Source organism: Drosophila montana, unplaced genomic scaffold (genome assembly GCF_035044405.1).
Source record: "Drosophila montana isolate Dmon_TW-CO22-7 unplaced genomic scaffold, ASM3504440v1 contig_3200_1, whole genome shotgun sequence".
In the NCBI taxonomy this organism is placed as follows: Eukaryota; Metazoa; Arthropoda; class Insecta; order Diptera; family Drosophilidae; genus Drosophila; species Drosophila montana.
Genome location: NW_026998080.1, coordinates 3,557,336 through 3,612,058, shown reverse-complemented (window position 1 = coordinate 3,612,058; position 54,723 = coordinate 3,557,336). Strand labels below are relative to the sequence as shown.

Here is a 54,723-nt window from a genome sequence, read left to right as displayed (position 1 = left end):
GCCATAAAAGCTAAGTTCGTCAAAAACTCCGAAGTAATCTTGAGTCATAAAATTGACATTTAGTTTCTCATATATATTAAGCTTTACTCAAGTATGGCCACATTGAAGCCAAAGAATAATAATTTAACGATCGGATAAGAAGTAAAAAAGCAATTTATCTATACATTTTTGTTTAAAGGTAGAATAGGGAACAGAAAAATCACATGGTGCCAGTATTGCTGCTTTTTATAGCTAGATATAGAGCATGTATTAGTTGGGCACACCCAACTAGGGCAATTTTACATTTTTTACACAAGCCAATAAAAATTCATATAATTACAATATATTCCAACAACTTCTATCATTAAATAACTTTTATTCAATATATTTGTGACGTGCAAGAAATCAGAAACTAAGTTTTGCTTCTGATAAACTTTCCTTTTGCTTTATCGGAATTGTCTTTATTCCACTTTCGGACTGTTAATACATATTATATATAATACATATTATACATAATATATATTATACTGTTTACAAGAAGGTAAGAGGCGCAACGTGGAACAAATAATAATTAATTATGTTTTAATTCCGACACCATGAAGTATATAAATTCTTAATCAGTATCAACAGCCGAGTTGATATAGCCATGTCCGTCTGTCCGTCTCTTTCTCTCTCTCTCTCTCTCTCTCTTTACTCTCAGTTTTAAGAGCCTTATCCTGAAAATGTCGCATAGTTCGGTTTTTCTACTTTTTATAAACTATATAGCTATATAGGAAGAACCAATCGAAAAATGAGCTCCAGTATTGCAAAATATTCTGTTTTTCAAGATATTTAAAAGTTAATAAGCATTTACAAGCTTCACTATTCTCACGCATCTGCAAAGACTTTAACCAGCTGTCTATAAGGGTACTAACTATTCGGCGTGACAAAGACAGTTTTTTTTTCTTGTTTTTGCTTTAATTATTCCCATAAGATAGTTTTTCATGGACAAGAGATTTGAACTTCATTACCAATATTATCTTATATCATGAAGTAAAAAAACAACATGTAAAACTGCTCCAGTCGGGAATGTCCGACTAGAATATACTCTGAAAACTTGTGTTTAAACGGATTGAAGGGCGGTATTTAAGAGCATGCAAACTGAGTTTCGTGTATCTGGCTCTTATAACTATCGAGCTATGTTCATAAAAATAATGTCTCAAAATCGATATTCTGTCATTATACGCTTTTTATCGGTTATCAAAGAGTTCAGTCGAAAGTCGGACTACTTGTTTGCTATTTGTACAGAAAATAACAATTATTAAAGTGTGATTGGGCGACAAATGTAAGTTTCGATTAGAGTTTGACTAGAAAACATATTTTTCGAATTTTGAACACGTTTATGATAAAAGATTAAATGAAAGCGTTTCAGCAAATGGTGACAGGGCAGTTTTCATGCTCCCCCGTTCAAATAAACCCCTGTCTGTGTTTTTTATATAAAAAACTGAGAAAAACGCAAAAAAAAAAGAAAACAATTTATTATTTGCCGTTGAGAACTGCCAGCACATTAATCATTTGTGTCCGAGATGTGGACACTGGCGAAAATTTGGACAACATTTTGGGCTTGCCAAAAGTTTTCGCCCTCGGTTGTTGCAACGTGTTGAAATTACAAAAATTCTCTACAATGTGTTAAAAACTGAAACTGGGCGGCCATAATAAAAACCAAAATAAAATATTTCATTCACACTGAGACAAACGGCATAAATTCCCTTTGAGAATAGATTCGTTTGCGTCGAGACAGACGCTACAAAAAAACTTGGACCCCGATGCGAGAGGGTGTCTGCCGTGCCCGTCGTTTTCGGGTGCACTTGCGGCTCAAGGTGATTATGTTTGACAGCCGACCTGGGACAACTGGCTGGACATCTACGGGACATGGGTACTAAGTGCACAGCTCGAACTCGAACGCGAACTCGAACTCGACGTACCGAAAATTGGCCTAAGCATTGTGATTTATTGGCTCTGCTCCAATTTAACCACCACTCCAAGCTGCCTTCCACTAGACAGTTTAATTCAAGTATATTGAAGCATTTAAATGTTTAGTTTCACTTGACAACATTTGCGAAAAACCTCTACTTAATTCACTATATATTTATATTTAATTTATCAAATTATAAAACATGAATAATTAAAAAAAAACAATATTTTTTGCTATTTCACTACGCCGTAGATTAAATACCCTTGCAGAATTATGGTCTTGCAGGTGTGTGAGGAGAATACTGAACTTCGATATTGATCTGATTGATCAATATATCTTTAAATAATACAAATCTGATCTACAACATACTAGTTTGCATATTTTATTTTGAGTTTGGGATAAATCGATGGGTTAAATAAAGTTATTGACCAAAAAACGATTCGTTTGTAAAGTCAACCTTTTTTGACGTTTTTTTTGGAATATCTCGGCCAAATAATGTCAGATTTTAGTACTTAATACCATTTTCGACTCGTAAGGATCAGTACTATCGATTGGTATTCAAAAAATCAAAATCTTAATTTTGACACTAATCGACAAAAAATCAAGGGGTAACATCACGTTTTTTCTTAAAATCAGGGTTGGTTTGAAAATCAAAATGTTGTTGTTGATATTTTTGAATATCTCGGGTAAATATCGTCTGATTTAGAAGTGTTATACATTTTTTAATTCGTACGGATCCCTACTATCAATTGGCATTCAAAGAAATTAAAAAATTAATGGGTTAAAAAAAGTTGTTGACCAAAAGACGATTCGTTTGTGAAGTCCAACCTTTTTGATGATTTTTTGGAATATCTCGGCCAAATAATGTTAGATTTTAGCACTTTATACCATTTTGGACTCATATATACTGCGTTCTTATACAACAGCTAAATATGATGAGTACGTTTAAATGAAAAGTTTATCTAGGTTGGCTTTAAAGCTAAGAGAAAAGCTAAAGAAACAAATGGTCAGACATTATTGCATAACTTTTGCGGTTAGTACTGACCACGAATATAATATATTATGTGACAGCCCAGATGTTCAGTTTTATCTTTTATAATATTCATAACAAAAAAAAAAGAATACCATCTGCAAGAGTATTAAAATTAGATTGGAGTGGACTCACCCTTGCAGAAAGAGGGGGTTGCCTTTGTTACATTTTGACCAACTGCTTTGCATAACTGGCTGCCAAAAATATACTTAGAGTTCAAATTGATTTTCAATGTTTTTCTAAAAACAGAACTGACTAAACGCTGTCAAATTTTGTGATTGTCAGCGGCTAAATTGCCTTCAGTAGCTTTCAAGTAGGTTTGCCCTAGCACATTCAAAAGAGGCCGAACAATTCGGCCCCCATCACCTCACTGGATTTTTCGTGGGTTGGCTTTGGCCGGGCGAATCGTCACGCACTTTGCTGATTTCTCCGGTGATTTTTGCAATCAGAAAATGTGCACAAAATAATGCATGGCAGCTGGGACATGATTAGTTAGATTGCCCACAATATGAATAGCAAGTGCCTGGACCAACATGCTCCAAGAGACAGCGCCGTCTGTCAACCCGCATGCCAACTAACTGCGCAAGTAGCTCCACAGGAATCCAAGAAATCCACCAAATGAAAGTGTAATGAATGCAGGACAATGCCGAGCTGTCTGCCAGCTACGTGATGGTCAAACTGGAGTACAGTGAGGCAAGTGAAATACGCGAATCGCATCGAAAATAAGAAAACCCTCCAACATATCCGAGCTCAGCTGCGGCGAGTGTCTGCCCTAGCTTGGAGGAATTCAAAATTATTTCTACATAGAATATGGGCTGGCTTATACTTTAAGCATATGCCATGTATCTATGCCCAACATTTGTGGCTATTATTTTATCTGCGAGTGCATTATTCTTTTGTGCCTGGGAAAGGCAAATAATGCCATTTTGCAGGCTGGCACACGACTGGACATGATTGCATCCGCCCAGGATGCTGTTGTCGGAGCATGTTGTCGTACAAGCATCCTTCCTTGTTGCCGTTCCGTCCGGTTTCATCCGCAATTTTCACGCCCACTTTGTTTGATAATGACAAATCTAGTTGCGTGTTTGCCGATTTGCGACGTTTATCAGATTGGCCCCGCCACCGGGCACGGTGGCACTGCATCCCGTAGCTGGCATAATTATGTTTATTCTCAGATACTGCTCCCGGCCTCATTTAGGTCACGTGGCGCCGGCAGCTCGACGGCGGGGAGCTGCAGCTCGAACGAGCGGCACGTGCTAATCGGCGGTCGCATGTTCATGTTGCAACCACCCCCCCGATACAAGCCCGATAATTGAAATCGCAAAGCCCAACAACGATTCGGAATGGCTTCATTTAAGTGACCATTCCGGAGACGCTGCCTCCTAATAAGCCATACGCCCTGATGAAAGGGAACAATAATAAGCACTTAGCTGATTGTCTTGGCCAATTTTCATATATTAATTGACTGCAATTTGTATTACTCATCTTTCGGCTAGATTTACATTTTAGCTTGTCCAGCTGGCTCATCGGAAGACAAACCCAGTTAATCCTTTCAAATAAATTGCTTATTTTTATAAAATATTTGCAAAAGAAAGCTTTTCTTTTGTCTATATTTATGTGCATGTATTTAATGCTTAGGTTGACACTTGCTTTGTAGTCCATTATGAAATAAATAAATAAATATGAAATGTTTTTTAAAAACAAAAAATTTATACGTATTTACCCGATGTTGAAAATTTCAGCCTACGAGTAAAATATAGGCGGAAAACTGTTTTTCGCAGACAAAGTTTCGTTCACATTAGTGATAACTCCTTTCGTTATTCGTATTTTTTAAATACGGCCCTTCTCTGCGATTCTCAACAACGATTTACTGGCTTGCATGCTTTTGCTATAGTTATTTTATTTTTTGTCTAGTATCTGATCATACTCTCGTTATAATTTACACCGGTTAATTCGTTTTTTGTTCTCCTGATTTATCTCCAACCCGAGTTCTGCTTATTTTGTTCTTTTCCTTTTACTAATACATACTACGGTAAGAAAATCTCGTGTCTGCTTGTACATTTTTTCGGTTGGTACTTAATGAAAAATAAATACACTATTGCTAAAATTTCGATATACACATTTTAGCCAAATGTTGACAATTTAAATCTGATCTTGAATAAAACTTATTCATTAATTTTCATATTTGAGAAAAGAAAACATAAGAAGAAAAATATATGTAATAATATTATGGTAGATTTAAAAGTGTATCACCTTTAAGGCCTTTGTTAATTGGCAGCTGGTTGAATTAAGGCTCATTAAAGATGATGTGTGTTGTGTTTAAACACACACACGTACACACACACACACACACACACACCTGCAAACATGTGGGCCACTGCGGGTTTTGGCTGTCGCCCTGCGGACTCATTAATATTGTATAAAAACCTCACACAGGCGGCCGGCTTTTTCCAAAGTTGGCAGCCAAGAAGTGTGCTAAATATTTTAATACGTGAAACCATAAACCTGAGTATTTATAAATTAACTTTGCCACACACACACACACACACACACACCCACACACATGCGCTTACAAAATGGCTGACCCTTTGGCGAAGGACAAAGGAGTTGCCAGGGGCCTCATCAGGAATTCGCACTAATGTGCCTGACTTAATAATAATCAAATTTATATGCATGGTTATGTGCTTAAAGTGATCCGTGTTGCCAACAAACAAACAAGTAAACAAATAAAGGACATGCCGAAGGATTAAAAGTGAGGCCGAGACCAAAACTGAGACCCAGACTGTGACTCAGACTGAGACTGAGAGAGGTTTGCAAAATGTTAAGTGTCAATATGCCCGTTCAGATGAGTCCTTAGAAATGCTGGGCTGGGTCTTGAGATGGCCCAGACGAGGTGCGGCTGGCAGCTGATGGCTTCTGCGAAGCCCGAGAACAGCGACCACGCCCACACCGTGTGCAGATACCGTTATGTGTGTTGTTAGTGCTGTTTTGTGTTGGGCTGGACGCACTAAATGGCCAAAAGGTTGCTCCCCAGGGAGTCGCTGTTGTATCCTGCACTTTGGTCCATTGCAGTGTAATGATGAGTCTTGAAATTTTCACAAAAATTAATTATGAATACCGTAAGGATGTGCCATAGAAATCCACACACACACACACATATACACTCGCACAACTGGAAGTTGTTTATGTTATTTTGACAAACATTTTTTATTTAATTATTTTTGGCTAGCTCCTTGCTCCTGCCCTCAGCCTCAGCTGGGCCAGGACGAGGACCAGGACGAGGACCAGCCAGAGACAATAAACTCAAATTACAGTTACAAATAACGCATATGACCAAATTTTTTCCACACTTGCCCGTAAATTAACATTTTCACGAATTTCCTGTCGTGTTCTCTCGCTCTCTCTCTCTCTCTCTCCCCCTCTCTTTCTCGCTTAAGGGCGCATTAACCCCTTTTTGCAGGCAGGGATGACAGCGACAGGACGACAGGACGACCCGTGGTAATCTATCGTTGCGGCTCTCGAGACGTGGCGGCAAAAAAATTTAAATAAATTACCAAAACTAAAGGCACAACTGTTCGCATAATGAAGTCAAATTATATTTGTTTGGCCTTGCTATGCAAGGGGCGCAAATGAGGAAGGCGTTAGCCAGGCCAAGTGTGATGGGTGCGGTGCTTCAAATTATGCAAATCGCGACGAGCAGCGACAATGCCAGCAATTGAGTCTCGAGCCCGGCTCCGGCTCCGACAATGTGGCATCGATAGCGATAGCGGCACCCCCGACTGTGCAACAGGCCGTAAATAGTGACATTAGCGTCAACAAGCATTTGGGCCATCATCTATTCCGTGGCCGAAAGTGTGACATGTCACTCGAGAACGGAGTGGGAGCTGGAGGTGGTTGCGGGGCCATCGACACTGTCCAGTCTGTTGGACGATGTTATCATTTAATTCGTTGAAATTAACACGAACATTGTTAGCTCTAAATGAGCTAATTAATCTAGTAAATGTGTCGTGCGACCAGAGGCAATGTCTCCCCAGCCGTCGCCATCGCCGTTGCCGCTTCCATCATCATCCCGCCAAACCCTGTGCCCCAACACCATGCCACCGCTGCGTTGCATGATGCGAGCACTTCGCGTTTTTGTGGTTCTCCAGAGGATCCCCACACGGCACACGCATGTTTACAACGCCCGCACCGCCACACGCCTCCCTCTGCTCCTCCTCTGCTTTCGAATGCATTCGGCGTTCCCAGCGGGAGCCACTAAACCCAAATGAGATGCATGAGGCACATCGTAAACTTGCCCCGAATGTGCTCTAAATAATTTACTAATCATTTTAAACACAATTTTACTCAATTTCAACTCTTCTCCCCGAGCCAAGGGCACGAAACTGAAACTGAAAATCCCTAAAAAGAGCTGCTTATGGATATTTTCAAATGTTATACTAATGAATACTATATTAATACAAATTTAACAAGTATATTATTGTTATTATTGTAAAAGCTCAAAGGTAATACATGATACAAACTACATAATGACAAACTATACGATATAATCATGTTCCCCGCGATGACTCTTACCATATAGTCAATCTGATAATTAATTTTACAATTAGAAGTACTTATTACACCCTGTAAAAGACAGTTTAATCTTTACGTAGAGATTCATTTAAAAGGGACAAGAGTATATACTCTCCCCATTAAAATATATATAGTATGCATTTCAGATCAGCATAAATGGGCGAATTAATATAACCTTGATCGTCTGTCAGTTCCTCCGTATGCCCGTACATTATCTTATCTTAGATATCATACTATAATCAATCCTCTTCTAGATAACCCCCTCCCATTGCTTAACTTAGAATTATATCGATTATTATTTTGATATATTTGATAATTCATATATTTTTCGGATAGCCTGTTTTGAGCTGTCTTATCCTGAGGATATCCTTATCCGACTGCAACATGTTAACTTATTTTTAGTAACAATTTTTAAGTATTTAATTTATATCTTTAATTAAATTTGTGATCTTTTTTGTTCGCATAATTAAAAATGCGCCTGAGAGTGATTTTTTTGTATTTTGGCTAACTTTAATCTTTTGGCCAGGCCAAACGAATCAATCGTTGCCAATTTTGGGCACTTGTGCTGTGAAGCTAATGAACTTTGTACCCAAAATTTAAACCATTTTCAATAACGCATTTTTCATCAGATTTTTCATTTGATTTGGCTGCCGTCGCTTATTTGGTGTTTCGTATTTATGGCATGCTCCAAAGTTGTTTTCCCTTCTTCAACTTATCAGTCACCGAGATCGCACCGAGAGTCCGGCCAACTGGTAAATATTTATGAAATGGTCATTTTTGTTGCTTATTTTTTGTGGTATATTGTTTCTTGTATTTGGCGTTATGCTTTTTGCTCTCCGCCAGGCTGTTGTTGTCTTCGGCTGGGAAACAGGTCTGCGCCGGGTGATAAGCTACCGGCTAGTGCCTCCATTGAGATGTGCGAAAAAGTTCAAACACCTTGACGGGCTGTGAGAATCTCTTAAAGAGCCCTGCACAGCAGCAGAGCATAATAAATCTGAGAAAAATAAAAAACAAAAACAAGAAAATATTTCTCTTATGTAAACGAAACCTTTTTAGAGGGCGATACCAAACCCCCCCCTGACGACGTTTAGCAAGCGCTTTGTAAATATTTAAACTGGTCTCGATTGTTTTGCAAAATCGTTGCATTTGGTCAAACACGTGTTCGAGATAATTTAATTAAATTTACTTGGCTTTTGTGTTTTTTAGCTCAACTGTCTAAACTACCGCCCGCCAAAGACGGCCACGTGCCGCGCCGCTCCGCGCCGCGCCGCGCCGCTCGACCAGCCCCTTGTCCGGGGGCACAACAACAAGTTGCACTCGAAACCGAACTTGACTCAAGTGGCAAACACTTCAGCACTTGTGCCCGCGGTCCGGGTGGGGGTAATTTCTCGATTGTGGCAAGTGCAATTTGCCAACAACTTAAGGGCTGTTCGTCGGGAGGTGCAGAGAGCTCTCACTCTCTCCCTCTCTCTCTCTCTCTCTCTCTCTCTCTCTTTGATAGGATGAGTATCTGTAACTTTCATGCATCCTATCGCCTTTTTCTATCGAAACTTTGGTGGTCTTGCGCGCTCCTCTGTTTGGATCGCAGACAAAGCAACTGTCATATGTTGTCATTTCCAAAGATACTTTTATTGTTAAACAAACCGACGGCATCTGCCGTTTTGACAATATACAACATCTCAAATCCACAGAGAGCACGGAGCGTCTTAAACAAATTCCATGAATAGATGATGATGATGACTTGAAGAACTTGGACTGCGCTGCGCTGCGCCTCGGCTGACTCTCCAGAATCTTCGCCTGAGAGAAAATCTCAATAGAATCAGAGAGCCAGAAACTTAAAATGATTTATGCTTACGGTGTGCGGGTATCGCATCTCATTCGGCCTGCTGCTGCTGCTGCTGCTGCTGCTGCTGCTTCCCTCGACATTACTCAGAGCTAATTTGCATATTGGTCTGCAGCCAGCCCCAGAAACAGAAGGAGGAACGGCTACGGCCAGGATCCCAATAGGACCAGGACTAGCGGCACACTTGAGAAAATGCATAAAAGGAAACTAATTAAAATGTTCGCGCCTCAAATTTCCTTTCTACCAACCCAGTTGCCCCCCTCTCCTTCACGACACTGGCTTATTTATGGCTCGCCTCTGTAAATGTCTTGCATATGGCAAAGTCAACAATATTGTTCTGTTTTCCCTTCCTTTCCTTTATGGTTGACAAATGGGGCATTTACATGCGAGTCTTGTTCGGGCATTATGTACATTTAATTTATTCATGGCTACGATTGGAAAATGGCGTCGGCCCAAATCATGTGGAAACTCATCAAATTCACACTTTCCAAGAAAGCGTACAAATTAATTAATTAATTATTAGAAGAAGGATTTACATTTTTAAAAACATGACTTGTCAAGAAATTGTTTTATCTTAACCTATTAAAATTAAAATATAATAATAATATCAATAATAATTATAAATATGTTAATAATAATAATAATTATAATACACTTTGAAACTTGGGTTAATTGACGATAATTCTTTCAGTTTGTATGTTAGAAATTCAAAACAAATTTTTATTTTTAAAGATTTTTTTGGAAGTTTCGCATGTTAAAAAACATTATTTGTTTAGCCAACCAATATCTTAACTTAAGATTCGAAACCCAGGCGAGCAAGTGGATGGTTTATTAGCTCTCCCTTAATATTAGTAAGATTAAAGCATTATAATAAAAGTAATACTATAATTATAATATTAATAATACTAATAAAAATAATAATAACATTAAAAATAACATTTATTTATACTACAACAACGTTGGTTCATTAATTTTTGTATGTCAAAACTAATCTCAATATTAACTTTAATTTTTTTATTGAAGCCTTTAATTATTTTCAGATTTTCTGAGAGTTGAACTCAATTAGTTCAGCATAAATTGCGCAAATCGATTTTACTGATCGAAACGTTTGGGAAAGCTAATTAAGACTTACAAATTAGTTCATTAGTTCGTACTACTTAATTAAGATGAAAGTTATTGCTTTTTACTTTTAACAGAGTGTTAAGCAAACTAACTAATTCATTAGAATTATGATGCTGATACTGATCAGAAACCTATATACTTAATGGATTCGAAAACGCCTTCTTCTATGCTCTAAACATACATTAAAATCCATCTGTCTAACTGTACACTTAAAGTTATACTGTAAATGATTCATTGTGAGTTCCTTCAATCAGAATCCAGTCTGTCGTTAAGATCTTAATTATGAGCAGTTAACTATTCGCCAAGTTCCAAAACCAGCAATCTCCCAGCTCAGCCGAGGCTGTCATCGGTGTCATTTGGATGAACATCTCTGCTGCTTATTGTCCTTTTGTTTGTTTTGGTTAAAAGTCAATCCGCACATTTAATGGAAGCGCTTGTGATAATGAGGACGCGGTTCGAGTATTCGAAAAGACAACTTTGCTAATCCCTTAAGTCGCACGCAGTTACAGTCACAGCGAGAATTTAATTGTCAGTCACGCGGACCTGAGACCGAGACCGAGACCGAGGCTGAGGCTGAGGCTGAGGGGCACGGGATTAAGTTGCCAGCAAATTATTTAGCAATTGGTTAGTGAGCCTGCCATGTAATCCAATTGAAAACAATTCAAATTTGAGTTCCCAATGATTTTGAATGGTCGCCGGCAGTCAGACGACAAAAACAAACAACTGCCAGGGCTGGGAGGGAGTACGACAAGGCGAGGCGGGGCGGAGTGAGGCGGAGTGAGTTGAGGTGAGGTGTTCTATGACAGCTGCCAGCGACGGCGAACAAAATTCGGTCCCGGTCCCGGCCCCGGCCCCTGGGCCAGTGCCCGTGGAGAATAGCGCGTGATAAAAGGGGTTAATCGAACGTCCGCTGGAGTTGGACCAAGCGACCGAGCGAGCGACCGAGCGAGCGACTATTCGCCCGGGAGCATCGAAGTCGCAGACCCTGGCACGGATTTTGTGGTCGACGCGGCGCTAATGAGTGCCGCATACTTTCGCTTCTGTTCGGTCGGCCCGGTAAAATTCAAATTTTTTCTTGGATTTTGCGGAAAAACAAATCATTTCGTGTGTTTTGGGGGTCGACTTCGTTGAGAAACTTAGCTCCAGCAATTGGTTAATTAGCGACGTCTGGGGACATCGTTTGTTGCCCTTTTGATTCGAGCATTAAATATGGATGTACTTGGAAATTCCGCTCCTCATTGACTCATCCTATTCTATTGGGAAACATTTCGACTGTCACTAGGTTTCCGAAATAGACGCCAACTGGAACAAAATAGTTGTGGGGATTCGACTCAATACAAATATTGAGATCCATGTTCGGGTATATTTTTGCCTCCCTGCATTTGCTGCACTTTTTAGCTGTGGCTACTCGAAAATACATATGCAAGCATGACAGCCCGTAAGGAGATTAACAACACCCCCCCACATTAATTCACGGAAGCATGTCGGCGTCTCTCTGAATGGAATCGACCCTACGACCGCATAGTGAGAAACCGCAAATGCGGAAAATGCAAATTGTTTGACTGACTGACTGCCCGTTGTTTTTCCTGACGAGGCGTGAAAATGTGAGGGCGGTTTCGCTTATGTTTGTAATTTTAACACGACACGGCCCGATGCTAATCCGGGAGGTGGGAACAGTTGTTGTACGAGTAGGTACTCGAAATTCTTTGACAACTTGCTTATAGAATGGGAAATCCAAGAGAAGTTCATTATTTGTTTGACTTTTAAGTTAAAGTCAATTAAACAATACGAAATTGTGGTGGAAGTATTAGCCTTTAAATCTGAATCACAACTATAATATAATGAAAATTAATAATAATCATAAGAAAGGTATTTAAAATTAAATATAAATAAACTTAATAAATTTATGAGTTCATTGAAGGTCACATCAGTAATGATAACATAGACCAAAGCATTTTTATATGGAAGAGGTGCTTACTGTGTTTGTTAATTCATAATTTAAAACTATAGTCAATATGTGACATATATTAAAAAATTGTTCAGTTCATTTCCATCAGTTCGGTTTGGCAAAAACTTGTTTTATTTTTTAAATTTTACGCGCATTGAAACTACTTTTCAGTTTCATTGTTCCGTTTGTTTCGCTGCGCACTGCTTGCCGCGCTGCACTGCTTTGTTGACACACGGCTAAGAGCAGCAGTCTCGCTCTCACGGCAGCAACGTGCTCTCTTTGGCTGATGGATTAAGTCCCGTTGAAACCAGATTGGCCAATCAGCGGCGGGCACACAATGACATTTTGTTTCGATTCCCAAATGGCTTGCTGCGTGCTGCGCTGGGATGGGGCGTTGACACTTTGGCTACTGCAGCTGCGGCTGGCGCGGCTCTTAGGGCCTAGAATGTTGGCAGCAGTTGCCTGGGAATAGCCATAGATAAGCCAGCGAGCCAGCGAGCCAGGGGGACCTGGTGGACTTGGGCCAAACAATGGCACAACGCGGCTGTCTGGCAACACGCCTCTCGACCAGGGGCTAACCGGGCACCCAGTTGGACTCTGCAGAAGACGGAGGCGCCGTCAATGCCTCTGTGCCAATTCACAGCGTTCCAGAGCCCCACAACAGGTCAGCGTCGGCGTCCTAGTCCCACACACACACACACGCACACAAATGCATACACTCGCGCGCAGTTATGTGTTTGTAATTATGCTCTGAAGTTGTTTCTCTCCCGCTCTCTCACACTCTCTTCTTGAGCTGCGTCTCGCTCTGGCTGTTGGCTCTTGGCTCTCTGTCTGGCTTACGTCCTCGCCTGCTGCCGTCGCGTCGTCATCGTCATCGTTGGTGGATGGTTGCTGACAGTTCGGCTCTCGGCGGACGGGCACAGGTTTCCCTTTGGCCTGTGCGATGCTCTGTGCCCGGCCTGAAAAACCACCACTCCCAGCGATAGGTTAGATTTCCATTCGTTCGTTCATGCCTCACGCTTAGTCGCAGTCATGTCTTATTGTTGCAATGCCACCTCTCCCAGCCCCCGGGCCGTCCTCTGCGCCGACAACCGCCCGCTGTGCTCCTGCGGCGCACGCTCGTTTCGTTTCCACCGCGACTTCAACTCTCGTTGGTCGTTGCGGCTTCAATTGCGCTGCCTTCGCTGCTGTTGGCGTCGCTGTTCGCAGCTCGAAGCTGCGCAGTTGCCTTGGCCGTTGCAGCAGCATCGCAGCGGACTCGGATTCAGTTGGGGTTTAACAGCCACTCGGGACGGTAGCGCGCGCCGCTTAAACTTGTTGCGAGACCAATTTTCCGAAAATCCCAAATTCTCCGCGGTGCATTGGCACTTACCAACACACAGAGGCACACCCGCACATACATCTATGTACACCACACCTACACACACAAATAATACCAATACTGGGTTCAAATCAAAACGGGCCCAAAACCCCCAATTACAATTGCCTTCAGTGTCGATTTGTGCGCCGGTATCAGATTAAGAGCTCAGCCTCCGCACTTGTATCTGGATTTGTATCTGAATCCGCAACTATATCTGTATTTGTATCCGTGGCCGTGTCCGTGTCCGTGAACCGTATCCGCGTCGCGCTCTATTGATTGCCGTGCCTCTCCAGAGAGAGAGATCGAGTGACCCAGAGAAACAGAAACAGAATCTGTGCTTAGTGTCAAATCGTGGCAATAATTGCAACAGCAGCGCCGGCAACAACAACATTCACCACGGCTGCCACAATTGCAACAACGCCCGCCGCGAGCAACTACAGTAAAGTGAGCGACTACCCGTACGCTGATCTCCACCAGCACCATCACTTCGCTAGCACAGCGCCCCTGACCAGCGCCGAGAGCTTCAAGCTGCGCTCCGAGGAGCCGGTGCCGGGCTTTAGCTCGGCCTCCCCGTGGCCCACGCTGGAGCTGGGCATGGAGTGGGGACGCAAGCTCTATCCCACCGCGGGCCCCAGATCCGCGGGCAGCTTGATGTTCAGCCTGCCACCCACGGCGGCGGACATGAATCAGCCGCGCGGACCGATGACATCGCTCAAGGAGGAGCCCCTCGGCGGACGCTGGGCCATGCAGCCAGTCGTCGATCAGACCAAGTAAGTGAAGTGAACAAGTGTTGAAACCAGACATGAATATAATATTTGAAAAGCTAAACAATATAAATAAATGTTTAGCTTAAACTTATTGAGAATTATAGCTTAAGCGAGTATGTGAAATCCAAGCTTATAGCTAGTCAAAGACTGTGACCGAGAGTCTCTTTTCTCAAGGAACAGGAATTCTAGTCTGTACAATTTCCCCTTTGTAATAATATCAGTATGATATTTGGATTGCTTAACAATCTAAATAAATGTAAAGCCTAAACTTGTTGAGAATTTTTGCTTAATTGAGTAAATGAAAAGAACAGAATAGCAACATATCCATTCTGGATCCAGCTGAATTCTCAATTATAGTCTGTGCAATTTCACCTGTGCATGGGAGCATTTAACTTCCTGTAAGATACGTAAGTTAGCTCCTAAATGTTTATAAATGTTCATCAATTTGAGCGTTGCCTGTAATGAAATCAACAAAGGAATAGATTTAAAAGTACTTAAAAGTACATTCTCTATTATTTCGCAAAGAATAATCCCTATATCCATATGCCATATACCAAATTCTTCAAATCTTCTTCTGGTCGTATTATCAATTTGATGCCTATCGAAATATAGGCAACATTTTCGAATGCCTTCGGCAACATTTCGCATGTTGCGGCAACAAAAAGTTTGGACAAACAAAAAGTCTCCAAAAAAGCGTTTGTTTACTTTTGCCAAAGCCGGCATGACCGATACGAATGCCCCGGGGGGAGCTATTCCCAATACCGTAGTCAGTTAGTCAGTTAGTCAGTCAAACAAGGGGCTTTTTATGAGCGGACGTCCGAGTGCCCCCGCAGCCCCCGTAACCCGCCACAGACTCAGCAAGGCGCAGGTTAAACAAAACACCAAATTCCACTCAAAGTTCCACTCGAAAGCAAGCTCGCTGGACTAGACGTCTTTTTGAGGGGGGGCCGCACGCACTTTCCGGGGGTTGACTTGTGATGCCGGGATGCTCCGACGGGACGTGAGCTGCTTTGCCTTTGAGCTGGCGTGCTTTTTGTAGCCCGTACGCTTAAAGGGATGTTTTTGTTGGCGCTTCACTTTCGCTTTTACTTTCGCCTTGGCGTTCATTTCAATTGAATTACAAAAAGAAGAGCGCCCCCGGCCGAGGGGTTGCGGCAATTCTTTGCTTTCAACTTCTCGCGAAAGCTTCTCCTCTTTGCGGCGCGTTTGTTTAGTTGCCTCTGAGATGTTTCTTGCGTGAGATGTTCGCGCCCAGAAGAAGTGCGCGCGTGGCCGAAACCGAAACCGAAAGTGCGACTGCGAGTGCGAAGATGACAGCGGGCTTTCATTCGGTGCATTCAGCGACGGCAAATCAACAGCAACAGCAGCAACAACTAACACAATCCCACACACACCTGAGCACTAACGGTCACAATCACACCTGCAGTAGCAGTAGCAATAGCAGCAGCAGTTGCAGTAGCAGTCACTGCAGTAGACAGGGACAGCATCATCTGCATTTGCAGCACGAGGACAATCTGAATCAGGATCATAATCACAATCAGACACCGAACAATACAAACAATAAGATAATGCGCTGTGATCTGAGGTAAATCCGAGAGATATGAGCATACTATGAAATATATCAGATATATGTAGATATAGACACTCTTCAACTGAAATAGTGTAGAATATTTTAATAGTGCGAAAAAATAATATATTCAAAGAAAAACTTATTCCATTCATTCTGTACAGAACTTAATCTATCTATACCTCATGATGTTTAAAAAAAAAAAAAAGGGAATGTTCTTTAAAGGTTTCATATTTTTGTGGCTCGAAAATATTGTATAAAAATGTTTTTGTGTTAAACTCATTTAACTCGGTTTGCCAAGTGAAATACTGCTCTTAAATTCTTTTGATTGCTGTTAATTGTATTTTCTTAACATTAAAATGAAATCATATTTTAACCAAATGTGAACACAATTTCACTCGCATTATTATTTGTTTTTTTATACAAGTTTTGTTTTGTCACGATGTAATTATAATGTCACGTAATGCATTACCAAGTATTAATTAGCTTACTTTTAACTTAAACTTTAACTAACAATTGTGTAGTACATTTAATCTTACTTTGGTTTTGAAACCGTAAAAAACACATTTGAATTGGTTTTAAATTGAGAACATATCATTAAAAAAAAAACGCAATTATTCATTTTAATCAAAATACTATCATTTTCTTGTTGGCAAGTGTAGTTTACAATTGAGCTCGAGTTTAGCTGCTTTCATTATTGTCCCTGATTAAAGTTAAGAAAGTTTTTAACAATGCATCGCAAAACTTTGGCCAGGGAATAAATTGCACACAATTATCGGGCAACTCAATATTTGCGAGCTACACTTTGGCCATTTATTTATTTATCTATCTATTGTCACATATTGTACTAAGTACTTGTTCAGACAGGCAACAAAAAGCAAAAGGCTGGGCGGCAACAAATTCGATCATAAATCAGAAATATTTGAAATTTATTTCAACAAAGATTGCTGCGAACTGCAATCGAGGCGGCAGCCGCTGGAAACAATGCAACAATGGCTATAAAATGTGCTCCACGACCATTTTCCAAATAAAGTGTCCTTTTTAAAGGACATTCGATGAGAATTTAGTGCAGTTCAAGCAGTTCAAAGAAAAAAAGTGGAGCATGTGGAAATTCACGTGCGCGGAATAGGCAAAACGTGACCACGAGTCGCCCCGCGTTCCCCTTGCCCGCACCTGTCCGTTTGGTCACCTGGGCATCGATTTCCGACAATTAAATGTTGGCATAATAAAATCAACAGCAAAACGGCCACAAAACGTTTTTCGCAAATTGGCGGCAAGTGCAAACAAGCCATAGAATGAAAGAGTCCACAATGCGACGACCAAGTCGGAAAAGTCAACAATCGAGTGCTTAGCTCCCAGACCCAATCTCCGCATTCGCTGTGGGAGTGGGCGTGGGAGGAGAGGTGGAGTGGGAGGAACAGGACGTTGTACAGTCGCAGTTTTTTTTATTTGCCAACTCTCACTGGCGTTGGGTTATTTTGCTGTTCACTTTTGGAACCGTTTGGCGCCATAACAATAACCTTTCGCCCGGAATGTAACATGTCTGGCATTTATGTGTCGTATTTTCCCCAGCTCGAACATCATGCGGTCCCCGTTCCCATCGCCTCTGTGCATTGGTACTGTTCCCTGTTTGCTGGCCTATCCCTGTTGCAGTGGCCGATTTTAGCACTCGGCCTCAGCCACAAATTGTCTAATTTCATTTGTTTTCGCAAAATTGCTAAATTGAAATTGCATTTATGTCCAACGAGAGTTCCCAATTGCATAAAGTCGAGAACTTTTATCTTTACTGGGAGTTAAATTAGAACTGAGTCGATGAAGGATCTCAGGATTTCTTCAAATCCACCTCCTAATGCTTAAACTAATGATTAAAATTGAAAAATGTTGTCAAGACCCACGATCGAACCAGACGAAAGCTTTTTCTAGCCCAGTCGGACAATTCTCAAATGTATTTTAACAAAATATATCAAAGTCTTACACTCAAACAGAATTATAGCCTAGAGCTATAGATTATACTCGATCTAATCAATATGTGTCGCAGTCGAAATAATTTCAGGGAATGCCTCTGGGACTGAATCCAAGCTGTTCAAACAAAAAGTATAATTATTTGCTGAGAAAAGAGAAAAGTAAAACAAATAGTTGAAGCAAAATAATATTTTTCTGATTGCACAACTAAAAGTGAGTCGCAGCCCGCGTATTATTTGGTTTTTTTTTTTTGGGTGCGGGGTAGATAATTTTTCAAACGATTTATCATTGCGTCTATCATTAGCTGGGCCCCAGTTTGAACAAGTCCACTGGCATTATCCTTTGGCAAATGTGTATATAATTGCAGGCGACGAGCGGGGGGGGGGGGGGGGGGAAAGTGGAGCAGAGGGGCACGCGCGATACTTCTTGACATTTGCCTGAATAAATAATAGAAATCTGATAAAATCAGCATTTTCTAAATTAAATTGTTCGTTATGCATATGAAACGAAAGCGCAGCACGACTCGACTTGACTACTCGGCCGTGTCCGAGGGTCGCAGCCAGGTAGTTAGCATTGTCCGGTAATTGCGCTGACAGCCCCAGACACAGAGACAGAGAGACAGAGAGACAGAGACACGAGTCTGCCATAAGGCGAGCAGCAGGAGTCGCAGGAGCTGCACTGTTGACATTTGGCATATGGAGTGGACAAGCCTTTGGCCCATGTCCATGGCCATGTTAAGGTCCTGGCCCGTCCTGACGTTGGCCTTATAATTACAGTGTTTGCTTGGCCCACATAACATAAATATTTGTTGTTGTTTCAGTCTCATTGCGGTCCCGGTCTCTGGCCAAGTCCCGACCCATCCCATCGCCCCCCTTGAAGCTGGTGTGTGTTAATTCCTTTATTCATCAGGATTATTGTGTCACGTTGAAGTTGCTTATGCGCTTTTAATGATAGCTGTCACTGGCCACCGGCCACCGGCCACCGGCTGCTGGTTAAATGTCACTGTCAAGTAATTGAGTTGTGCCAAACAATGAGGCATATTAGTTGGGACGGAGCACGGCTAATTGCCCGAGCAGGCCCTGCGCTTACAGTGCTAATGGCATAATTGGATGGCGCGTATGTTTAGGCCCAGTTTTAAAGAGACACTTTTTCGCCTTCTAATTGCAGTCTTGGCATCGGGCGCGCCCACTTTGAGAAGCAGCCGCCCAGCAATTTGCGCAAGTCCAATTTCTTTCACTTTGTGATCGCGCTCTACGATCGCGCCGGCCAGCCCATCGAGATCGAGCGCACCGCCTTCATTGGCTTCATCGAAAAGGATTCGGAATCGGATTCCACAAAGACCAACAATGGCATCCAGTATCGCCTGCAGCTGCTCTACGCCAATGGTAAGTGATCGAGTTACAGAATTGTTGACCAACTCTTAAATGAATATTCCTTGCAGGCGCACGACAGGAGCAGGACATTTTTGTGAGACTCATCGATTCAGTAACCAAAGCGGTAAGTTTTTATTACCAGACATGCTTATAAAATAGAATATATAAATATATATAAATATAATGTCATACAAAATGTGATGCGATTGCTTCTTTTCCATTGAATTCATAATTTGGACAGAATTTTAAACTCATTTCGCGGAAAAGTGTTTATTTTCGATTTCCCCAACTATTTCATCCAAAGACAAGGTTTGGCAGTTCGTTGAGAACAATTTGACCTTTGACCGAAACAGGAATAGCTGGGCTATAATCAATTGAAAAGCTTGATATTCCCTTGCAGATGTTGCATTTAATGCGATTGCTTAGCTTAGTTTAATAGAGATTAATTTCAATGCACTTAGAGTTCATTTTCTTCCACCCCATTCAGACCAGAAACGAGCTGCTGCTGCTGCTCATTTTTTAGTCGAGTGTTTTTTTTTGCCACGCAATCGAAAACTAATTCCTTCCACTTGGTTGCCGATCCTTCTGTTGCCCGTGTGCACTCGCTTTGGGTTTTGCTGATTCGAGCATAAGTTGCATTTGAAATTGATTGTCACGGCTAATTAAGTGTGTCCTCTGTGCAAGTTCTCGGCGCGCACTGCCAATAAATTGAGTCGTCAAACGGTCCTAGCCCCGAAGCTGAACCTGGAGCTCCTGCTCCTGCTGGCCAGCCAAACGAGCAATTCATTCACACGACGCGTCGCCGCGTCAGTCGCGCCTCCGAAAGGGGTGTGACTGAGACTGGGCCAGGGGCGGGCGTCCAATCCAATCGAACATGGTTAATGCGCTTTGTTGTGGGTGCCCGGTGGATGTGCGTATTCCTTGCTGCAGTGCACCATATGTCAGCTTTGTGTGCGCCTAATGCGTGTGCGATGCCTTCTGCCTGATGCCTTCTGCCCGTAGTCCCCTTTTTCAAGGGCAATTAATTTCTCGAGTGACAAATTTTTATAGACGTTTGTCGTTTGTTCGCCTCTCGTTTGCTTTCGTGCTTTCTTGGCATTCCATTATTTTGTCGTCCGTTGTGGGCGTTGCTTTCACCCGATCGCAATAAATTTATCCACAAATTATCGATACCTCCCCGAACCGGAGCCAGAGCCGGAGCCGGAGCCGGTCACCAGTGTCAGGCATCCATTATGTGAAATTTAATCGCAAAATATTTAGCGAAAGCAAAAACATAACAAGCTTCGCAGCAATTCCATTAAGGACCAAAAAATGTTGTTGTATTTGATTCCCGAATAATGTGAATATCGAACGATTCGAACGATTGGCGATTAGTTTCTTTGCTTATGTTGAGCGTGTTTCCAAAGAATTTTACGGCAATTAAAAATTATCGCATAACTAAAAATAGGAATGAGGAATTTACCCAACATAAAATCATGAGGAAACCCATTTAATGTAAACATTTTTGCATATTTTCAAACGATAAAAACCCAAGCACCTTCAGCTTGACGAAAACTAAATACTCTAGCAATACAAAGTACATGATAACAATGTACAATGAAGGTATAAGTGTGGATAAATCAACAGTATAACAAGAAAAAGTGCTCTAATCAGTAGTGCCCGACTAGGAGATACCCTGATACCCTAGTTCCAAGATGAAGATAAAAACAGTTTAGCTTCCTTCTATAGATGCATACACAAAACAAAAATTTGGTATGGGAAATGCGGTCTAAATAAACTTCGGTGCTTATAGTCCGATCATTATTAAACTTCTTAAACGTGTTTGCAAGCTGATGAAGAATGGGGGAGGTATCCAAACAACGAAATATTTCTGCCTTATATATACGAGAATCTAAATCCCAATTTTAGCGATTATAATCTTCGAGGTATGCTTAAAAGACAAATTGTCAAAATATATTTTTGTTAAAATAGAAAAAATTTTCTTTTTTTAAATCTCTACGAGACGGACAAACATATTACGGATAGTCCTGATCTGCCTTATAAATATACAAATTTAAAATATTTAAGATAAAATACTATAACTAAAGTAAATATGTTTTTACAAAAAACATCTATATGTACTTACGACTGTTTTTTAAATGGACTTGAAAACTTTTCCAAGTATTTGTCGTATGTTAGCTACCCCGGTCCGAGCAACATTTAAGTGCCTGTCAGTTGTCAGACGAGTTTAAAATGAGTTGCAATTGCCAGAGTCAACGGGAATGAGGGCTAACAAAAAGAACAATCATTTGATCGGATTAGTTGGATTTTAGCATTCAACTGAGGCTGACGGAGCTGCACTCCATAGGTTGTATACTACATATAGAGCTCGAGTTGGTCAGATGTCATCCCCTTTGTGCTCTTTTTTTTTTTTGTTTTTTGCATACACGTGGCAGGCGGTGGGCGCAGCGTTTTATCTGAAGCACAAACGGTGCGTAACAGGTAAACAAGGAGGCAGACGTGAGCCAGGGATAACCTCGCTTATCAGGGCCGGGTGGCGGCAAAGTGAAATTCGAAACTGTAGCAGCAATGCGATTAAACAGCAGCCAAGTGCGCTGTGAGACATTGTCTTAGGCATTGATGTGAAAGCAATGAAAAAGCAGGACAATTGTCACGTGCCGCGCACCGAGAGGGGAACTCGAAAACCCTTGCCTCTAGCCCGCGATTTTTATCACTGCGCTGGCTGTTTCGTCCTTGTCAGGAGGCTGGCAATGTTGCAAATCATCGTCATAATCATAATTACATTCGATCAGATAACTGGCAATACAACGCGACCAACCGCCAGGCCCGTACCGCCACGAAGGCGGCGCAATTGCAATTTGAGCTAACGACCAGCAGCAGCAGCAGCATCAGGAGGGGGAAGGGGAGGGGGAGGACCAGGAGGCTCAGGATGCGTACGACTCAATTGGTGCGGCATTCGCTTCATTTGCGCTCATATTTCACAGCGTGTTCGCGTTCCCGTCCTGGCCTGGTCCTGCTCCTGGCTGTGGGCCCGGCATAAACATAAAACAAAAGCGAGTGCCAACTGCGACAACTGCCCAAAATCCTTTGGTTGGCAGGCCCGCTGCCAAAATCGCGCTTATCGCGATTTACACGCATTATGCGGCCGGCCAAAAAAGCGCATCGAAATTCTAAACCCAAAAACAGTATAGGGAGATTCCTGTTGCCCGATAGGCGGCGATTAATGCAGCCAGATAACTGGATGTGGACACTGTGCAGCAGGAACAGCCCAAAATTGTGCAGGCTGTTCGCGGCGCGAGCTAATGAGTCGCCTAAAAAGCCGTTGCTGCAGCTGAGCTGCCCAATTGCAGCACTGCACAAATATTAGAGATGCGCAAACACTCAAATGTAACTGTACGTATGCAAATAGCTGCTACTGTGAAAAGTGACTGGGACGCGAGTGTGATTTTCTTGTATGATCTCCTATCGTAAATGCAGTCACTTAACAACACTTTTCTCACTGCGACTGCACGCTAGATTGCAATAGTGCTCATCACTAATGCATATTGACGCACACAAGCAACAACACATAGATCACACGCACACATATGTCTCGCTCTTTTCAATGCGCACGCATCAGCATTTGTCTCTCCCTCTCGCTCTCACTCATTCGCATGCGATGCTCCTTTGTGCGCTTGCATCGTGTTAATTAAGCGATAATATTAATTTGTGTGTCAACACTTAAAAATAAAGCGTGAAAATTTTCGATTAATAACACATTTCACATTTCATTTTGCCATTTTATCCATATGAACAATTGCTTTTGTTTTTATAACTGTTATTGCTGTTGGCAATTCAGTACATTTTAACAGATTGTACAGAAACTCTCCAAACAGCCGCCATTTGCGCTGCTGATTTGCTTGCACATATCCATGTGTGTGTGTGTGCGTGTGTGTACATGTACACATATACATGCACTTGTCTCTGCTGGCAATACGATTAAAAATGCTTTCACGGCAAGTGCATTTCCATTTCTGCGGTTGGCGCCGCACCGTGGGGCAACAAAGCAAAAAAAACTGCCCTTTATATCGCGCTCATTATGCAAATGTTGTTGTCTGCACACATTTGCACACATCAGTTCCACATATACATACATACATGTGTAGGTATGTACACACACACACACACTTAATTGTCTACCTGTGAAATAGTATCTTTGGCCCATTCCCAATGCCTTTGAAATTTAAGTTTCTGATGAAATCTCTGATATAATATTACTTTTTTAATATTATATTAAACGGAATATGTTTAAAATGGTTTTAATATTATCTGCAAATGCATATGTATGTATGTACGTATTTTAAAAATGTTTTCCTAGCGAGCTCAGAGAGAATTCCGAATACAAGGACATATGCCATGCAGATGTGCAGATAGCTCCTCACGCGAGTCCTGATGTGCTTTTCGGGTCTCGGGTCTCGGGTCTCGGGTCCTGCGCTCTGCAATTTATGCGTTACCCTGGACCGGGGCTGCGCTGATAAATGGCGCTTTAATAAATTAAGAGTAACCCTCGATTCGCAGTTTTTTTTTATAAACAACGGCTTTTTATTTTGTTTTTTACGCTGGTTTTTACTGTAGTCGTATGTTGCCTGGCTGCGATAATTTATCTTGTTTGGCGAGATTTTTATTTTCACGTTAAATATGCAGCATGCAAGCGCGTAAATAATGCAAAAGCCGCTGCGCTTTTTATTTAAAAAGCGATAATAACAATTTGCAAAAAACAAAGCATTTAAGGGCGCAATGTTCAACCATTTTATGCGCAGCGTTTAAATTTTAACAGCCACGTCAATCGGCAACTCTTCAGCCGCCACTTCCATGTCCAACTCCAGCTCCAACTCCAACTCCAACTCCAACTCCAGCTCCCGATCCAGCTTCAGCTTTCATTACCATCTCCTGGCCATTTTCCCACCGGTTTGGGCCCGTCACATCAACACTCGTTTTTTGTTGCTGTCTGTTGATTTTTTGTTGGCTTTCCGTTGTGTTTCTTTTTTTTCTGATATCCTGCCTGCGCCTGCTGCTCCTGCTGCTGCTGCTGCTCCTGGCTCTGGACGGATGCCAGCCAGATCTGTGTGATAAATCGTAGTTTAAACGCTTTGACTCCAGTTTTAGTGGCTGCCGTTTAGTTTTTTATTAGATGCGCCATTTAGGGGCACTTTGCCAGTCAGATTTGCTCCAGATTTCCAATTTTCACTAATTGTTTCATCTCTGGCCGCCACGATGATTGATGGCTTCCTGTCCAAATCCCCAGCTCAGCATTGTTACTGGCCAAGCATTTCGGAATTTCTCAATGGAATCTACTTCTACGGCTTTCTGTCGCCACATTTTTATGCGGGTGTTACACATATAAAGGCAGAAATTGCCCCTTTTTGGGGTTTTCCACAAACAAATTAATCTGGCATAGTTCGATTTAGGCTGTGATTGAAATAATTCAGATAATTATTAACATACTTAATAGTTTCAGATACTTTTCACTATTCGGGATTACAAATTCCTTACGAATAAATATCTTCAAATTAAGCATTACTGAAGAGAAAATAAAGTATTAAAATATTTATTTTGAAAACTTTATTTACTTTTCCTGAACCTGCTTGACATAGTCAAAGGTCAAAAACAGCTTGTGGGATTAATATTTATAGTTTCTGACAAACTAACTTCCTTTTAACTACGTTTAATTATATGTTTATAGGCTTTTTACTGTACTTTTGTATATTTGTCCCTATATTCAATATAATGTAACATAGATATTGAAAATACACGTATAAAAAATGTATTCACCAGACATAGAAAGTCCATTAGAGCGCAAAATCCTTGACGAAGGACGTTGTCCCGCGCTGGATCTGGGTCCGTGTCCGGACACGAGCTTGGGCTATAATTAGCTGCACTTGTCCCACAAAAAGCCGACTCACACTCGGTGTGAGTCGATCCCAACTGGTAACTAGTTGACATTGAGCCAAGGCGTTGGTTGTATCCTTTGCGGATAGTTGTTGTTATCCCTGGACTTAGGGAGCTTCAGTTGGGCGGAAGGGCAAGGCTGTTAATGTTTTTTCGGCGTTCTGTACGAGGGCAAGCGAAGGGAAGGGAATTATGAACCCAACAAACGGGATAATAAGGGATGATCATAATTTTACATGTGCCATTGATGCTGCTGCCGCATTACTACCTATGCTCAGCAGGGGGCGGGGGGACAGGGGTTAGGGAGGGGTGAACCCGCTGCCTGGACTGGTTGCAGTGAAATTAATTTCTGATTATCTGTTTGGCTTGCCCTGGCTTCCGGCTGGATGGGCTGGATGAGTCTGAGGCGGGAGACAAGCCAAGTAGACCCGCAACAAAAACAATGCACATATGCTGATGACGTCAGAGGCACTCGTCCTTGACGCTGTGGCAAGTGGCAGCATTCGCCGGTGGATGAAATGATTGCCGGTTGCTCTCCGTGGCAGTTCTTCTAGGTAGTTATTGTTATTACTTTTGCGTGTACACGGCTACATGCATTTTTACAGCTCCGCGTCCTGCAAGTACGCTGATAGTGATGAATGAGTCCATGAGTCCACAGTCCGGTGGCCACCCCCGCTCGCTGCTGTTGTCGCATATGCCGTGTTTTTCCCTACTAATTCATTGGATGAGTGTTGGATTACAGGGCGAGAGAGAGACGAGCTGGCAACCCGCTTTAATCATTTTTAAATTAGAGAACTATGCGCCTTTTCCTGCGCCCCTTCGCGACACAAATTCAGTTTGCAGTGGTTGCTCGCCTCGTTTGTTTATCTATTTGTTTTTGTTCGCGAAGGCGAACACACACACACACACACAGACTCGAGAGTTTCGCCCTTCCGCATCTTCATCTCTCGAAATTGCAGCAGATTGTCTGACGAGAGTTGCACTTGCGGTTAACATTTCCCTGCCACTTCGAGTGGCAAGTGCGTGTGCCTCGCACATGCCACGATTTTCTGTAGTCACTGACACTAAAATGTTTTTGCCCCCCACCCCCCTTGCCTCCCTCTCTGTGTCCCCAGGCAAACAGCGACTACGAAGCTCGCATTTTTACCGCCTAAACAAATACAAATACCAAGTGCGCCCCCTCAGTTATTATTAGCCGAATTTTGACCGACCGCCGCGGCGTTTAGGTCCCGCTTTGGAGTGTGTAAATATTTGCACGGTGTATGTGTGTTTGTTCCATATGTCGCGACCTTCTGACCAGCTCGCAACTCTCGAGTAGTTGCACTGTAATTAGCATTTATGTCTGTTTGTATTTGCCTAATGGCAGTTGGGGGACCAGACTAGACCAATGGATGGGGACAGATAACAGGTTCCCATTGAGCTATAGGGCTGATGTTCCATATATGCGATAATCACCAGAGGTGAGTACACAATTCGTCTAATCAATGGAAGTGATCGAGAATGTTTCACTTGCCTGTAACCGACGGCGTAGTAGGCCTTTACCTCCTACATATCCTATGTATATAGATAGAGGTCGAAATTTCCTAGTCCCATAATTCGTTTAAAACTCAACCGATTTTCATTAGGTTTGGCTTTATGCTCATGGTTTGATCTCCAGATCAATTTGGCATCTTATTCTGGCAACATTACTTTTACTCAGAATTCATGTGGAAATGATACCCTCAAATTTCCTATATAGACATAGGTCAAAAATTTCCCACTCCCATAACTCGGTCAAATCTCGTCCAATTTTTGCGAGGTTTGGGTCTTTGTTCATGGTTTTGGATCAATTTGACATCTAAATCTGGCCACATTATTTTTACTCAAAATTCATACAAATATGGTAAATTATATCGATTTTTCTCCCAGTGTACACAGGTAAAATATTTTTGAATCGTTCTTTACAGAAGCTCATTAGAAGTCGTATTTTCAAATCGAGTCGTTCATTAGAAGAGGTGACTTTTTAAGCTTTATATAAATTGTAAATTTGCTGCACCAAAAACGACCTAAGCCTAGTTGAGCTGTGGTCTATATCTGCCTTTTATCACCCTTCCCCCTTTTTCCACAGTTAGCCTAAGCTCTCTCCTTAGTGCGTAAAATATGGCCATCTAGTGAACAATTATTTACAATTTGTACATGCTTTCTTCATTGCAGGCCATCATCTACGAGGGCCAGGACAAGAATCCCGAGATGTGCCGTGTCCTGTTGACGCACGAGGTGATGTGCAGGTGAGTTCGTTTGCCGCGAGTCGGATTCCTTTAATAATCTGCAAATGATTCGGATGCATTGACTTCTGCTTTGAGTAATCCACACCTTTGATTCCCTTGTCTCGAGGGTGTCCAGTTGCCGCCTTGGCTCCCCAGAGCTTTGTCCAAGTATTTATGTTTGGCTTGTGAGCTTTGCTTCCCCTCCATCATTCCCCCCTCCCCCCCCCCTTCCGCCTAGGCGTATGCGAGTCCGCCGGAATTGGCAGCTACGCTCATTTGTTTTAAGCGTTTTCCGCGTGATTTTTCCACTACGCAGCTTTTGTTTTCTTTCTGTTTTCTTTTCTTTTTTTTTTTTCATATTTTTTGTTGCCTTGCTTGGAGCTTTTTTGGCCGCTTTAATAATGTTGATTTTTTAGTTTGCCTCTCAACCCTCCTCTCTATTCTATTCTATCCCCTCCAACCGTCCGTCCGTCCGTCCGTCCGTCCGTCCGTCCGCCCTGTCAGTTGGCCGTTGCGTTCTTCGTTTTATTTTTACGCTCAAACGCACGAGAGCTGAAACGTATAAATGGCAGCCACTCGCAAGCCTCCTCTCTCCACCAAGCCCCCAAATCCCCCCTCCCCTCTTCGCATGTCTCTTTCTCTCCTTTTTTTTGCGACTCTTCCCATCGTCATCTAGCATCATCATATCTCTGGGCAGTTCACCCTTCTAGCGCCCAACGGAGGCTGACAGTTGAAGGTTGCCTCAAAATAATACAAATGAAAGTCCACAAAATCGTGACCGACTACAATATACCCTTGAATTTAATATAATTCAACTGATATTCAACAATTCATATTGGAATAAAGACAATTTAGATGGGAGTAAAAATATTTGCCTAGAATTTTCCCATTGAATTGAACTGAAATGTTTTTCTTTGTCAGGCATTCCAAAAATCTCTGAACTAGGCAAAGATAAGTGGGACAAAGATAAGATAAAGATATGTTGGATAACTTTCGCAAGAGAAAAATAGAATTTTCAGTTTCAGAAACCGAGTCCTCCAAGTGCAGCATACCCAAGGTACCCCAAAAAAACGGGCTAACACAACACAGCATAGCAAAAACAGAAGCAAACAACAAAAAAAAAAAATTACACAGATTCGTCCCCTTTAGACGGCCACGCCCCCCGCCCCCGCCGCCCCGTGGCAGTCGGTAGAGCTTCAGGGTGCGCTGGCCGGCCATCTTTTATTATTTCGGATTGGCACCCAGTTTTTATGTTTGCGTAGCATTATCAAAACAAGGGGACAACGCACAGGGGTTGACTTCCCCCTCCCCCTCCCCCTGCTCACGCTCCAGCTCCAGGTTCAGCCTTAGCTTTGGATTTGGCCAAGAAAGCAGCAAAAATCAACAGCTTCGCGTAACACAAAGCAAATACAAACACAATGGCGCCGGCGTCGCAGCCGCCGTCGCAGTCGACGTCGTCGTCGTGGCGAGCAGCGGCAATGGCTTCTCCTTTATCGTTTGGCATTTCGCCCATTTTAGTCATCCATGTTTATGTTCTGCCCAGGACGATGCCAAAGCTGAAGCTTTAGCCGAAGCCACCCAGTTAGTGTGCCACCCCCGCACGACCCAGCCCCCTTTCCTTTCCCCCTCCCCTTCCCCGGGCCACATCTCATCGCTGCCCAGAGGCTGTGCGGCCAAAAATTACGCAGCCATTGAACTCAATCCGAGTGCGTATATGTGTGTGTTTTTTTTTGGAAAATGCATAGCAAAATATCTAGAAAACATTTTGTCTAACTTCAGATTATTTCTCTGCACCTAAGAATTAATAATTAATAATACATTCATGATTCGTGAGTTAATAGAAAAATCAAAAGTTTTTTCAACTATTTATTTTTTACAACTTATAGCGTGGTATATTCTATATATATATATATATATATATATATATTCTAAATTGGTCCCGAAATGTTCATTTCCTAAAAGGACACATATTCAACTCCATAAATTAATAAATTAATATTCTTAACCAGTTTCAACAGCTGAGTCGATAAAACTATGTCCCTCTGTCCGACTGTCAATTTTTCTTTGCAAACGTTTTTTTTATCGACCCGATCGGAGCAATATATCATATAGTTGTCATAGGAACAATCGGTCAAAAGTTAAGATAGCTTGAACATATTTTAGGCATTTCTAAGTTTCACAATTGAGCAAAACCTTGGCAAAATATGCCTACGATATCTTATTGCAATGTTGTAATAATTGATAGAGAATACAGAAAATACAATTGATACAATCTAAACTAAGACTTAAATAAAGCAATTTTACTTTGTTTAGAAAAGCGCGTTCCATCTTTATCGATTTATCAATCCCAACTCAGTTTTTGTTTCAAAAACTTTTAAACTGAAAAGAACCTCAATTTTTCTTTATTTTTTTTAGCTTGAATAAAGCTCGAATATTATAAAAATTACGTACTTTTTATTGTTCATTGAATTCATATATCATATCTAAACTAAGGTACGAATTATGTTTAATTCTAAAATTTAGCCTTGTTAGGGCTAAAAGTCTTTAGAATATATTATTAAAGAACGAAGGAATGCCGTTTTTCTCACTGTGTTGTATTTTATATCTATTTATATCTATTTAAAAATATAATTAGAAATGTTTGATAATTATCTTTCTCCTCCAATTTGAGTTGAGCTATTAAAATGTATATTTTTTAATTATAAATATATTTATATATATATTTATTTTTATTTTTTAAATAATTGGGAGATTAACTTTATCTGTACTATTCGTTAAGTAATTGCAGTAATTTTTCCATGTAGCTTTAAGTTGTATTTAGGAAATGGTCCTTTAAGATTTTTAACCTATCGATTTCGTTTTATTTTACCTGCAGCCGCTGCTGTGATAAGAAGAGCTGTGGTAACCGCAACGAGACGCCATCGGACCCCGTCATTATTGATCGGTAAGTAGATGTGTAATGTCCCTGCCCGATCCCTTGTACCCCCGGCCACGCTCCGACTCCAGCTCCGACTCCGGCACCAGCTCCGAGCTGATGCGCCATACAAAAGATGACATTTTAAGCTGCTTTTCATCATCGGCGCTGAGCGCTTTTTATTTTGCCAGCCTGTTTGCGGCTTGTATGCGTATCGTTGATTTATTGGCATTATTATCAACTGCAATATAAAACATGATGCGGCAGCTTGCCCCGTAGATGGGGCAGGTTGCGGCATGCGGCGGGGGCAACTGGCGAGACAGCAGGAGCTCCGGGAGCTCCGGAAAAGTCTGAGCTGGCCAAAATGAAAGTTCATCAGCATGCAAAGGCAAATTCTATTTTCATAAATTGTGAATTGTGAATTGTAAATTGTAAATTGAGACGAGTGCAGCACTCGCAATCGCAATCCGACACCCCCGTCTGCCTTCTGCCGCATCCCGCGACCCGTCCCTGTCTCCCGGAGCGCCCCTCGCGCGCCTGTCACGTGTCAGGCGAATTATGTTAATTGTATGCACATCCTTGCGGCTGCCATTCAGTCCGATCCCCGAGCCGCAGCCACTTCCCAGTCGAGGTCGAGCCTGAGGCCGCCAGCCGGGCGTGCGTCGCCTCTAATTGGCTTCGGAAATATTATTAGAGAAACACAAATTGTTTGCACAAAAATATAAGCCACAGGAGGCGGAATATTAATTTCATTCAAATAATATGTTGTATGTGCGATTATTCTTGAGACAAAAACTATTTGAAAGGGGCAAATAAAAAGAAGGGCTTACAATATACTTCTCATTTATAAATCACTTTCATCAAATTGTTAAACTTTACTTTTTAGTCAGCTTTGGACTAGAAATAATTATTCAGCTGACTTATTGAATAGCTTAGTTAACAGCTTCTAAGTTCGAATTATAATTCGCCTGCCTGGAGGCTGCTTTTAATGTGTATTTAATAACTAAATTACATTAATTAATCACAATAATTGAACCATATCCTACACCCAATCAAATGGCTAAAGGACATATCCGACCCCCCAAGATAAACATATTCCTGTTCATATTCTGTCCGTTTGTTAATCTGCCTCAATCTGAGAAACTATGGGAACCTGAGAAAATTTGTTAAGTTCTCCTTTGACACTTTAAGATTAAGTTTGATCTAACTCAATATCGAAATCTTGTTCTTTAGGCATATTCCGGAACCTATTAGAACTAAAGATAATAAAAGTTATTAAGTCGTTTCTCGTATAGAATGGTATTGAGTACATATTCAGAATATGTCACTTTTTGGATACATCTCCCCCCCCCCCCCCCCTCCCTCTCTCATGCCATTAAAGCCAGGCCGGATGCGTCTAGAGAAGGAAAGCAGAATGTTGGCAAAAAGCAGTTCGGCGCGCGATTCATAGTATTTCCTTGTCGGGCTCGGACTCTCGACATGCTTCTCTTCTCTTCTTTTTTTTTTGCATAAGTGAGCTGCCCCTGAATGATTCGATTGCCTTGGTTGGTTGGACTTGTTAAAGAATTTGAGCTGGTCAATTGAATCGCACCTTATGCAGATAACAATCCCCAATCGACCAACAACATCATTATCATTGTAGGGTATCATTGCCAGCTGCGGTGGTCCCTTCAGCTGGTCAACGGGTGTTCAAAACTATTTGCCTATTGAGCAGCTGCTAAATGGCATCTATATCGATTGTCCACGATGGTGGTATTCCGCGAAACCTGGCCTCAAGCCAGCAGCATCGACAAAGACTTAATGATTCTATTACAAAGCATGGAGGGACGCCAAGTCTAAGACTTAGATCGAGTCGGAGATGGAGAAGGAGTCGGAGCTGGAGATGGAGACTCATTTATGCGCTGGCTGGTTGGCTGGCAATCAGGCCATAATTGGTGTGATAATTAAATTTAATTGATTGCCTGTTGATGTCGTTTACTGCTGTTGGCTTAAAAAAGAGACTCTGTTTGCAAATTAGGAAATCTAGAGAAGCAACAGCCTGGGCCTGGGCCAGTCCGCAATGGGTTCGGCAAGATCAGAGCTTGCTGCATTTATGATCTTGTTAAAATTGCTGAGCGTGTTTTGTTCGCGCTACGTGCTCCACAATGCAGCCAAATCCGTTGCAAGAACAGTTATCGGACAGGCAGGTAACTGGAGAGTTGGATCCAGTGCTGGATCCACGTGCGCAGGCGCGATATTTACGATTATTAATTCATTTTTCGCCTGTTTATTTGCGCAATGCGATCGCCTTGTTAGCCGCAAGCTGGCATTGACCAAATTGGTTAATCCCGTCGCATTCCCAACTTCCAGCGCGGCACATGTCGCATTTGTCAGCCGGCCTGTAACTCTTGTCGCCAGCTAGAGAGACAGAGAGAGACAGATAGAGAGAGAGAGAGAGATTGGGAGAGTGAGAGAGTTGGAGGCAGAAGCAGAGCCATTGCCAGATCGAGAGGCGCATATCAATCACCGCTCTACACACATACACATCCCAATCAGAGCCGCGGCGGCATGGATCAGTCAGACAGACAACTACCGCCTGCTCCTGCTGCTGCTGCTGCTGCTGCTGCTGCTGCTCCTGCTCATTGATATGCCTGTAGATCATGCCGCCGCCGCCAGAAGACATCGGCTCGTTCTGCTGGGATAATCTATGTGTTCGCAACTAAATTTTGCAAGGCCCACACGCTAAAGCGCTAACTTGGCTGGGGGTCCCGCACATTTTGCCACTCCGGCTCCGACTGCTGCGGCTGCTGATCGCAGAAACTTGTCACTGAGCGCGCAACAATTGGAACTGATTGAAAATTCCGACTCTGAACAGGCAGCAGGCAAGAGGCAACAGGCCGCCTGCATTTCAAAGTGGTTGTGGCTAAGCCAAAAACTGATACATATGACAACAACCAGCGGACAACACCAGTTGCGATTGCTGCTGCTGTTCCTGCCACTTGCATGACGCTCGAACGTGTGCCGTGAGAGTCGCAGCAGCAGCAGCAGCAACAGCTGCAACAACAACAACAACAACAACGAGTAGGAGAAGGAGACAGAGCTTTGGTTTCCACATGTTTTATTGATGAATTTCTGTTATTCATGCAACGATCTGCAGTCGCCGGCAGCGGCAGCTTTACAGATGCCGAAAATGTGCACACAATGCGGCAAGCGCACAGTGGTGCAAAGTGCGCCATAGATATTCCAATCAATTCCAATTTTTGATCACTTTAAAATACAAACTTACAACAATCAATATCAAAAAGGAATTACAAAGTTTACTTATCGCAATGAGTCACAGGTTCGATTCATATTCAATTCTTTATTTAAAATAAATTACAATTGATTAAATTCAATAAATATTCCAATCAGTTCAAAAATACAAATATTAAAAATTAAATTTATATTCATTTCTTTATTTAAAAAAAATAAAAACAAATATTTAGTTTAAAATTGATTAAATTCAAAACCTATTTGAAGATTAAAAATTAGATTTATATTCATTTCTTTATTAAAAAAAAAGCAAATATTTACTTTAAAATTGATTAAATTCAAAACCCATTTATAAAAATCCTTAGCTATTTTTTAAGGGAATTAAGGGTTTAATAAATAGTTGCTATTTAAACTAAAATGCATTTTTTTCTAGGAATATGACAATAGTATAGATATTGGATAATAGAGATTAGAGAACTTTTATCATTTATTTCCCAGTTTTCAATCAAGTAATTATACACGTAATAAAATTGGGAATATTTTTGAAGAACATTTTGAAATAAGTATAGAAAAACCTGGAGTTTTATGTAGGAATTATGAATAGTTTTAATCGTTGCCCATTAGTTAGATTAAGTCAAAGTCAATTGCTTTAAATAAATAACTGTTTATTAGTTAGTCTAATTGTGTTCGCCAAGCGATCGCTATTTTATAACGATCTTAGTCGAATTTGTCCAGTTGCGATTCGATTGTTAACTCCGTATTTAGGCCTTTAGTCACAGTACCTATAGATAGCTGAGGATTTGCAATTACCAGCGCAGGTGAGGACTGAGCAAGCGCAGTCTCCATCTCCATCTCCATCTCCATCTCCAATTCGGTCTCCGTTTTGGCTTCAGCTTCAGCTCAGTTTCCCAGTTTCAGCACAAGTCCCCAAGTTGAGGAACCGTCTCGGGCCGCCGTTTTATTTATGATTTGCGAGGACACTCGGCGCATTGTGTGCGGATCGATTGCTACGTTTGCTACGCATTTATTTTTGTTTTTTTTTTTTTTTTTTGGTATGCGCTTCGTGTGTGTTCCATAATTAAGTGAATTTAAAGCGCACTGCGGCGGTGGTCGCATTGTCGCCACCGTGGATGATTCTGGCCCAGCTCTGTTGTGGTCAGCCAGCTGCGGCATCTATGTGGTTGTTGTTGTTGGTGTTGTTCTCATTTTGTGTGGTTGTTGTTGTTGTTTGTGTCGTTTGCGACATGTTCCGCGTTTTTTTCACACATTTTCGGTGATCGCTGCTCAACTTGAGCTTTGTTTTTGTATTTATTTTCAATTTTCATCTCATTCCATGTACCCATTATATGTTTATGATGGGCACATCTGGCGTATGCGTAATAACGCAAATTATACCGTGCCTGCATTGACAGCACCCACACACGCACACACACTCGGACACTCACAGACTGCTGCGGCAGTTAACGATTATCGCGTGTCGAATGACCGCTTCGACTTTTTAATTTGAGTAAATTGTGCCGTGCACTTTAAGGAAAATGAAAAAATACGCTAAACATCGCCCATCTGTTGGAAAAAGCTGAATATTGCCATTTGGAAGAGTGGCCAACAAACTGAACTGACAAAAAACAGAAAAACAAGAAAGGAGCAAAAACCCAAGCGCACAATCCGAAATTTGCCGCATTTGCATTTATCTACGTCATTGGCAGTTTCTTCGCTTTATTTCAATTTTCTATATTTTCCCGGCGCGACAAATAAACTAAGTGCAAACTCACGGGCAAATGTGGGCAACTGTGGCCCGCCCCCAACACACACTACACTCCCTACACCCACTGAACCCACTAAACCCACTAAACCCCCAAGGCCCACCACGACGGCGACAAATAGAATTGACGTTTAATGGTGTCCAATATGCAAGCCGCGCGTGCTGAATACAGTGGCGGCAAAAAAAAAAGGGGTTTGCGGTTTGGCATGCCTTGAGTAAGGCTTCTCGTAAGAGATTCAATATATAGCTTGCAAATATTTAACACAACAAAAGCAAACTATTTTTGAATGAGTTTCAGTTTGCTTTTCAAAGTTAAATATATAGTAACAAATTGCAAACAAGTATATCCATCATTATTTAAACAGATTGAATACTGTCACACTTTTTGATCTGCAGCAGACTATACACACTTTGAAACGCCACGAGTGTAAACAGGGTATTGGCTGCGTGCGGCAAGCAAATGTTTTTGGCCATTGCATGCCTTGATAATCGCGCTAAAATGATGACAAAACTGCTGCTAGTTGTGGCTACAATTTTTAATTTTCTAAATGCATTCAGGCACACCATTCGCCAGCTCCAGTTCAGGTGCTGTGGTGCGGGTGACAAATGGCACCGAAGCCAAAACTGAAACTGAAAATGAAGTGGACGAGTTTGTTGGCTGCGGGCCGAGGGCTGAGGGCTGCTGCATACACGAATATGCTGAATGGGATGGTTGAATGGACGAGTGCGAGGGGGGGGGGGGGGGCAGGGCTGCTCAAATATTCAAAGCGACGCAGAAAAAGAAAACAGAAAAAATTGAAACGCAGACACAAATATAACGGCACTTGTGGTCAGCAATCGACAGGCCCGCGCAGGCATATGAAATATTGGGCAGACACAGCAGACAGACAGACGGAGAGACGGAGAGAGCCAGACCAGAGAGTCCATAACAGTTAATTATCGATAAAGATATACCCGCTCGTACATTTGCCTTTTTATCGCTGGCCAACCAATGCCAGACAGTGGCGTCCCAATAGATGCACACACACGCACACATTTTCTTTGCTGGTGAATTTCTTTGAAGTGGCCCGGTCTCAGGCTCTTGCAAAACCGCGTGCGACTGCACTTGATTCGCACCTCATAAATCAACGGATACAAAATTCGAATTGAATTTTGCATTTCAAAGAGCGTGCAATTTGCATATTTGTTGCCTGTCTATTGAAATTGAATTATTAATGCAAATTTTTGCGTCCTTCTCTTTCCCTGGCAAAATGGCATTCGTTGCGAATCGTTAGCTCCTGGGAAAAGTAGTTTATTAAATCATAAATATCTATTTTCAAATTGCAGATTAACATTTTTTTTTTTGTAGAGCTCTCTCTTTATGAATGCTTTAAAAGCATTTGCTAAAATTTTCACAGTCAGGTGATTTTTATTAAACCAAATTCAACAGCAAGAATATATAGATATACTTATATAAACTGTAGAATTACCTCTATGCTTCCAATAAAAACAAATAAGCTAAATTACATTTCATTTAAGTGCTTAGTAAATATGAAATTACAATTAAGAGCATAAACATTTATTGTTTTTCCTTACAAATTCATGCCAGTTACTTGTCAAACCTTTTGGATTGATATGGATACCTTGGCAAAGGGTATATGTACATTTTGGTGCTAATCTTTAATGTGAACTTCTTAATAATATCACAGTTTAAATTGTTCAGCTGGAGAGCACGATGAATTATCAATAATGTGTGCTTCAAACTATCTGATGTGCATAATTGAAATGAACGCGATGTTATTTAAAATTTACAGATCCCAGCCAAATGCCTTCTGATTAGGCAGCTTCTAAAGGAGCTCAGCTCGTGTTTCTCGTGTGTGATTCGTTTAGCTATTTCCTCCGCCATTTACACATGCTGCATAATTAATTATATTAAAAGCGTTAACTGGCAGTCAACATAGGCATCCACACACTCACACACACTCTCACACACACACACTCACACATACACAGTCAGAAGTGTCGGTACAAAATAGTTAGCATAATTTACGCATTTCAATAAGGTCGATAATTTGATGGCTCAGTAGTTCGCCAAAGGTTACAAACGGATGCAAAGGGATAAGCCAAAGAGTAGCAAAAGTTAAAGACATTGATGTTGGGACCAAAACCCAAACACACGGATACAGATACACAGATACTTTTAGCAGCACGCTGGCAAAGATACTTTCGTATTTGTTCTCTTTGTAGCTGTATCTTTGTCTGCCTGTAGCTTTTATCGATGTCTGATATTTAACCTCGATATGGTATTTTTATGGTCACACACACGCACACACATGCTCGCAGATGCGTGTGTGCTTACAGAAATAATCAGTTTAAAGATGAAGAAATCGCAAACAAAAAAAGCTGCCATTGTTGTTGTTGTTGTTGTTGTTGTTGTTGTTGTTGTTGTTGTTGTTGCTGTTGCTGTTGCTTCTCCCGGTAAAAACAAAAACAACAACATCGACTAGAACAGTTACGAGGTATTTCCCTGGTCCCAGCGGCATGACATTGAATCCCAAAGCAACCCCCAACACACGCACACACGCACACGCACGCCCAAATCAAACAAAACTCTACCAAAAAAAGCAGCAGCCGCCCCCCGCCCCCCTCACTAGGGGAGATTCATTCACGAAATGAACGCAGGCAAAGCTCCACTCAAAAGATACGGTAATCCACTCAAAACTCACTCGAAATGCTGCTCACTTTCGCATTAGCTCTCGCGCTCGCTCTCCCGCTCGCTCTCCCGCTCACTCTCCCGCTCTCTTGGTGTGTGTCTGCGAGGATTGTGAAGGATAAGCGAAAGTGTTTTCAACAAGTTCCATGCTAAGGTTTTCTCTTCCGGCCAAAAGGATGAACCACAACGAAAACGAAAGCGTAACAACAAAACACACAAACCAACAACAAAACAAACAGAGCATGGAAAACCGCCCTCAAAGTCTATTACAAAGACCCAAAAGCTATGAACTCTCAACAAAGAAGCCGAAAGACGTTCAAGTCCAAGTCCAAGTGCGATTTTGATAAGGATTGTGCCGACGCGACATCGAGACGGGTGGCGGGAAATCTTTACAACAGCTTGGGGTGCTCTGTGGGGTCGCGGTTGCGGGTTGCGGGGTGTTGCGGGTGTCTTTGTGCTTGGGTCTTGTGCGTGCGCCGCGAAGCGTGCAGCGCTAAGCCGAGAAAGAGCATAAATAAATAAAAGTTCCAACAACAATAGAAAACAGCAGCAGCAGCCCTGAACCTGAACATCAACAAAATGGTGACGTCGGCCGCCATCTTTTGCCTTGGTGTGTGTCTATGTGGGGAGTATATGTGCGTGTGCGTGAAAATGGCATGGAAATGGCGCCAAAGTAAGTTTTTAGCATTGTCTCTGTGCGCTTTTGACAGTGATGCCAACTGTCGCTGCAAAAAGTATCTAAGTCGAATGCTTAAAACCGCTAAACAAAAAAAAGAAGATAATTAGCCAGTTGCTTGTTTTTGGTCGTTTGTTATTGGAATCAGTCACATAATATACGCATAAATTGATACAACTTGATTAAGATATATATATTTGTCTTGAATTACCAGAGTCCATATTGGTTTCCTTTCAAACAAATCTCTTGATTACTGAAAAATCAGCTCAACTGACGTAGAGCCACACTGAATGACAACCTCTGCTGTCATTGCACTCTAACAGTGTTGTTTAGAGACTTAAGTCCTACGCCTTTCACAGTACTGGCCAGCTTAATCGAATAATAACTTTTTCAAAATACCAAAAAAATAAATACCAGAAATGCACGCATTGCAAATTTCAGCTATTAACTGCTGACAACCTCTGAGGACAGCCGCATTTAGCTCGAAAACTGCTAAATTGCCAGCATTGGGCTCTGTGTGTGCTCGTGTCTGGCATAGTCATTGACTTTATGCGGCAATAAAGTTGAAAATTTTGAATATTATCGTTAGTGAAAAATTAGCGCCAAGTTGCCCGCAGCGGCTACGAGTAGAAGTAGCAGGGGGAGAGTGGCGGAAGGGGGAGGGGGCCGTTGCTTCTCACCTGTGCCATGGCGCTGCTTGGCGTGCGCCACAAACGCTTTCGGCTACATTCTGTTGACGCCTCCTGCTACCAAAGGCTGGCAGATAACATCGCCGACAGCTCCAAGCCATGGCCAGAACCCAAAGCGATTTATGCACGTTCGTATTCATCATTAAATGTTGTGCGAGCGATGCAAAGATAAAGCTCAATTCTCTTGTTCTTGTTGTTGTTGATTCACAAATTCGCAGTTAATCGTTGGAGCCTTCATGAAACTCCATCTCGTATATCCGCGGGAGCTCGAAAGTTTACAACCTGTTCGTATTTATTTCAATTCAAAATTTAAAAGCCTTGTGCAGAAGGCTTTTTATTTCGAATTAATATTGTTTTTTGAATGGCGATAACCTCTACTAAAAGCCTGAGAATATTTTAGTATAGGTAACTAGCCAATTTTGTGGGTTATTTATTATTTCCAGCTGAGCCAATATACCCTAAAAAATATATTTCGACGAAAAGTTCTTTCTTCACCTAGGTAATATTTGGGTTAGTGTCTTAAAATTTAGAGAATAAAATGTTGTTTAAAATAGTTTTATGATTTTCAAGATATTCGCAAAAATGTGATCTTAAAATTCTTTTAGGTAATAACAAATTATACATAAAAAATTAGTTAAGATAATCTATTACAAAATTTTGTAGTGCTTAAATTTGATTTTAAAAAATTAAAGAATTTATCGACGAATTCATTAAGCGAGCACAGAAATTTTCTATATTTACTTTTTAAATATTCCATTTTCGAAAGTTGAAAATATTTTATTTACTTGCGCTCTGTTGGGTGGAATCTTCATTAGGATGCATCCCCCAGGATGAAAGCCGGAAGATATTTTTATTCGCTTTATGGGATTAACATTGTTTTTGCCAGTATAGGCAGATATAAATGAAGCATAAATCTATAAATTTAATAGGTGTACAATTTAACTCTATAATTCCTTTTCACTTCAACTGTTCATCTGAAATTTAAAGCTACTTGGAATTGTTAAGTAGCCCGAAACGAGGAGCTATTGGCAGCTCCGTGTCCGGGCCAAATATGAATGACCAATTATGCACTTCGTTGGCTCTACGTGCTCCAGATGCCAATGGGTCCGTGGACGCCATTTTTGGCCATTTTGCTGGCCATTTTGCTGGCCAGGCCAATGTCGTGTGCGCGCGTTTGATGATGCGTAGCTTTTCATTAAATGAAAATTTCGCGTGGCCAGCAAGTCAGAGCGAGGGCCAGGAAACTTTGTTGCCACAGCCAAGACGAAGATGGAGACACTTTGATTTATTGGCAAGACGCGCGTTGAATTTTTAATTGCCCAGCCGGAATTGGGGGACGGGGGCAAAAAAACTGTCGAGCAGCAAGGCGAAGATGTCAGCTTAAATTGAATCAGCAAGGATTCTCAGCCCTTGGCGCATATGCAAATGGGAATCCTGCGATTTATGCTGCAAGCGCCGTGCATCGGTCCGGGTCCGGGTCCGGGCAATTTATGCATCCTGTCAGGATATTTGAAAACATTGTAATTCAAGCGTGCGAGTTTGCCCCCTGCGCTACTTCCGAGAAAGTCAATTAGCTGCCCATAAAGAGGCACAACATGCTAGGGGCACGTCGGGGGTGGCTGCAACAAAAAGAAAATTAGTACCGTGAATGATCCGTAAATGAGTTAACCTATTCCCACACAAAAGCAGCTCTCAATATCCACTCGATACGTATTCAAATTTCAATGCCGCGTTGACGACAGCAACGTCGTCTGCAGTTGCATCTGTGAGGTTCTCTATGTAACTCGATATTGCATCTGACAGATACACGGCGCTCCGTCCCTTAGGGAACGCCGATGGCCGTGTTAATGATGCTGCTCATGTTGATATTGCTTGTTGTTGTTGTTGTTGTTGCTGGCACCGTGGATAAAAACAAAATACAACGTACACACACATCTGTTTCCATTCCCGAGTCCAACTCCGGCTTCAACAAGTTCACAATCAGCTCGCAATTCGGCGCGCGTGGCCTTATATGCACACATATACATATCTGTACATATATTTATATATATGTGTACATTATTCATAGTCCAAAATGTACAGAGTTCGTAATTAATTGTGCCCAATGCCACACTCAAATTCTCTGATAAGCCCAAATAGGTCTGGCATGTGTTAACTCGTGTACTTTATCGAATCCAAATTGAAATTTCACATATCGAGAATGTCAAATTTGTGTGTGTTTTGCTATCGTCAAATGTTGTTATTATTATATGCTTTATCCATAAAAAACGTATTGAAACAGTCTCAAGAAATGCAAAGTAAAATGCCGAATATACTAGATACAATATCTGTCTGGTGTTTGCCAGGCAATCTTTTGTTTAGATGATTGCGAATTGGATTTCTCAATTGTTCATCTTGCAGTTAAGAAATTGTTCCTAGCTAAACTTCGAAATATAAAGTATTTACTATATCTATATAAGAGTTGTGAATGAATTGGACTGCAAATAAATTGTCGGTCCACTTTTAGGTTCGATTCGTGCATCTCGTTTTGCACATCATCAAAAACCAGATCTTCGTTCAAATCTTGATTTGTCAAAGATATAAATTTTAATAATTATTCAATTCACAATTTTTAATCGCAATTGTTGCTTTGAATCCCTTCCAAATAAAGTTAGATGATTTCAATGATTGGGTCACAAGTTTTATATAGTATTTAAGGCTGGGTGTCAAAACATATTGATGGATAAATCTGCTTGTTTTAGTTAGGTTTTGGTTTATAAAATACATTTCAAGTATATATACCACAAGTCCTTCAATCCAAATTTACCCAGATATATGCTATGTGATCTACGTAGTACACATATCATATGACATTTCAAACTCAGGACACGCACACCTTTCAACACATCTCAGGCACCGTGTGCTGCTCGAGAGGATATCCTCTTGAACTACACTTCATCAGGACAGAAATAAACAAATTTATGGCACATATGCAGATGTGCCTGGCTGTATCCCCATAACTCCAGAAGGGAGAGTCGAGGGGGAGAGAGGGGGAGTGGGCAAGAGCGACACGCCCCCTGCACTAATTTGTCCAATTTGTCAAGTGAGAAACAACAAAAACGCCTGAAAAAAGAACTGAAAAAGTAGCTGCCAATTCGGCGGGGCGATCCCCGCAGCGCCGGCAAAATATTATTTCAGCAAATAAAATCAACAGGAGGCTGAGCGAGGAGGGGGAGAGGGGAGGGGGAGGGGGGAGTGCTGTAGGCAGTTAGTGTGTATATTTTACCATTTAAATGCGCGACACACGGGTGTCAATTTCGAATATCCTGCCTGCAGGACACACATAACTGTCACCCCGAGTCCAAGCCCGAGCCGAGCGCTTATCGCACGCTGCGCTGTCAGGCCCGCGGGCCAGGGCAAAGGACGGGGAGCGGGGGGGGGCCAAGTGGATTGACTCAAGCCCGAGGCGAAACATCTGCTGCAAAACGTGGCAGCATCCATGGCCAGTGGCAAGTGGCAAGTGGCAACTGCGAAAGGCGCAACGGATCATTAGCAACTCATAAAGGGGAGACGCCGCCTCAATCTGAATCCGGCTTTGTCCTTTCGAGTAGCCGAATGTGTTTTCGAGCAGCTACAAATCATTTTCCTTTTTCATTTCGTATTTATTGATTATTATTAATTATTATTAATTATTAGTAATTATTAGTATTTATTAGTAATTATTAGTAATTATTAGTAATTATTAGTAATTATTAGTAATTATTAGTAATTATTATGAATTATTAGTAATTATTATTAATTATTGGTATTTATTAGTAATTATTGGTAATTATTGGTAATTATTGGTAATTATTAGTAATTGCTATTAATTATTATTAATTATTATTAATAATTATTAATTATTATGAATTATTATTAATTATTATTAATTATTAATAATTATTATTAATTATCATTAGTTATTACTAATTAGTTTCTTTGAATTCTTTGTGCTTGCAGCTTTTTTCTCAAATTCTTCTTGAAGTGCAATCAGAATTGCCTCAAAAATGCTGGCAATCCGCGGGACATGAGAAGATTTCAGGTACGTCTCAATATCTTTAACTTTAAGAAGAAGACAAGACAAGACTCCGGAGAGGAACAATAGTTCAACAGATCTGTAAATCGGATATCATGGAATGAATTTTAGACATAATTTAGCTTAAGAGTTATTCAAATAAAAAACTTTGCAATTTCTAATCAGACTTTTTCCCCCTTTTCCCGCACTTTTCCCGCACTCTTCACAGGTTGTCATCTCCACGCAGGTGGCCGTGGATGGACCACTGCTGGCCATCTCGGACAACATGTTCGTGCACAACAACTCGAAGCACGGACGCCGCGCCAAGCGACTGGACACAACGGAAGGTACAGGCAACACATCCCTGTCCATATCCGGTCACCCCCTAGCGCCCGACAGTACCTACGATGGTCTGTAACTAAATTCCAATTACTCGATCAGTTAGTTAGTTAGCTCTCTTTCCTCCCCTCATGGAGCGCTTTCATTTTCGTTTTTTTTTTTCAGTTCGATTCTGTAGCAATTGGCAACTCGAACCCGTTTATTGATTTTTTTCCTGCTCTTCCCGAACGTCTTCACCCAAACTAACCCCGTTTATTTACGCACCAATTTCAGGCCTCTACCCGCCGCTGCCCGTGGCCACGCCCTGCATCAAGGCGATATCACCGAGCGAGGGCTGGACCACAGGTGGCGCCACAGTGATCATTGTGGGCGACAACTTCTTCGATGGGCTGCAGGTGGTCTTTGGCACAATGCTGGTGTGGAGCGAGCTGATCACATCGCACGCGATACGGGTCCAGACCCCGCCGCGACACATACCCGGCGTGGTCGAGGTGACGCTCTCCTACAAGAGCAAGCAGTTCTGCAAGGGCTCGCCCGGACGCTTTGTCTATGTCTGTAAGTAGATGTTGTTTTCGATTCCTTCCCGTAAGCATGTCTAAGCTTTCCGCCTTTTTAATTATGCCGTTCAAGCAGCACTCAACGAACCTACAATCGACTATGGCTTCCAGCGGCTGCAGAAACTGATACCCCGGCATCCCGGCGATCCGGAGAAGCTACAAAAGGAAATCATCCTTAAGCGCGCAGCTGATCTCGTCGAGGCGCTCTACTCCATGCCCAGGTAAGCGCTCACCCCAACCGATCTTCGGCAGAAGCATCTAACGCTTCTCTTGCTGCAGCAGATCGCCAGGCGGTTCCACGAGCTTCAACTCGTACGCGGGTCAACTGGCGGTTAGCGTCCAGGATGGCACTGGCCAGTGGACCGAGGATGATTACCAGCGCGCCCAGTCGAGCAGCGTCAGTCCCCGCGGCGGCTACTGCAGCAGCGCCTCCACGCCCCACAGCTCCGGTGGCTCCTATGGCGCCACAGCAACCTCCGCCGCCGTCGCAGCGACTGCGAACGGATATGCGCCCGCACCGAATATGGGTACGCTGTCCTCATCGCCGGGCAGCGTGTTCAACTCCACGTCAAGTAAGTGATCCAACCCAGACTTGAGTCCCTCCAGAAGTAAGCTCTGCCCTGCATATTTAAAATATTATAAGAATCGGACTCCTAGCTTGTTCAGTTTCCGTGATACAAATCTTTAGCCATCTTTTGTACACTTCATAAGAAGAGAAGATGAGATGGGATGAGATGAGATGAGATGGCGAAGTGAACCAGTCCCAAGCCCAAGTCGGTTTCTAGGCTACGTTGATTCGCAGCCAATTAAGAACTTCCCGTTTCTAACTTGCTTTAGTTGACCGAAGCTTTAACTGGTTGGGAATTATAAGCGTCAAGAAACATTTCACTTTTATATTTGGTATTTCTCATTATTTCTCAGTATTTTTACACAACCAATTAAATTTAACAAATTGCTTGGTTTAATAATCAGCAAAATAATTCTCTATGCGATTCTGATTTTACCAAATCGACAATAATTAGAATCCTTTTCTTTAAAAATATGTATTATAATCTATGTACATGGTAGAAGAGACTGATACGAAATATGTTGAGGTCCCATCCGAACTATGGGATGTTCATGAATCGCCCCGAAGCCCGCTTCAGCAGCTCCAAACTCATTTGATGTCTTTGAACAAGTCTAAAAGCAAATTATTAGATTGCTGATGGTTATTTCCAATTTGTTTTTTTCGCGCTTAGTTTAGTTTTATTTAAGCTCTGTTTTTTTTTTTCATAAGCCAACCACTCATAAGATACCCAAAAAAAAAACAAACACCTACTCGAATACTCGACTGCCCACAAAGTGAAACCAAATTTGCTCAGCAAGTGCCTTTTCGACATTAATCCCCAACAGTGTCCGTGTCAACGCCTTGGCATTCGGCCCTCGTGCAGCATCACCATGTCTCCGCCGCCCACCCGCATCATTATCCCCATCCGCACCAGCCCTGGCACAATCCTGCCGTCTCAGCAGCGACCGCGGCGGCCGTTTAAGCGCAGCAGGCACCAGGCAATGAGGACGAAGCAGAGCAACAGCAACAACAGCACGGAGCTTGGAGCAGCTAACAGGCCCCCACAGACACACACACACGCACACACACACACACACACACACACATGGAAAGCACAACCTTATCGGCAGGCAAGCAGAGACGCCCACAAAAAAATCACATTGACTGGCGCCTGCTGACAATGGGCACCGCCGCTGATAACGCTGCATCCAACTCCAGCGACGGCGACGGCGACGGCGATGACTCTGATGAGTGGGTGTAGCTGGTGATTGAGATTCCGACGTCATAAAACACATCCACCACAACAACAACATCAACAACAGCAACAACAACAACATCAACACACAACCAACACTTGTTTAACGGTATTTATAATTTTATCAACATTTTTATCATATGCGTTGCACAATTTCTTTGCGAATATTCCCAATATTTCGAATATTAAGGGTATTTATAATTTTTTCAATGTTTTTATCACATGTGTTGTACAATTTCTTTTCGAATATTAACGGTATTTATAGTTTTTCAACATTTTTATCGTATGCGTTGCTCAATTTCTTTGCGAATATTTCAAATGTTTCGAATATTAACGGTATTTATAATTTTCAACGTATTTATCAAATGCGTTGTACAATTTCTTTGCGAATATTTCGAATATTAAGGGTATTTATAATTTTTTCAATGTTTTTATCACATGTGTTGTACAATTTCTTTTCGAATATTAACGGTATTTATAGCTTTTCAACATTTTTATCATATACCTTGTACAATTCTTTTCGAATATATCGAATATTTCGAATATTTACGGTATTTAGAATGTTTTCAACATTTTGATCATATACGTTGTACAATTTCTTTTCGAATATTTCTGCATATTCCGGCTGCTTTTATTTTCAAATCACTTTTAACACTAAGCTTAACTGAGTTCTACTTTTATTCCCTTGCATTTGCTTGTACTGGTCGGCCAGACGGCTAATTCAGCGGCAAAACGTGCCGCAACGAGTCGATTCAAGCTCGGAACCCAATTTAATATTTTTATTTTTTACCCGAAAGGCAACCGAAGTCAAACCTAACAGCATCTTGCTTTAAAAAGAGTTTTTCATTAGTCACACAAAGTTAAAAATATTCATTACAATTTTTTAAATATACACTTATCCAAGTTTCGAACCAACCAAATGTGCTTAAGGATGTGCAAAAACAGCTTCACGAACCAAATACTCTGAAAAGCCGTCAATTTTTATGGGCTTGGCAGCCCTGGTTTATATTACCGAAAAACCGACATGTTAGTTCGGAAATCCCTTAAAAGTATGCAACAACAAAAATAGTGATATCGAATCGAAATCGAATTTCGGAACATAGATAATCAAGTAAATGTTCGACAAACTTAGCATACCATTAGGCGGACAATTTAATTTCAATTATTACTTTATTTTCTTAGATATTTTTGGGATAGTAAAGAAAACTTTTGTTAGGGCGACTAGACATATGAATAAATCAAATATTTCAGATGCTTTAAGTTTTTTAAATAATAAATATGTAGAGTTAGTTCATTTTAAGTTAGTTGTCATGAGAGGGTGATTTCAATAGATCTTTTTAATACTAAGCAATTATTTTTTTCTTGCAGGAGTCAGCAGCTTGAGCTTCAACCCATTCGCCCTGCCCACCTGCAACACACAGGGCTATAGCACCAGTCAGCTGGTGACATCAACCAAATAATATTACTATTAAGGGAAGCTATTGGCCCACACGCTCCGAGATCCCCGCTCGAATGACAAAGATATGAACAGAAAGACGCTCGAAAGTGCAATAAGCGATGCAAATGTTTCCAAACTCAACGATATTTCAAATACACTAAATATTTATTGTATAAATATGCAAAATGAGAACAAGTTGTTTATTTTTGATTGATTACCTTTTGATAAATGTCCTTGTAAAAAAATACACTAAATGTTTTAAGTCCATATCAAATAACTGAATACATATGAATACAACAGCAACTCATATCATACGTGGACTGCGGCCCGCTCTATAAACTAAGACCTAAGATAGTCCGGTGTCAATAAACATGAACCGACCATTTCTTGGCAAAGTCCTGGCCGGTTCCGGTTAGTTGCACACTTGAGATTTGCTTGATTAATCGATATATGTACATATATATATATATATATCAAATATTTATTGGATGTAGTTATCGGAACTGTGAATAGAACAAAATATACCAATTTACATACACACCTATGCTAGATACTTATGATGATCCGAGAGTCATACGAAAATAAAGTTAAATAAATTTTGGATATATCTAAATGCTTGTATACGAAAATTAAATACCGAAAAAAAAACAAGATATACAAATTAATATACATATATTATTTATTTGGAGATCGATTAATCAAATTATACATATTTCCAGTCGTACTCATATCTCTCATAGACGAACCATAATCAAAATGATATATACCTTACAAATAACAATTTACAAAAAATATAAATAAAATAAAATATGGCTGGGCTGCTTACGAATAGCTAATTATACCCAAATACATTCAGCCAGTTGAAATTTTGCATTATATTCAATTTGAAAAAATTAACTAAGCATTAACGATAAAAGCTATCAAAGTTTTTGGCAGTCATAAGGTGCACTTAATCGATCCCATCAGAACACACAATTGCATTAAATAACTTAACATAAAGTCGTAAGTCTAGAGTCCCTTCATAGGAATCAACACATCCGCTATTCAAAATCGAAGATTAATCAACTACCGAACATTTGTTGACTAGAGATTAAGCGTATATACATATATACGAATACATATAGAAACATATACATATTATAAAATATAGACGATATTTGGGGTTGCATATACATAGTAAGATTATTGTTTATTACTCGATCTGTAGGGTTTATTGTATTGATATTGTATTATATCTATTGAAAGCTAAACAGAAGCAAAAAAAAAACAAATAAATAAATAAAAAAATAATAATAATGCATTATTGATACAAATCATATTTCTAGTTGTAAGCATTGCGTAAGCCACACAAATTAGCTCCAGAAATCGATTTGTAAATTATACTTCTAGTAATGCTCTCTGTTTTGTAAATCTCAACAAGTTATTTAAATAAAATTTATTTAAAACATAAATAAACTAACGAAATCAAAACTTATTTCATTAGTTATACTTCTTTGTCACGGCTTTGTGCGGACTTTTACTCATTTTCCGGAATGGAGCATATCTAATATGATATTTGCATAGATCTATCAAATTTGGATACAAAAACATATTAAATACCCTAGTAGAATTATGCTTATGGTTTTGCAGAATATATATGTTAAACGTGAAAGTACGGATTTCTTCGATACGCCGAAGATTTCATTCACTTACAACTATTTGAGTTACGGGTTTTCCGATATAAGAAAATATTGAAACTCGTTAATGCTGAAGTTGATAAAAAAAAAGAAAATTTTAAACAGAAAATTTTCTATAAAAAAATATTTTTTTTTTACCAATTCATCTTATAGAGCTAAATAATATAGAATTGCGATCTTGGTAAGATTTGGCTCATTTACAAGCAACATAGTTTAATGTGTAAAAGTGGAATTTGGTAAAGGTAACTTGATAAGCAACAAAGTGGTTCAAATCTTCACGCACTTGCCAGTGGAATTGGAAAGCCCCGTCGTAGGGTGCACCCCCATCACATGAGGTAACTACAGTACAAATTTCAGCTTCCCCGCTCTTACGGTTTGAGCTCTGCGTTGATCACCAATAAGTCAGTCAAGCACAAACAGTTTTTTATATAGAGATAGACACTGATAAAAAGCCGAATCGATATAGCTCTGTCCCCCTCTGTCACTACTATGATATCCAAGACTATAACAGCTAGAAACTATATACCCAAAATATGTACACCTATAGAACTTTTGAATGTGTACTACAGCTCTTACTCTTAATCATGTTATAACACATCGCAGTTTCTGACTAGACACCGCAAAGGTATCCGTATTCAGATTTACATATTTTGGCAAAGAATAGTTTGAATATGGGAAGTGTCGTAACTAAACCGAAAGCTACTTGCACAACATTTAACTGTCGTTCTGTTCTTATTTCGAAATGTTGCAGTACACACAAATATGCAAGTTATTGGAGCTTAAGTAAAGTATATATAGTAGTTATAATGAGGAATCCACTTTGGAGGTCTTAGGTAAATTTATTAGCGTTTTGTAAGAGTTTTGCATTAAATATTTGAATACATACATACATGCTAAATTATCAATACGAATTCGTCTCAACATATGTGCTTATTAAATATATGTTCCAACTAAAATTGCAAACGGTACGTTAACAAACGTACATAGAAACATTTTAGCCTATATGAATAGTTGTTGATAAGATAAATGTTACAATTTTTGTGTTTTTTTTTTGTTTTTTCGTTTCTTTTTGTATTGATTTCTGCTTCTTCTTCTTCTTGGGTAAGTTTAAAATGATTTATGTATATCCATAGTTTAATCTTGTCCTATTATTCAGTTTTAGTGCTAGTCTCCTCACTCTCTTTGTACAAAATTTCATGGATTTTCGAGCGGACGTAAAGCTTACGGCTCACCGACAGTTGTCGCATAATGGGTACCAGGCTTAACGCAAAATAGTAGTCATCATCTTTGAGCTGCTGCTCCTCCTGTTGCTGCTGAATAACGTAGCTAAGCTGCTCGCTGACCGTGGTCAGCCGTTCAATGGATGTTTCCAAGTTGTTTTTCAATGTTTTTGCAGCGCTTGTGGGAGCTGAGACGACGGTGGCAACAACTGGATTAGTAGTTGCCCTGCTGCTGCTCACCACGGTGACTTTTTCGCCAGCATCTAGCATTTCATCCTCAACCACTTGGATGGGACTGTAGCAGAGCGGATCCTCACTGTATATAATGTCCTTGATGTCCTCGCTGACCTCGTCGTTTTGCTCGTACTCCTCCCACTTCTGGGGCAGCGCACCAGCTATGGATGCATGCACATCGATTTTTGGTTTCGCAACACGAAGCGGCTCCCGCACAACTTTAGCCTTCGCGATGCGCGAAGTTTTTTCTGAAAGGATAAGTGTAAGCACAATTACAGATGCGCAATACGATATATATTAATCATATGTCAATAAATTGCCGGCTCCCAGCTGTAAAGCAGGGCTGGGCGTCATCGTTTTGCGATAGTTTCCAATTGGGGACAGTCGCGCGGGATCGATAGGTGCGTCAATAGGTCAATAAATATTGTGATAAGCACTGCAGCTGGCGTACCTTTCTTTAGAGTAATAACTGCAGGTCGGCTAATTGGGCGTTGTTGTATGGGATTGACCAGCACCTCATCAGCGTGCTTGTGCCTCAAGTGTGTCCACAGATTGGTGGTGTTGTTTCCCTTCAGGTTGCTGGCCATGCCACCACGCGATATATTATTGCCGCAATAGCGACAAACTGCAAAGTTTTCGCACTCCTCATTGATATCGTAATGCTGCCAAACACTGCTAACGCGACCTTTAGGCATTTTAAATCGTTTTTTTTTACAAAATAACTTTCTCAATTATAATTTTTTCCCACAAAAACGCAATAGCGATGTTAGCGTTGTTGGCGCCGGTGTTGGAAAATTCAGGCGAGAAACAGTGTTGCGAAACGACACGTTTCAATCAAGCAAAACAAAGAAAATAAATAAACCTAAACAGCACATAACTAATTCCTATACGTTTTTACAAAGCACTGAACGACACATTTCCAACTTTATATACAATTAACAAAGCAGCACTATTTTCTGGGTCTCAATTATTCGACGACCTCTAACACTACTACTTATTCGCAGCTTGAATACCCTCAGCAGACACCATGGTGCTTTTAAATGAAAGAACCAATTTTAATATCAAGGGTCAACTTGACAAATCCGACTGCATTGACACAATTATCTATCCAACATGCAAATGCAGAGCACATAACACAGCACTAGGACAAGCGGTGGCGATGACAACAACAGAGCTACCCGCTCTGAACACGCGTGGCAGTGTGAGGGGGCGTGCGTGAATATCAGATCCAAAACTTACCGTTAGTCGTGTGCAAGCATCTGTGGCGCAATAGACTACCAGTTCCTGTTTTCCCGCTGTACGACAACAGATCGCCACAGGTTTTACAACAGGCATACGGCTCTATTCGATCATCACAAGACACCAGGTTAAAGAATCGCCAAACGCAGCTCTTTGCGTTTCGAGGCTCCACCAATTTACAGCGCTTGTCACCCGATTTCAGAAGACTTCTCAATTCCGATTTCTTTTCGACGTGCATTGTTGCTACTCCTATTCAAGCGGTATTAACAGAAAATATGTAAAAACCAAAACGTAAAATGTACTTTGCGACACGCATGTCACGATTTTCAGTCACGCACAAAACCGTGTTGCAAAGCACGACAGTTCAATTTATGCAGTTTTTTACAACACTTGCATAGAAGTACACGAAGAAGTGTGACGTCACAAACCATTATTTATCAACAGATGTATACAGTTTTAAATAACAAACTGAAATGTGCTAAAGTTGATTCAAATTCAAAAAAGGACACAGAATATAAATTTCACCTATTAAATGTTCATTGCTTATAAAAAAATTAATAGGTCTAGTTAGCATATGTATGTAAATAGACATGATTTGCTAAACAGCAAATAAATAAACAATACAATAAAGAGCAAAATATTCCAACTTGGGGAACAATGAGTTTGGAATGCTTAAATATTAAGTCATAATCGCAGTTAGCTAAGCTCAGCTATCATTATTTCTATGATCTAGTTACATTTGATTCATTGGGACCTCCGCCATGCCATCGAATGCTTAGAGTTTATATTCAATTATGCTTGCATCGCTAAGAAAATACTATATAAACAACTACTATAAGAATAAAGTTGTTTTATGATAATTAGGAAAAACTTTGAAGAAAAGATAATGTTAAAGCAATTGGCTTCAAATCGTTCAATATATTATGATTCACACGATTCATATTGACCATCTGCTTACCGCAAATTTGTGGTGGCCAGTCGATAGGCAGCCGATAAACTTCAAACAAGCAGCTGATGCTTCTAAATATAAATAAAAGGAAAGATCTTATTGGCAACGAAAAGTGCTTTCACCGATTTAAAGTATAACGCCAGCAGCTTGCAACTGCTTTTGGATATTACCTTTTGCTAGCTTCAATTTGTTTAAAGTCTTGGTTCTGCATTTTCTTACTGATTCCGTATGGTTTACATGAGCCTAAAATCCAGCACTTTAGCGCCGATTGCTTATGGCGGTTGGCCGATAGGCATCTTTATTATTGAAATACAATTACTCCTATTGCTATTGGGTTCAATTCTTTGTAACTAATTGTTTCATTCTAGCAATTCGTAAAGCATAAATATAATAAACAGAAGCAGTAAGTGGCCAACCACAGATACAGCCAAATGATTTATATGATAAATCATTTCACATATTTAGAAAGTCTGAAAATAATACTGTGCTGATTGCCGTGCCGCAAACCAATCCACTCGATAAAAGGTAATGAGTCATGAATCCGCAAATTCACTCTCAATATTGTGTTTCATCTACTTTTTCAAACATGTCTACTGTTTCTACTTTTCATAAAAGACTCGGATAAGAAAATGAAATATGACAACGATTCCATTAGAGCCAGAATTCAAAGTGGAGAATTTAAGGTCGTCAACAAGCGAAGTCGGAGCAGAGTATGGAATGTGTTTTCCAGAGTTGTGGATCAAAATGGAACGGAGCTTAAGAATGTTATCTGCCGAACGTGCCCAAGTGTCTTTAAATTTAATGGGAGCACGTCAAATTTGGTAAGGCACAAATGCTACAAAAACGCAATTGAGGATTTGGATCCAAACGAATCATCTAAGGAAATAAAATCAGTTAAGCTGAGAACCTGCAAACTACGTGAAAGTACTGAAGACCGTGAATATGGCGCAGATACTACAGACTTCTTGGAAGAACAAAATAGCCCGTCTAATTTCGATGAAGAAACCAAGGAAAAACTGGCTCATGCCCTGGCAGAGTGGGCCGTCGAAAACTGCCGTCCCCTGAACATCTCTGAGGACACTGGACTCAGGAAATTGGCCGCGCTGCTAATTGAAATCGGAGCTAATTTCGGTAGCCACCTCAAGGTAGATGAGCTCATGCCTCAGGTGTCAACCCTTTCCGCCAACATTGACGCCTGTTACCAAGATACCCTGGAGAAAGTGCGATCGGATGTGTGCGCAGCCAGAGCCAATGGATATAGCATAGCGTGCAGCAGCTGGCCGGATAATGTGAGAAGTAGACACCTCTGCGTGACCATAAACTACGTCCAGGATAGCTCGTTGGCGAGCCGGCTGCTCGCAGTGAGCACCTTGGATGAGGTGTCCTGCACAGGTAAGCCCTATATGCCACCTTCCATTTTAAGAAATATTTAACATCGAATTATTATCCTTACAGGCTTGCAGTTAAAATCGCAAGTTGAGAGGATCTTGAGCGACTTCGATTGTGATATGGGGGAAGACAATCCGATCTGCGTATCATCTGCCGACTTAAGCATATCCGATGTCCTCGAAGATGGACAAATACACTGTATTAGTCATTTGCTCAGCAACATCATCGAGAG

At 41.1% G+C, this 54,723-nt stretch overlaps 2 protein-coding genes across 10 annotated transcripts; one reads left to right on the top strand and one right to left on the bottom strand.

Moving 5' to 3' along the window:
- Positions 1-13,448: 13,448 nt before the first annotated feature.
- On the top strand, positions 13,449-49,239 carry kn (knot). 8 transcript variants are annotated; one of them, XR_010436854.1, is made up of 12 exons: positions 13,449-14,578; positions 19,272-19,489; positions 19,546-19,601; positions 27,599-27,672; positions 30,527-30,595; positions 43,594-43,675; positions 43,878-44,058; positions 44,261-44,542; positions 44,618-44,765; positions 44,827-45,116; positions 45,937-46,455; positions 47,715-49,239. XR_010436854.1 is itself a non-coding variant. In XM_064687286.1 (11 exons), exons 1-11 carry the CDS (start codon positions 14,403-14,405, stop codon positions 47,804-47,806), a joined length of 1,668 nt encoding a protein of 555 aa, XP_064543356.1. In that variant the 5' UTR covers positions 13,450-14,402; the 3' UTR covers positions 47,807-49,239. The 8 variants fall into 8 exon arrangements, 4 of the variants coding, with proteins under 4 accessions (XP_064543356.1, XP_064543355.1, XP_064543357.1 ...); XR_010436852.1 differs by having other exon boundaries at positions 44,824-45,116; XR_010436855.1 differs by having other exon boundaries at positions 13,451-14,578; positions 43,878-43,995; positions 44,824-45,116.
- A 1,038-nt stretch (positions 49,240-50,277) lies between these two features.
- On the bottom strand, positions 50,278-52,485 carry BEAF-32 (Boundary element-associated factor of 32kD). 2 transcript variants are annotated; one of them, XM_064687284.1, is made up of 2 exons: positions 52,154-52,485; positions 50,278-51,162 (listed from the first exon to the last, which is right to left on the bottom strand). In XM_064687284.1, the coding sequence occupies exons 1-2, from the start codon at positions 52,389-52,391 to the stop codon at positions 50,609-50,611; spliced, it is 792 nt and encodes a 263-aa protein (XP_064543354.1). In that variant the 5' UTR covers positions 52,392-52,485; the 3' UTR covers positions 50,278-50,608. The 2 variants fall into 2 exon arrangements, with proteins under 2 accessions (XP_064543354.1, XP_064543353.1); XM_064687283.1 differs by lacking the exon at positions 52,154-52,485 and adding an exon at positions 51,366-51,735.
- Between the last annotated feature and the right edge of the window lie 2,238 nt (positions 52,486-54,723).

Excerpts from the sequence above, each read along its gene's own strand:
- kn (XM_064687285.1), top strand. The coding sequence starts at position 14,403 with ATGGAGTGGGGACGCAAGCTCTATCCCACCGCGGGCCCCAGATCCGCG. Across the intron at positions 44,543-44,617 it reads CGGACGCTTTGTCTATGTCT|CAGCACTCAACGAACCTACA; the intron begins GTAAGTAGATGT and ends ATGCCGTTCAAG. Across the intron at positions 44,766-44,823 it reads GCGCTCTACTCCATGCCCAG|CAGATCGCCAGGCGGTTCCA; the intron begins GTAAGCGCTCAC and ends CTCTTGCTGCAG.
- BEAF-32 (XM_064687283.1), bottom strand. The coding sequence starts at position 51,609 with ATGCCTAAAGGTCGCGTTAGCAGTGTTTGGCAGCATTACGATATCAAT. Across the intron at positions 51,163-51,365 it reads AGTTATTACTCTAAAGAAAG|AAAAAACTTCGCGCATCGCG; the intron begins GTACGCCAGCTG and ends TTATCCTTTCAG.